Here is a 69,635-nt window from a genome sequence, read left to right as displayed (position 1 = left end):
ACAGAAGAAAATATGACAGGCATGGTGGCACACACCTCTAATCCCAACACTTCAGGAGGCCAAGGTGGGAGGACTGCTTGAGGACAGGTGTTCAAGATCAGCCAGGGCAACACACTGAGATTTTTGTCTCTACAAAAAATTTAAAAATCAACCAGGTGTGGTGGTACATACTGGTAGTCCCAGGTACTTGGGAAGCTGAGATGGGAGGATTGCTTGAGCACAGGCCTTAGAGGCTACAGTGAGCTATGATCATGCCATTGCACTCCAGGCTAGGTAACAGAGCAATACTTAAAACCCTTTTAAAAAGTTTCACTGGGGGCAGTGCCTGTGGCTCAAAGGAGTAGGGTGCTGGCCCCATATGCTGGAGGTGGTGGGTTCAAACCCAGCCCCGGCCAAAATAAACTGCAAAAAAAAAAAAGAAAGAAAAATAGGCTCGGCGCCTGTGGCTCAAGCTGCTAAAGCGCCAGCCAAATACACCTGAGTTGGTGAGTTCAAAATCCAGCCCTGGCCCACTAAACAACAATGACGCTACAACCAAAAAAAAAAAAAAAGTTTCACTGGAACATCTCTCTAGTGGCGCTTAGGGTAAGAGGAAGACAGGTGGAAAATGATCCAGACATTTGTAGTTTGGAGCTCTGTCTGACCTCCTTGCTGGGAACTGCTGTTTCAGCACACTGAGCAATTCAGAAAACCAGCTCTAGCAAGGGCTGCCTCATAACACGTTCTGGACAACATTCCCAGATAAATCTTTACCCAGGTAGATGGACTAGAATTGCACCCATGTCACATACCCTCTGTTCGCATTCCTGCAGACAGAGGTCTCACCTGGCCAGTTTTTTCAGCTCATTATTGACGTCATGATTGAAGGGTTGTTCCTTCTGGGCTCGGACTAGAAAATCTCGGGCTTTCTCATATTCAGTCATGAGAAGACAAGCCTGTCATAAAGGACAGTTTTAAAACTGTATTTAGGAAAGCGAGCATGTTTGTAGTAACTGAGTTGAGTACTGCTGCTAGCTTTTCTTGGACATCTGTTCTCAAGTCCTTACTCTCCAACTCACCTGTCCACACCTGAAGAGGGCCTTAGCATTTTTTTGGTCAATGATCAAAGCCTGCTCTCCAAAGTGCAAGGCCCTAGTCGGCCTGTCTAGCTTCAGGTATGTGAAGGACAGGTTCAGGAGGACGAGAAGCTTGGCACCCTCCACCAGGTGCTGCTCTTCAAGGGGTGCATTTCGTCGGTGGAGAAGCAACAAGGCCTGTGGAGAAGGAAGGCAGATGGTCCAGACAAGTAATGATCTTATCTATAAAACCCTGAAGGATGCATGTATTAAAAAAAGAAAAAGCCAAAAATGAATTTAGTAAATGAGTTTACTATAAAAGATTGCAGGACATAAGATCAATATATAAAAGTCAGTTAAGGGCGGTGCCTGTGGCTCAGTGAGTAGGGCACTAGCCCCATATACCAAGGGTGGTGGGTTCAAACCCGGCCCCGGACAAACTGCAACAAAAAACATAGCCGGCTAAATAGCTGGGCGTTGTGGCGCGCGCCTCTAGTCCCAGCTGCTCTGGAGGCTGAGGCAAGAGAATCGCGTAAGCCCAAGAGCTGGAGGTTGCTGTGAGCCGTGTGACGCCACGGCACTCTACCCAAGGGCGGTACAGTGAGACTCTGTCTCTCCAAAAAAAAAAAAAAAATAGCCAGGCGTTGTGGCGAGTGCCTGTAGTCCCAGCTGCCCAGGAAGCTGAGGCAAGAGAATCGCGAAAGCCCAAGAGCTGGAGGTTGCTGTGAGCCGTGTGACATCATGGCACTCTACTGAGGGTAGAGTGAGTAAAGTGAGACTCTGTCTCTATAAAAAAATTTAAAAAGTCAGTTGTTTCTATATTCTAGCAATGAAAGCAATGAATAATCCAAAAATAACATTAAGAAGCAACTCCATTTACAATAGGATCAAAAAGAATAAAATAAATAAACTTATAAATGTAGGACTTCTACAATGAACGCTACAAATTATTAAAAGAAAATAATATGCAAATAAATGGAAAGGCATCTCATGTTCATGGACTGGAAGACTTAATACTGTTAAGATGGTATATTCTCCAAGCTGACAGATTCAATGCAACCACCATCAAAATTTCAGCAGTCCTTCTTGCAGAGATGGACAAGTTGATTAGAAAATTCACATGGCAGCTCGGCGCCTATGGCTCAAGCGGCTAAGGCGCCAGCCACATATAGCAGAGCTGGCAGGTTCAAATCCAGCCTGGGCCTACCAAACAATGACGGCTGCAACCAAAAAATGGGTAGGCGTTGTGGCGGGTGCCTGTAGTCCCAGCTACTTGGGAGGAGGAGTTAGGAGAATCACTTGAGGCTCTGTATCAAAAAAAAAAAAAAAATAAAGAAAAAAGAAAATTCACATGGAAAATCAGGGGACTCTGAATAGCCAGAACACTCTTGAAAAAGAGCGAAGTGGAAAGACTCATACTTCCCAATTTCAAAACTTACTAAAGCTATAGTAATTAAGCCAGTGTGGTAATGGCATAAGTATAGACAGATGGATTACGGGAATGAAACTGAGAGTTCAGATTAAGAGTTCAGAAGTAAATCCATACAACTACAGTCAACTGATTTTTTTTAAAAATGGCGTCAACAGAATCATATAACAGAATATTACTCAGCCTTAAAAAAGAATGAAGTTTGGTACGTGCTATGACACAGATGAGCATTCAAAACAATTCAATGGGGGAAAATTACAGTCTTTTCAACAAATTGTGCTGGACACTTGGCTATCAAATGAACAAAGGTGGACCCATACCTTCTGTTATATATAAAAGGTAACTCAAATGGATCATAGACATAAAAGTAAGAGATAAAATGTAAGACTCTTAGAAGCACATGTGTAAATCTTTGTGACGTTGGTAAACTGTTGGTTCAATATAAACCAAAAGCACAAATAAGCAAAGAATAAACTAAACTTCATCAAAATTTAAAATTTTGTTCCAAAAGACACTACTAAGAAAATGAAAAGACAGGTAACAGAATGGCAGATAATATTTTCAAATCACATTTAATAAGGGTCTAGTATCCAGAATATATAAACTTTAACAACTCAATAAATACAAAGACAATCCAATTTAATATGCAAAAGATTTAAAGACATTTCTCCAAACATCATGTACAAATGGTCAATAAGTCCATGAAAATATGCTCAATGTCATTAGTCATCAGGGAAATGAAAATCAAAACCACAATGAGATACCACTTTACACCCACTAGGATGGGTGTAATTTTAAAAATGTAAAGTTAAGTGCTGGGAAGGATGTGAGAAGTTAGAACACTTGTACACTGCTGGTGGGAATGCAAAATGGTGCAGCTGCTATAGAAGTTTGGCAGTTCCTCAAAAATTTAAACACAGGGTTACCATATGACTCAGCAATTGCACTTCTAGGTACACACTCGAAGAACTGAAAACATATGTCCACCCAACGACCTCTACACAAAGTTCACAACAGCATTATTCATAACCAAAAAGTGAAAGCAACCAAAATGTCCATCAAATGATGGGCAAATAAAAGGCAACCCAGAATCATACGACAGAGTATTACTCAGCCTTAAAAAAGAATGAAGTTTGGTATGTGCTATGACACAGATGAGCATTCAAAACATTCTGCTAAGTGAAACAAGCCAGCCACAAAGGGTCACATATCTGATGAAACTATTTTACGTGAAAGGCAAAGAATAGGCAAATCCACAGAAACAATGTAGACCATAGGTTACCAGGGGTTTGGGATGTAGGCGGAATGGTAACTGCTAACAAGCACAGCTTCATTTATTTGGGTGATGAAAATGTTCCGTAATTAAATATTGGTAATGGTTGCAGAACCCTGTGAATCTACTAACAACCACTAAACTGTGTATTTTTTTCTATTTTTAAATTTTTTCTTATTTTTAATTATGGGTACATAATAGTTGTAATTTTTTTTTTTTTTTTCCTTCCCGAGATAGTCCTGCTTTGTTGCATGGGATAGGATGCAGGAGCATCATCATTGCCCACTGGAACCTCCTGGGCTCGAGCAAGCCTCCTGCCTCAGCTTCCTGAGTAGCTGTAAGTGTACACCTAATTTTTTTCTATTTTTTTGTAGAGATGGGGTTTCACTCTTGCTTGGGCTGGTCTTGAACTCTTGGGCCTCAAGCAATCCTCTGCCTTGGTGTCTCAAATTACTAGGATTACAGACATGCCTGGCCAGTAGTTGTGTATCTTTATAGGGTACATGTGATGTTTTGACATGCACATACAATGTGAATTAATCAAATCAGAATAAATTGTGTCTACATCACCTTAGGAATTTATCATTTCCTTGTTAAGAACATTCCAATTCTACTCTTTTAGTTATTTTAAAGTATATTCTAACTTATTGATTATAGTCCCTGTGTTCCACTCAGCATTGTTGAGTCTATCTAATTATATTTTTGCACCCAATACCCAACTCCACTTTATCTACTCTTTCCAGCTCCCTTCCTTAGCCTCCAGTAGCCATCATTCTAGTCTGTCTCCATGAGATAATTGTTTTTAATATTTAGCCCTCACATATGAAAATATGTGAGATTTGTCTTTCTGTGCAAAGCTTATTTCACTTAACATAACGTTCTCCAATTTCATCCATGTTGTTAGAAATGGCCGAGTTTAATTCTTTCTTGAGGCTATATAATATTCCATTGCACATATGTACAATTTTATCCATTCATCCACTGATGACACTTAAGTTGATTCCAAATCTTGGCCATTGTGAATAGTGCAGCAATGTGGGAGTGCAGACGTCCTCTAGATACAGTGAATTCTTCTCCTTTGGAAATATACCAAGCAGTGGCATTTCTGGGTCATATGGTACTTCTATTTCTAGTTTTTTTTTTTTTTGTAGAGACAGAGTCTCACTTTATCACCCTCGGTAGAGTGCCTGGCGTCACACAGCTCACAGCAACCTCCAACTCCAGGGCTTAAGCGATTCTCTTGCCTCAGCCTCCCGAGCAGCTGGGACCACAGGCGCCCGCCACAACGCCCAGCTATTTTTTGGTTTGCAGTTCAGCCGGGGCCGGGTTTGAACCCGCCACCCTCGGTATATGGGGCTGGCGCCCCACCGACTGAGCCACAGGTGCCGCCCTCTATTTCTAGTTTTTTAAGGAACCTCCACACCGTTCTCCATAGTGGTTGCACTAATTTACATTTCCCCCACAGTGTATGAGTATTCCCCTTTCTCCACATCCTCACCAGTATCCGCTATTGCCTTTTTGATACAAGCCCTTTTAATGGGGTTGACATCCCTTTTATAAGTTTAGCTGCAACATGCCTAGCACAGTGCCTACCATGAAATAGTCATTAAAGTGAAGTTTGTCCCTTCAGATCTCCCATACAGTGGTATATAGATAAATGTTCAATAACCAGCTCTTGGGGGGAAAACAGAGGCCTGCTTTGTAGCATTTGCCTATTCCTGTGGTATAAATATTCCCATGAAAGTTGCCTTCAAACTACCCAAATTCATATTAACCAAGTCACAAAATTCCTGAAAATTTTACTATTGAAAAGTTTAAGTTTTCATGGGCTCCTGTACACCACTGCCTGCATGTTTGTGATCACTGCCTCTTCCACTAAACTTACTTTTATCAACTCTCTTTTCCTAAGTGTTCCCCATTACCCTCTTAATCAGGTTCAAATTTGTCTGTACATATCATCTTCCTGAATCTTCCCACCTTGTATCTATTACCCTAGTATTCTTTAGATATAACCTATTTCAGACTAGAAATCTACCAACTATACCCTGAATAGGCTTGCTTACTTCTACCTGTCACAATCTCTTCTCTTGCCCAGAGTTAATTCCTCCCCATTTCCCTAACTGCCATTTCATCCCTCTAGACTCAGCTAAAACCCCATTTCCTTTTTGCCACCTCTACCAGTAGTTCCAGTCCACAAAAATCTCTTCTCCAAAAAGCTATAGCACTAAGTACTAACCTTAGTCCATTTGGACTGCTATGACCAAACACTATCAAGTGGGTGGCTTATGAAAAACCAACAACTCTAGAGATTTTTCACTGTTCAAGAGGCTGGGACACATAAACATCAAGACACAGGCAGACTCAGTGTCTGGTGAGGGCTCACTTCTCGTTCACCAATGGCAACTCCCAGCTGTGTCCTCACATAATAGAGCAGCAAGATGGTTCTCCAGGGTCTCTTTCTAAAGGCACTGATCCCATTTGTGAGTGCTCACTCATGACCTCATCACCTCCCAAAGGACCCACCACCTCCTAATACCATCAGCTTGGTGACTGGGTTTCAACATCTGAATTTTGGGAGGACATAAATACTCAAACTGTAAATATCTGTTGGTTTTTCTTTTTTCTTGTAACTGTCAGTTTTTCGAGCTACATTTTATCTTACTACCTAAATTAAAAGCCCTTGCAAACAGGAACCCTGCCACACAATACTGAGCAAAAGGCTGAAAACACAGTGGTGCTTAATAAATATCAGTCTGCAGTTCCAAGACTGAGGACATTTCTTTTCTTTTCTTTCATTTTTTTTTTTTTTTTTTTAGAGACAGAGTCTCACTCTATTGCCCTTGGTAGAGTGCTGTGGCATCACAGCTCACAGCAACCTCCAACTCCTGGGCTTAGGCGATTCTCTTGCCTCAGCCTCCTGAGTAGTGGGGACTACAGGCGCCCCACCCAGAATGCTGACTATATTTGTGTCGCAGTTTGGCCAGGGCCAGGTTCAAACCCCACACCCTTGGTATATGGGGCCAGCGCACAGGCACTGCCTGAGGACATTTCTTTCTTTTTTTTTTGAGACAGAGCCTCAAGCTGTCGCCTTGGTTAGAGTGCCATGGCATCATAGCTCACAGCAACCTCAAACTCCTGGGCTCAAGTGATTCTCCTGCCTCCGCCTCCCAAGTAGCTGGGACTGCAGGCACTCACCACAACACCCGGCTATTTTTTGGTTGCAGCCATCATTGTTGTTTGGCGGGCCCCGGCTGGATTCGAACCCGCCAGCTCAGGTGTATGTGGCTGGCGCCTTAGCTGCTTGAGCCACAGGCGCCGAGCCTGACTGAGGACATTTCTAATAGGAAAAGACATATAAAACTTCCAGCTGAGCAAGGCAGACTTAACACACACCCTCTCCTTTCTCCTAACCCTGAAGGAATAAGATAGGTAATACTCCAACAAGAGAACAGGACAAGAGGAGGCTTAGTAACAAGCCCGATATGACAGAGTAGAGGTAGTGTGACAACTGACTTGGCAGAGCAGTTTCATTATAAAAGGGAATGGTCTGCAGCTCAGAGCCCTGGAGACCTAGGAATGGAGGGAACCACAAGTGAGAGCTATCAGCGGTAAGTGGAACTGAAGGAGGGAGGACAAGTCAAATGTTCCCTCTACTAGCTGTCCCTGTGTGTCCAGATGGCCACCACCTCAGGAATCAGGAGATGTACTTTCCAGAAAAATGGAATCAAAGAGGCTTTTAATTCAGGGACCAGGTGGCAGAGGGCAAGAAGGTGGCATACTGATAAAAACTATGAAAGGGGGTAGCGCCTGTGGCTCAAGGAGTAGGGCGCCAGTCCCATATGATGGAGGTGGTGGGTTCAAACCCAGCCCCAGCCAAAAAAAAATTATGAAAGGAAAACCCAATAACAGACAGTGAGAACTTCTGTACTTTTCCCCTGGCCTTGCTCCCAGAATACTGGCGGCTAGAGGCACATACTCTGGGCTGGAGAGAACTAAATGGCCCCTGAGGAAATACCTATTTGCTCTGGTGTGTGGGGTTTCTATCTGACCACCAGAAAATCTGTCCCACCAAGCACTTAGAATTCCAAATTAACCTTTTTCTTTGTTTAAAGGGTCTTACTCTGTCACCCAGGATAGCATGCAGTGGTGCCATCATAGCTCACAGCAACCTCAAATGCCTAAGCCGAAGTGAAGTGATCCCCTTGCCTCAGCCTCTTGAGTGGCTGGGACTACAGGTTATGTGCCATCACACCTGGCTTATTTGTCTACTTTTTGTGGAACAGCTTCTTATTACATTGCTCAGGCTGGTCTCGAACTCCTGGCCTCAAGAAATCCTCCTTCTCTAGCCTCTCAAAGTGTTACTATCTAGTTATTAGGCCACAGATATGAGGACCACTAACCCATCTGAAGAAAACCTCTGTAGGAGAGGTAGTCTCTTGCTTGTCTCCCAAAAGGTGTTCCCCTTATCTTCCAAAGTAACCAAATTTTTTGCCGTAAACACGAACAATCAGAATATGATTGTTCTCTGGGCTTGGAGCCTATGGCTCAAGCAACTAAGGCACCAGCCACCTATACCTGAGCTGGCGGGTTCGAATCCAGCCCGGGGCTGCCAAACAAGAATGATGGCTGCAACCAAAAAAAAGTAGCTGGGTGTTGTGGTGGGCACTTGTAGTCCCAGCTACTTGGGAGACAGAGGTAGGAGAATCGCTTGAGCCCAGGAGTTAAGAGGTTGCTGTGAACTGTAATGCCACGACACTCTACCCAGGGCCACCGTTTGAGGCTATGTCTCAAAAATAAATAAAATAAATAAAATAAAATAAAGAATATGAAAATCTGTTAGCATTCTGGGACAAGGAAGCTAGACAAGGCCAGGAGAATAGATTTTGGAAAACAATTCAGTAGAAATGTCACATGGCTGAAACCCCGCTTAAGGATATGTTTGTACGTGCCTTTCGTCCTTTCTTCCTTTCTGCTACCCAGAACTCAGAGGCCACCGTCATCCTGGACCACAAGGCCAAAGTCTCACTTCAGAAATGAGAAGTAGGCTCAGCGGTTATGGTGCCAGCCACATACACCAGAGATGGTGGGTTCAAGCCCAGTCCGGGCCTGCTAAACAACAACAACTACAATAAAGGAAAACAATAGCCGGGAATTGTGGCAGGCGCTTGTAGTCCCAGCTACTTGGGAGGCGGAAGCAAGAGAATTGTTTAAGCCCAAGAGTTGGAGGTTGCTGTAAGCTGTGACGACACGGAGCTCTACTGAAGGGACGACATAGTGATACTCTACCTCAAGAAAAAAAAAAGAAAGAAATGAGAAGCAGCCTGGGTGCCTTCAGACACTGTGGAGCATAGCCATCAACCAACCCTGGCTTGCACACCTTAAGCCTGTTGCATGAGTGAGAAATAAACTCTTTAGGTCACTGTTCTTACAGGCTAATTACTTTTGCAGAGACAGGTCTTGCAATGTTGCCCAAGCTGGTCTTCAACCCCTGGCCTCAAGTAATCCTCCTGTCTTGGCCTCCCAAAGCATTGGGATTACAGGTGTGAGCCACCATCCTGGACTGAATACTAATTTTTAAAATTATAACATGACAATACTGGAAACATAGAAGGGAGAGTGACAGTAGAAACTAAAACCTCACCTTCCATAGTAAGAATCAAAAATGTCAAAAAGAGCAACAAAAGGCAGAATACCAGAAAAACAGCATGTATAATTAAAATGGCCTCAGGGGTCAGACTTAGGAAATAGACTAGGAAATGGAAAGAATGGAAAATTTTCAAACAAGCAGGCTCATCCTCAGAAACTTTACAAGGAACAGTATCCATGATCCACCCTATCTATCAGCCACATTAGGAACCTGATTTTGTCACACTCCAAAAGAAAACACACACATGCTCACTGCCCTTTCTCCCTCTGGAGTATATTCACACAAGCCAAAGGTGTGTAGCAGATCCCGTTACCAATTGTGTATTTTTCCTTCTGACAGGACTCACATTTCACTCAAAGCAGTCATGTACTAATTAAAAAACTAAATTTAGGCTTGGCGCCCAGAGCACAGTGGTTACAGCACCAGCCACATACATCTAGGGTAGTGGGTTCAAACTCGGCCCGGACCAGTTAAATGACAACAACTGCAACAAAAAATAGCCAGGCATTGTGGTGGGCATCTGGAGTTCCAGCTACTTGGGGAGGCAAAGGCAAGAGAATCGCTTGTGAGTGAGCGCACTCAGAAGAGTGATGCCATAGCACTCTACTGAGGGTGACATAGTGAGATTCTGTCTCAAAATAAAATAAAATAATATAAATAAAAAACTAAATGTCCCAGCTTCCCATACAGCTAGGGTCCTCTATATAACACAAGCCTACCCCATGAGATACGGAGGGAAGCCATAGGAAAAATTTCTGGAAAACTCATAGCATCGATCATACATCAGACTCTTCTCCTTTCCCTTTGTCCTGCACATATGACCATGTAATGCTATAGACTGAATGACCTTTGGGGGAAAAGATGACACACGTTAAGGGTGGCTAAATAGAAACAGGAATGTGGATCCCTGATTGCTTCACGGAACTGCTATATACCAGCCCTGGACTGCCTGCCTTCAGAATCTCCACATGGGAAAAATGAAATTTCTAGTTTAAGATACTCTTTGTCAGGATTCTGTTACTTAAGGTGAATGCAAATCCTTAATAGTTTAGGCTCAGTAAGAAAATGAGATAAAATGAGAATTGTCCCAGACTCTAAACTTTGTCCTATTTGCATCTAGAACCTAAAGCAGTTTAGGAAAGTCATCAGCATAACCTATACACAAGGCTAAATGACAATCAAGTTTGTTGAGATTAGAATCACCTTAGAGTTACGTGAACCTCCACTGTCATAGAGATATAAAATAAAGATGCCATACAGGGTGGAGAAATCAGCTGGTGGAGGACCAAATAACCACTAGAATGAAAATTTCAAATTAATAAACTTTATGTATTAGAGCAGTGGAATGGGAATTTTTAAAAACTTCTAATTGAAGTACATATACAGAAAATTATAAAAGTCAGTGCATAGCTTGATGAATTTTCACAACCTAAACATACCCATGTAAACCACATCCAGATCAAAACACAGAACATTGCTAGGTGCCTCCCAATCCCCTGTGTCCCTCCTCCCAGCTGTGGCATGAGGACTTTTTTAAATGTGTTTTTTTTTTTTTTTTGGTAGAGACAGAGTCTCACTTTATGGCCCTCGGTAGAGTGCCGTGGCCTCACACAGCTCACAGCAACCTCCAACTCCTGGGCTTAAGCGATTCTCTGGCCTCAGCCTCCCGAGTAGCTGGGACTACAGGCGCCCGCCACAACGCCCGGCTATTTTTTGGTTGCAGTTTGGCCGGGGCCTGGTTCGAACCCGCCACCCTCGGCATATGTGGCCGGCGCCCTACCAACTGAGCCACAGGCACCGCCCTTAAATGGGTTTTTTCTTAATGGCTGCTCATGAAAAGTAGAGAAAGATGAAATCTATGTTTCTTAAGATGCTTCCTAAACACCTAAACTTATACTTAACTTTCAAAGCATTCTTACCCTTTTATATCTCACTTTAGCATCATAGAAACGGTTCTGGCGGAAAAGATAGTTGCCAAACTCCCGTTCAGTAGCTGCCACTTTTAGGACCTTTTGAAGTGGAAATTGATCTTGCTGCTCCTGAAGACCAAAGACAAGAACACTCAGCAAAACAATAAGGCCATAATGCCACAGTGGAACATGTTTTTTCTTTTAGATTATGAACTTTTGTTTACTGTCTTACGTGTGCCTAGTCATCTCTGAATCCCAACACAGGTCATGGTATGTGGGTGTTATAATCAATTCTATCTTACAAACTAGAACCAGAAATAAGTCTATTTCTTTAGTCCTCCCGACATGTTCCCTGAAGCAGCCGTTTCCCATAGAATCAGAAACTGATGGAACTTTCCAAGCACAGAAACCAAGGCTCATGAGCACTATTTATCCAGCAAGCATTTGGGAGGTCTCACTTTGCTCCGTGCTCTGTATGTCTTCATGGTCATGAAGCTCTACCGTGGCTACACACCAGAATCGCCCATAGAGCCTCTTTGGTCCTGCCCCAATCTTCAGAGATCCTAAATCAGTACACCTGAGGTATCTCTAAGAACCTGTATCCCATGGAAAGATGAGAAAAAGATGTGATCGCTTATTTGAGGTGCTAACAATTTAGCCTGGGAGATACCATTTGTAGATATGAAACCTCAGGATGGGACATCTAAAGCCACGTTATAGCAGTATGAGACAGAACAGGGCATAAAACTGCGATGGAATTAGAAGGCCTGTATCTATGGGATAGGGTTAAGTGGAAAATTTCCAACAAAAAGCCAAGTTATAAGGACGGCAACCAGTTGCCAGCAACTGTCTCAGCTTATACCCAATGTCTCTGGCATCTTTCCTAAGTTAATAGCCCCTCTTACTCTCAACTGTTCTGGGTTGGAGAGTCAATCGTTTCACACTTGAGTTAGCAAGAACTGACTTGCTGGAAACAAAATATAATGTTGAAAGGCAAATGTTCATGGTCATATTGAGAAAACTCAAAGAGTGACTCAAAGATCAGTTCAAACTGCTAATCCCTAATAAACCCACAGCCTTACCTTGGTCCATCATCACATTGATCCATACCCAAGAGCCATTACTAAGTGGTGGAACTCCTCTCCCACTCCCACTGCACTGGAGCCTTGGGTGGAATCCCAGGCACACCATTACCAGCAGAGTAGACTATCAAGGAAAATTACCAAAACCACAAACTCATCCCTCTCTCCATAAAACAGTGACATCTAGGCTCTGTAACTTACAGCTGAAAGGGCACAAAACTTGTCTGATTCAGCAGAGTCTAGGAAGTCAAGCAGCTCAATTTCAAACAGGACTGTGGTGTTTGGGGGGATCAGGGGAGGGCAACCCAGGGTTCCATAGGCATAGGTTGGCTTGAACAGAAACCTGGCCAGCTCTCCTCTCCGCATGCTCAGAAGGCCCAGTTCCATGCCCCAAAGCGTGATATCTAAAGAAGTGAGAAGGAACATGGTTGAAGTTTGCTCTATAACCTGTTTAATGTTATTGGTTTCTTCCTTCTCCAAGTCTAAGCCTCCTGCATTGTAGTCCCAACTCACTTTTCAGCCTCGCTTCCTACTACCACCACCATTCTCAAACCCCAACTTCAGGCTTGGCAAGGTCCTGTATCTCAATCACACAGTTCCTTCTTCCTGTAATCGCCTCCTCCCCTGATTTAAATCTGATTCAGACTTCAGGGCTCATTTCACAGCTCTTTCAAGAGGCCTTCCTTGAACCTCCCAGCTAGAATTAATTGGGCCTTCATTAGGCACACCCACCACACAGCTTATACCTTTCAGCACTCATCCAATTCTAGTAGGTTGGTTGTCTGAAAGCAGGTCCATCTCCACAATGCTGTGAAGTCCTTAAGGGCAGAAATGTTCTGATTTTCTGAGTTACCCTCTCTCTGTTCACCATGCATTATGGTTGGTAAGCATGCGACAGATGTTTACTTAATAAATTTTTAAAAATTCCCAAAAGGGGCAGCACCTGTGGCTCAGTGAATAGGGCACCAGCCCCATATACGGAGGGTGGCGGGTTCAAACCCGGCCCTGGCCAAACTGCGACAAAAAAATAGCGGACATTGTGGCGGGTGCCTGTAGTCCCAACTACTTGGGAGGCTGAGGCAAGAAAATCGCCTAAACCCAAGAGCTGAAAGTTGCTGTGAGCTGTGACAGTACAGTACTCTACAGTGGGTGATAAAGTGAGACTGTCTCTAAAAAAAAAAAAGTCCAACGTTAAATCAGGATGCAAAGATAACCTTGCCAACTAGGCCATCTCTCAAATCCCTAGATCTCAAGAGAGAACCTAACTGCTTTCCAAAACCCAGGCTCACAAAAACCAACTCTCAGAACTTGTGCTGTGGATGTTTCTCCAATCCTAAGGTTTTGTGCCACATCTCCGCCCCAAACCAACCCTGATTTTCCAGCTCTTAATCCAAATTTACCCTCTCCAAGTTTCATTAGCCGAGGAGTTTTCCTAAAGCAATTAGAATCGAAGGGCCTGTCCATGTGCTCCAGATATCCAGAATATTTCACTAGGGCAGAAAAAACAAAAGTGAGAAAAATGGACCAAAGACACCCACACTTGTGAGTCTCCTTAATTTCACACAGAAACAATGGAACCAAATGAGCTCAAGCCGTGGAACACCCCCTCAACTACAGGTGTGAATCTTTTCTCCACATTTCGGAGGCTGCCTTCCTAATGGGAGGTTCAAGAATTTCAATGAGCGACCTTCAGCGTTCATTGCTCACAGAGGCACTACGCAAAGGGGAGATGCCCTTAGAAACCCCAATTCAAATAAATCATTTCTGCTCCTAGATAATGCTGTTTTTTAAAAATGTGGCCTCCCTCGCCCCATAGGAAAGTGCAATTACACGTATCCAGAAGACGACTGCCACTGGCCATACCTAGCACCGAAGCATCGGGCGTCACTAGGTCCCCAGCGCCCTCTCGGATGACATCCTTCAGCACGCCCCGGTCCCCAGAGATGTCCAGCATTCTCTGACTTAACCGCTGGTACGGAGACTGGTAAGAAAGCAAGGCAGGCGGATCCCCCCGATTCAGCCCCCAGTGCTCCCCAGCCAGCCCCTGCCCCGCGTTGACATCCTGAAGCGGCTCCCGGGGGCCCCTCACCTGGCCGGGGGCGTCATCCCCTTCCAGGACTCCCTGGTTCCGGGCGCTTCCCCCCATATCTGCTGCTCGCCCCGAGGCGCGCTCCCGCAGTCCCTCCCCCTCCGTGATTCAGAAGGTTCGGAAGGCCCCTTTATACCCCGCAGTCCCTTCCCGACAGTGGCGTTTCCTTCTGGGGCCACGAGGACATGCTCACAGCTTTGCTCCAACTGCCAACAACCGCCCTCAAGCGCCGGGGGAAACTGCTGGGGCACGTGGCAGGAAGCGGTTGGTAGAAACGCCTCAGGGCACGATGGGTCACGTGGCGGGTGGGCGGAGCACAACAGAACACGTGACCGGGCTGCCCAGGAAATGGAGGGAGCACGTGGCACGGCGTGTGGTGGGGGCGCAGGGAAAGCCCGGAGAGCAGGCGATTGATTGGAGGGAACCAGCAGGCCTGCAGTATTCTGGAGCTGCCTGCTGCTGGCAGCGTCAGCCCTCCCAGCCCTGGCTTACTTCCACCTTCCCTCCTCTATTACGTTCTGGAGAAATTCAAGCTCAGATAGGCCCTGAACATCAAATTGCGAAGTTCTTGAGGCGGGTGAAAAGTGATGTTTCTCGCCTTCTCACCGCCAAGTCCAAAATCACTGCTGCACCTTCTCGCTCTCGTTGCAAAGGAAGACACACACACACACACACACACGTTCCCTAGACCTTTCCTTTCCCCTCGTGTCTGGTCACAGACTTGAGTTTTGTGGGTATCCCTCCTGGACCAGTCTTGCCTTCCCTTTTGGATCGTTCCTTCAGCTTCTATGGCCGTTAATTCATGGCTCCTTCCTGCTGCAGGTGTCTGGATTGGTGCTTTTCGCAGAAAAACTTTAAAAGGTGGAGGATGCAAAGGCCTCTTCCATCACTGGCTCCACTTTTTCATCCTGCAAGTACCATTACACACGCAGACACACAAAAGCACGCTCACACCCCCCATGTCCCCAGGACTGCTCATCTTGACAAATCATCACACACCTCTGTCTTCAGGTTACCAGGCCGTTGTTAGCAGTTGACAAAGTTGAACTCTCTGGCCCTTCAACACTTTTTTTCTTGCCTTAACTATTAGTTTTCTAGCACTGCTGTAATAAATTCCTACAAAGCTAGGTGCAGTCACATCCCAAAAGGGGGAAGTCAGGGACTGCCTCCACTGATATTTTGTTTTGTATATTTGCTTATATGCAGGAAAATAGAACATTCAAAACACCAGCTCGGAGCCCATAGCACAGTGGTTATCATGCCAGCCACGTACACCAAGGCTGACAGTTCCAACCTGGCCCAGGCCAGCTAAACAATAATGACAACTGCAACAAAAAATAGTCAGACATTGTGGTGGGAGCCTGTAGTCTCAGCTACTTGAGAGGTGGAGGCAAGAGAATTGCTTAAGCCCAAGAGTTTGAGGTTGCTGTGAGCCGTGACGCCATGGCACTCTACCAAGGGTGATGTAGTGAGACTCTGTCTCAAAAACTAACTAAACATCATCACTTCTCAGCCTTTTGGCTAATATCAAGTGCAAAAAGTAAACATCAGTGGGAGCAGTCTGTAACACTCCCACTTTGGGACACAACTGTTAAAGGTAACATCTACTTTTTAGGTCAGGTTGTGTAGGTTAGGAGTCCAAGGCCAACCTCAGTGGGCTAAAATGAAGATGTCAGCAAGGCTGCATTATTTACTGGACAATCTGTGAAGAATCTGCTTCCAAGTTCATTCAAGTTGTTGGTGGACTCACATCCCTGCAACTCCATCTCCTTGCCCCAGGTCCCCCATCTCTTTGCCTGTTCTCAGCCTGGGACTACCCTTAGCTCCTAGGGGTCACCTTCTATGAGCCCTGCCCTCTCTTGCATCAAATCCTACTCCTGCTTGGATGCCACCTGCTGCATCTTTCTCTGACTCTAGCCAGAGAAAATTCCCTGCTGTTAAAGGTTCATGTGGTTAGATCAGGCCTATTCATATAATTCAGAGCCATGACCATAATTACATGTGCAAAGTCCTTTTTGTTACCACATAAAGTAACATTCACAGATTCCAGTAATTAGGGCATGGACATCTCTGGGGGCTGTTCTGCTCTACCACTTCCAGGACACCACACACTCCTGGTGTTCCTCCTGTCTCACTGGCTGTGCTTTGCTCCACCATCCTCCTCTTCCCTATCTATAAACATCTCAATTCCTGAGAGATCCCAACCATTCCCACACGTTTAAATATGTGATGTACTTAAACAGGTGATAAGTACTTGCTGACCCATTTCCCAGACTGCCCTCTTGTGATCTCTCAAGTTGCTGACTGATGTTTTGGTTTGTATTTTAAAGGCCAGACTTGCGCTGTGGCCTAGGCTGGAGTGGGGTAGCATGATGATATAGCTCACTGCAGCCTTGAACTCCTGGGCTCAAGTGATCCTCCCATCTCAGCCTCCTGAGAAGCTGAGAGTACGGGTGCACACTACCATGCCTGGATAGTTGTTTGTTTGTTTGTTTTTTAAACAGAGTCTCACTTTGTCAACCTTCGTAGAATGCCGTGGCATCACAGCTCACAGCAATCTCAAACTCTTGGGCTCAAGCGATTCTCTTGTCTCAGCCTCCCGAGTAGCTGGGACTACAGGTGCCAGCCACAACATCTGGCTATTTTTAGAGACGGAGGTCTCGCTCTTGTTCAGGTTAGTCTCAAACCCATGAGCTCAGGCAATCCACCCGCCTTGGCCTCCCAGAGTGCTGGGATTATAGGCGTGAGCCACCAGGCCAACCATGCCTGGATAGTTTTTAAGTTTTTGTACAGACAAGTGTCACCATGTTGCCTAGGCTGATCTCAGTTGATCCTCCCACGTCAGCCTCGCACAGCAGCTAGCTTCTTTGAATCCTTTAGGTGTCAGTTCAACAGTCTCCTCCTCAAAAACATTGCCCTGCCCTTTCTAAAGTGGTACCTCACAAAAATATTAAAAAACAAAACAAAAGAAAGTGGTACCTTGCACACTTGTCACCTTATCTCCTCCTCTCTCACCACCCTGCATAGGATTTTAACACTGTTGCATTGTTTATTTATGACTTAATACTACCTGTGTCCCCAGCTGTATTATAGATTCCAAAAGGACAGGGACTTTGTCTGTTCTCTACTGTATTTCTAGTACCAAGCTCAGTGCTTGATACATAGCAGCTTCTCAATAAATTATTTGTTGAATTAACAAAATTAGATTTCTACCTGCCTATGCAGACTTTAGCCTTGGTTGTCACTGGGGTAGGGACCTCACCCTGCTGGCAGACCTGGGTGCTTAGTCCTGTTCGTACTGTGGTCTGCTAGACACTCCTGACACCCTCTCCCACACCTGTCTTTTCCAATTAATAATTCCCCACTATATCCCTGTAATACATGTAGATTTGTCTTAGTTTGCGTTCTGTTGCTTTTAACAGAATGCTTGAAACTGGGTGATTTATAAGGAAGAGGAATTTATTTCTTATAGTTTGGGAGGCTAGGTTCAAGGTCAAGGGACTACTATATATGGTGAGAGATTCTTGCAGGTGGGGACTCTGCACAGAGTCCCCAGGTGGCCCAGGGGATCACATGGTGAGGGGGCTGAGCATGCTAGCTCAGGTGTCCCTTCCTCTTCTCCTAAGGCCACCAGTCCCACTCCCATTACCCATTAATGCATTAATGGAGTAATTCATCACTGAGGGCAGACCCCTCATGACTCACAACCTACATTACTGCCACACTGGGGATTAAGTTTCCAACATATGACACTTTGGAGACACTCAAACCATAGCAGTATATTATCACTATAATATTCATTAACTGTATAAAAGAATGCCATTGAAAGTTTAAACCTTGAAAGACTTTACATTTTGAAAGTTCACAATTCAATAATACTGAGTGAAAGAGGCCAGACACAGTCTCTGTGATTCTGTTTATATGAAATTCAAAAACAGGCCACATGATGATATGATGACAGGGTGGCCCGAGTCAGAATAGTGGCTCTCCTTATTAGGGGTTCTGACTGGGAGGAGGCACAAGGGAGCCTTTTCTGGGTACTGGAATCATTCCATATCTTGATCTTGAGAGCAAGTACACATGCATAAAATGTTTATCAGACTATGTTTTTAAGAGTTATATACTGATATAAGATATACCTCGATTTAAACATCCAAGTAAAAATACCTTCACATTTCTCAAAAAAAAGAGTAATATTGAGATTCCAAAGGAACTGTTGCACTGTTCTACAGCACCTGTCTGCTCCTGTGGGGGCAGGTGAGCTGTGGGTGGTGTGCCTCTGTCTCCACCCCTCCCCCTATTTAGGCCAAGGCCAGCTCCTGAATGTCGCGGTTATCAGAGCGGGCCCAGCAAAGGCTGCCTCCCCAGTCCCGTGATGTGACCCAGTTTCCACCTGATTCTGGGTGACCTTGGGGACACAGAGGTGTTGCTGGGAAAGGAGAGGAGAAAAGGGGCAGAGACCAGGCAGTGGAGCAGATGTCCAGGTACACTTCTCAGACCTCTGTGTCTGTTGTCACCTCCTGGGAAGAAAAAAAAGGCAGTGTGATCCAGTCAGCAATGATGCTGGCTTGAGGCCCTGTGGATGGTGAGAAAGCAGGTAGTCCACTGTCAGGGCTATCCTGGGGCTGCTGCTGACCTCAGCCTCAGGGCTTCTTTCTCAAGGAGGATTTTCATAGGGGAGTGGGTGGGAGATTAGGATAGAGGCCTTCTGGGTACCAGACACTATAATTATCTGGGGGGTGTCTACTATAAATTTAGATTTCTGGGTTTCACTGGAGAACTCCCAAAGCAGAGTCGTTGAGGCAGAGCTCTGGGATCTCTGTTACATCTGTACTTTTAACAGTTTCTGGGAAGGTTGAAAACTGCCCCCAGAAGGTAGGAAGGAGCTCTGCTTGTTTTGCTGTCCAGTTCTGGGTCTGGACCCCTGCTGGGGCTGGAGCTTGCATTATTAGCATCACTTCAAATGTCCCCACAGATGGGGTCATGTTTGTTGCCAAACCTGACTAAAAAATGTAGAATCAAATATCTTCAGGGGACCAGTTTTTTATTTTAACCTTTGGTGTTAGAGATGGGGAAACTGAGGCACATGGTTATAGTGGATTAGGATTGGAATTTAGGACTGGCATCCTTCCCTCTAAAATTCTGGTGGTCCTTGGGGATGGGGATGGGGCTGGCTGGCAGTGCCAGGCAGAATGATGGGAAGGGACAGGATTGATGGAGGCTGTCTGTGTTTCAAGCCTAGGCAGTGTGGATGGCTTGGCAGTTGAGTGTTCTGGAGCTGGAGGACCAGCTTCAGTGTCCCATCTGCCTGGAGGTCTTCAAGGAGCCCCTGATACTGCAGTGTGGCCACTCCTACTGCAAAGACTGCCTAGTCTCCCTGTCCTGCCACCAGGACACCAAGGTACGGTGCCCCGTGTGCCGGCAGGCGGTGGATGGCAGCAGCTCCCCCCCAAATGTCTCCCTGGCACGGGTGATCGAAGCTCTGCGGCTTCCTGGGGACCCGGAGCCCAAGGTCTGTGTGCACCACCGCAACCCGCTCAGCCTCTTCTGTGAGAAGGACCAGGAGCTCATCTGTGGCCTCTGCGGCCTGCTTGGCTCCCACCAGCACCACCAGGTCACACCGCTCTCCACCGTGTACAGCCGCATGAAGGTGAGACTTGGGGTGCAGTGAGGGAGTGGGCTGGGCGCCTGCCGACCTTGGAGCCGGGTCCCTGCGCTCTCTGGCGCCATCACCTGGCATAAAGCAGGAAACCTGGGCCAGGACTCCATTTCCCTCCCGCACTATCCTGGCGCTTTCATTCATGCCGCGTTTTGAGGTGCTGGCAACTTGGACTGCACGCAATGGAGAAACCCTGGTGTCGCTTGCCAGCTCCTCCCGCTACCTTTGCAGTTCTGGTTTGTTCCTTGAGCACTCCCCTGTCTGCACTCTCTGGAGCGTGAGGCGGGGACTTTGTTTTGTTCCCTGGTGTTTTTTAGTGTCTAGAGCTGAGCCTGGCACATAGAAAATATCTAAAGTGTATTTGTTGAATAAAAAAATTCCTATGCTCCTGGACGATTACCCAAGATGAATAATCGTAATACCATCATCTTAGGTTACTTCATGGATACGAGGGTTAGGAAGCTGTTTTGCCTACACAATTTCATATATTGCTTAGAACAATTCTGTGAGGCAGGCAGGGTGAGGTTATTGTTTTACAAATGAGGGATCTGCGGCTCAGAGAAGGCAAGAATCTTTTCCAAGGTCACACAGCATGCCCACAGCAGAGTTAGCACTAAGCCGAGGCCTGTTTTCTTTCCATTGTTGAGAAAGGCAGGAAGGATTCTTGTTATAGGAAGAAGGGTTCTTGATGTGATGATGGAGCAATGGGAAGTGAATGTGGGGAATGAGGTAGCAGGGAAGGGCAAGGCAGAGGTGCCCACTACAGGCTGTTCTGGGCTGTTTCCTGGCCTACTGTACTGCTCTGGGCAGACAAGTAAGCTGTTCCTTCAGCCCTGGGAGACTAGTAGAAAAGGCACACAGGGCTGGCCAGGTTGTCCAGCCAACCCTCCTACCCTCATATATTTCCTGGGCGTTTAATATGGGCTAGGTGCTGTGCTAGTCCCTGTGGGACAGCAGTGGGGAAGAGGCTTGCCCTGCCGGGGTGGGATCTAATGGAGAGATCTGTGTGTCCGGTGATGCTGTCAAGGTTAAATATAGGCAATGGTGAGATCACCTAGAACATGGGGCCTCTCGTCACAGGTGATCAGGGATGGCTTCCTGGAGGAAATGGACTGCTAAGCTGAGACCTGCACTACTAGGAGGACTTGACAGGAAAAGCTAAGGAGGAAAAGCATCCAGGGATAAAGACAGCATGTACAGAAGACCAGGCGGCAGAAAGCATGGCATGCTGGGGGCCAGAGAAATCATTCTACAAAGCTGGTGGGAGAGTGGGGTGGGGGAAACTTGGGCCTATGTGACACAGAGAGGATGTGAAGCTTGTTCAGAGGACAGGAGTAGGGGTGGGTTAAACAGGGTGGTGATGTGGTCAAATCTGTCTCGTGCAGGGTAGCTTGGAGAATGAAGCGGAAGGACAAAGCAGGAGATGAGGGGGCCAGGAGCTAAGCACATGGGAACCAGGAAGGAGGCCTGGCGCAGACCTAACTGCATGTGGGAAAGAGGGAGAGGGAGGAAGCAACCTTGACGCTCAAGTCTGTAAGTTCCCCTTGCACAGGGGAGGAGCCAGTGTGGGCAGGGGCCTGGAAATTAGGACAAGGACATGCAGTGACTTACAGAAGCCACCACAGTGGAGAAGACCAACGCAGGAGAGGTACAGAATGACAAGGGAAGACAGTGATGACCTCAAGGAGCACTAGGATTATGATTTGGGTAGAGCAGGAGAGGACCCCACAAGGGGACAGAAAGAATGGACAGAGGGAGCAGAAACACTGGCTTTGTGACCTCCTGGTAGTTAGAGGGACAGAGCATTTAAGAATGAGATCACTGGTTCAGCGTCTGTAGCTCAGTGGCCAGGGCGCCAGCCATATACACCAGAGCTGGCAGGTTCGAACCCAGCCCAGGGCTGCCAAACAACAACAACTACAACCAAAAAATAGCCGGGCATTGGTGGCGGGCACCTGTAGTCCCAGCCCCTTGGAAGGCTGAAGCAGAAAAGAATCGCTTAAGCTCAAGTGTTTGACGTTCTGTGAGCTTTGACGTCACAGCATTCTATGGAGGGCGACATAGTGAGACTCTGTCTCAAAAAAAAAAAAAAAAAGAATGAGATCGCTTGTGTGAAATGTCTCTGAAGACAAAAGAGAGTGTGGTAAGTGTAGCAGTAAGAACTGATTACCTTGGCAAGAGCAGGTTAGAGGAATGTGGGAGGAGGAAGCCAGTTGCAAGGTGAGGAAATTGAATCTACATTTTATTAGCAGAAGTACTGCCCAGGTGAGAAACAGGCTGGGAGCTTGTCCATCTGTTCTGGCCAGGAGTTGGGGCCTACATTGGGTTCTCATTTTGGATTTGGGTTGTTATCTTGGATTCCAAGATTTTTCTCTGTGGTGTAACACAGTGCAACTAAATTGCATTCTTTTATCTGTCCCCTTTTGTTCCTGTGTCTTTCTTTTATAGAAATCTTCAGACAATTGATGGATGGATGGATCAATTAGCATTAATTTAGTTTCTTTCACTCTGGCCCAGTTTTTTTAAGAGATGGGGTCTTGCCATATTGTCCAGGTTGGTCTCAAACGCCTGGCCTCAAGCAATCCTCCTGCTTCAGCCCCCCAGACTGCTGGGATTACAGGCATGAGCCACCACACCCAGCCAGTGTTGCCCAGTTAGTGGGAAGAAACAAGTTCCATCTGTCTGCCTCAGGAGGGTGACCATTGCTATGACCTTCTTGGGCCACTGTAAGATGTTTTGATGCCTCATTGTCCAGAGCAAGGCCTTATGTCCATTTATCTCTGCACTTCCTTTATTCTTTACTGAACTCCCTTCCTAAAAGGCTCTTGCTGCTCTCTTGTGTTTGGGAACAATCTCAGCCAAAGATTCTGTATACTCTATGGGCACAAACTGGCAGGGTTCTGGTCTAGTAGCAGAGCTAAGATGGTGGTCCAGAGGGCCCTGGTTGGTTCCCCTAAGGCTAGGTCAGATCTGGGACCAGTGCAGCTGAGGAGGGGTGTGTTTATATCAGCTTGGGGAGGCCACAAATCTGGCTCTGTCCAAGTCTGCAAGGAATGGATTCAGGTAGAGGGGGTGGGGAATCACCAGGCTCAACCTGGCCCACTCTGAGTACTACTGATCCCAGAATTAGCCTCGCTTTGGGCCAGCCTTTTTGTAATGACTCTTCATCAAATGCCCATTAACTCTGGATCTGCTGGTGACCAGAGAGTTTTGGAGTCAAAGGCACCTGAGTGGCTCTCATCCCTAGTTCCCCTGGGAGTGCTTGTGGCCACTGGGATGCTCCCAAGAAAGTGGCCCCAAGTTGCTGAGAGGGTGGAGGGTCCAGCTGCTTACAGGGCCATGGCCTGTTGCCTCCAGGAGGAGCTTGCAGCCCTCATCTCTGACCTCAAGCAGGAGCAGAAGAAGGTGGATGAGCATATCGCCAAACTGGTGAACAACAGGACTCGGATTGTTGTAAGTGCCTGTTCCCTCTCTGCCCAGGGAATGGCCACTTTCACTTTCCAGCAGAGTCCAGTTCTAATTGGTCCTTTACAGAAAACCATGCTTTCCATATAAAGCCAGAATTCAAAGCATTCCGGGGTGGGGTGGGGCAGTGCAAATCCTCTTGGAATTCAATCCAGTTGTCAGAACTGGCTCCAAGTTGGCTTTTGTCCTCCATGTCCTTGGGACTGAGATAACTCAGAACTTGAGTCCCAGAGTAAACAGCTCAAAGCATGGGCACAGCTTCTCCTCTGCCCCAGTCTGCCTGACCTTGACAGTTTTTGTGGTGCCCTCCCAGTGACTGGGAGTGGAAAGGCAGATGCCCCCAGCACTATGTGATCTTCCTACATAAGAGGCACGTGAGGGCTGGGAGGTGTGGTACCCCAGCTAGGAGAAGGAGGTGGCTTACCCCTGACAGAGGCAGAACCTGGGGTTCCCCAGAGAATTCCAGGCTGACTCACTCCAAAGCCTGCTCTCCTAGGACCTGTCAGATTTCTTTCAGTTGTGGAACCCTGTGATAAAACCAAATCTTATGTGCACATTTAATATTTAAAAAGGCAAAACCATGAGCCACTCTATTCAAAATAGGAGCTGAGGGTCCAGCCTCTCTGCTGACACTGGCCACACTACCCTCTGGCCACCTCTAGGGCTCCCCAAACACAGTATAAATTCCTATGAGATGTCAGCCTATGTGGCCTCCCTGGGGACTTAGGTGCCAGCCAGAGCCCTCCCTGACCAGCCTTCCCTGCCCCAGAACGAGTCTGATGTCTTCAGCTGGGTGATCCGCCGTGAGTTCCAGGAGTTGCACCACCTGGTGGATGAGGAGAAGGCTCGCTGCCTGGAAGGGATAGAAGGACACACCCGTGGACTGGTTGCCTCCCTGGACATGCAGCTGGAGCAGGCCCAGGGCACTCAGGAGCGGCTGGCACAGGCTGAGTGTGTGCTAGAACAGTTCAGCAATGAGAGTCACCACGAGTTCATCCAGGTGAGTGGACAAGGGACTGTCTTCCAAGGCTCCCAGAGCCTTCCCCTTCCTAACAGCCTCCAGGTTCCACAGAGTCTCCCTCTATCCTTAACTCTCCTCTCTCTTGTCTTCCAGAAGTTCTACTCCATAACCTCCAGGTAATAACCTTGGAGGGAGTTGCATGGGGAGAGCTCAGCCAGTGTCGGCTGGCTTTGGGCACAGGCAGTTCATCCCCACGGTTCCTCCATTCAGTTTAACCAGTGCCTCCAGAGCAGCTGCCCACAACTGGCTGTACTAAGCCCAAGGAAAACAAAGGAAGATCACATCCCTGCCTTCAGGGGTCTTGCAGACTGATGGGGAGGTAGATGGTGAACTATGGTTACAGGACTATTGGTAACTACAGCAACGGAAGTTCATCCAAACTACAGAAATACTAGAGGAGGAGGTGATGTCAGGGGACAGTAAAGGTGCATAGGTTGCTGGCTGAGCAGAGCAGGGACTCGAGTTTGCCAGGGAAGCAGAGCGGGGACAGTCAGATGAAAGGGTGGGATATGTGGACTCTGTGCTATCATGAGAAGTTCAATGTTGCTGGCATGTGCAGCAGGATGCCAGGAGGAACAGGAGATGAGGTGCGAAGCAGTCATAATGAAGGGCCTTTGAAAGTGCTCTGCAGATTGTGGGATGGGAGCGGATCCATGTTCTAGTCCCAGCAAATGAACAATTCCTGCAGCTCCCGAGCCTTCCTCAGACTTCCTCACAGAAGTCCCCTTGTTTCCTCAAATTTCTTTCAGTCTTAAGGACAGTGTGGTTAGGAGGCAGCTGTTTAAATGTATGGACGAAGAATCTGGCTCAGTTTGGAGCAGGCATCTAGTACAGCTGTGGTTGGGGTCAGGGTCACTCCAGACAGAGAAGCTGTTCTCAATCTTTCGCATTGAAACCACCTGCAGGGCTGATTTAAAGACACTAGTTGGCCTCAGTCATCAGTTTCTGATTGGCAGGTTGACGGTGGGACCTAAGAACCTGCATTTCTAGCCAGTTTCCAGGTGGTGGTGATGCTGCTGGTCCCCAGATCTACACTTAGAGAACCACTGCTATAGTGTTTCCCCTTCTAGGGTGGAGGCAGGTCCTCTCTGGAGGAGTGTGCAGGGGAGGCAGTGATGGGTATCATGACTGCACAGCCCCAACCTGTGGGGTTGGCTGGGTGGATTCCCATGGGGGTGGAGGCCCCACCTGGCCACAGGGTGCATAGCTCCCCTGCCTTGTGAACTGTCACCTTGCAGAGCAGAGCTCCAGCAGGCCCGGCCCTTGGAAGGTGCGTTCAGTCCCATCTCCTTTAAGCCAGGCCTCCACCAGGCTGACATCAAGCTGACCGTGTGGAAGAGGCTCTTCCAGAAAGTTTTGCCAGGTGAGGCCCCAACCAGTTCTCATTCCTGTGGGCTGCTGCCCAGGGTGAGCAACAGTTCATTGACTGCTTTGGTCTTAAGGAAATTTGTAGCGTTCCTAGTCTGTAAGAGTGGCTTTTTAACCAAATTGAAATTTTATAGAAAAAACTCTTTTTTTTTTTTTTTGGTCGGGGCTGGGTTTGAACCCAGCCACCTCCAGCATATGGGACTGGCGCCCTACTCCTTGAGCCACAAGCGCCACCCAGAAAAAACTCTTTTTTAAAATAGTTTAATGTATTTTAAACTTACAGGAACAGCATAAAAGGCAGATAACATTAAACACATGTACTTGCATATAGGATAACTCAGAAAAGTACACTGAAAGAATGGAATCTCTTGTCTGATAAAAATGCTACAAACACCACTTAGTGGCTGTTAATAAGAGATTTACTTCTTTAAAAAAAAATCCAGGCTCGGCATCAGTAGCACTGTGGTTACAGCCCCAGCCACAAACACCAAAGTTGCTGGGTTCAAACCAGGCCTGGGCCAGCTAACCAACAATGACAACTGCAACAAAAAATAGCCGGGTGTTATGGCGGGCACCTGTAGTCCCAGCTAGTCAGGAGGCTGAGGGAAGAGAATTGCTTGAGCCCAAGACTTGGAGGTTGCTGTGAACTGTGATGCCACAGCACTCTACTGAGGGCGACATAGTGAGACTCTATCTCAAAAAATAAAAATAAAAAATCCAAATGCTGGCATTGTCCACAAAAATTGAACAGGTTTATTTATAATTGTTATAAAGTTGAACTGCTGAAACTTGTTCGTTGAAACTTTTTTTTTTTTTTAATTGAGATAGAGTCTCACTTTGTTGCCCTCGGTAGAGTGCTGGGGCATCACAGCACGCAGCAACCTCCAACTCCTGGGCTTAAGCAATTCTCTTGCCTCAGCCTCCTGAGTAACTGGTACTACAGGTGCCTACCGCAGAGCCTGGCTATTTTTTTTTTTTTTAGCAGGCCAAAGCTGGATTCGAACCCACCAGCCCTGGTGCATGTGGCAGGTGCCCTACCCACTGAGCTATGGGCACTGCCCAGAAACATTTTGATTCACATCCCTTCATTTATATTGAAAATTCATACACAGGCTTGGCATCTGTGGCTCAAGCGGCTAAAGCACCAGCCACATACACCTGAGCTGGTGGATTCGAATCCAGCCCAGGCCCACCAAACAACAATGATGGCTGCAACCAAAATATAGCCAGGCGTTGTGGCAGGCGCCTGTAGTCCCAGATACTTGGGAGAGGCAGGAGAATCGCTTAAGCCCAGGAGTTGGAGGTTGCTGCATGAGGCTCCAGCTTGAGGCTCTGTCTCAAAAAAAAAAAAAAAAAAAAAATCCACACACAAATGAAAATGGAAAAACTGCCAATACCTGATTTCTATCCCCTATCTTTCCACTCACAATCATATATCTAGGCATCTTTTGACTTCTTGGGGGAAAAAAAATCTAACATTCAGAACTACCAATAACAGGAAGAAGAGAATTATTATTATTATTTGGATAATGAAATGTTTCCCCATAATAGTGGATTCTTAAACATGGTCTCCATGGTCTACATATGCGTTGTGCTAGCTGGGTGTCTCCTGGCATAATTATTACACGTTTGGCACAGAGACACACAGGTTGGTGTCTTCAAAAAGGCCAACCAGGGCGGCACCTGTGGCTCAAGGAGTAGGGCGCCGGTCCCATATGCCGGAGGTGGCGGGTTCAAACCCAGCCCCGGCCAAAAACCAAAAAAAAAAAAAAAAAAGGCCAACCAGATAGGCCTCACTTGCCTCCTGCAAAGCACCAATAGCTGTGCTCTGGAAGCGCAGATCTGTCTTGAAATCTTGAGCAATTTCTGGAACCAGAGGCTGAAAAGAAAATTTACAAATAGAAGTTCAGTGGACTGTCTAATTTCACGGAGTGCCACTTACCCAGCCTATAGCAGCGACGTTTCATTGCCCTTCCAGTAGAGGGCGCACTCTTGTAAGCAGCTTTTGTAGTCAGTTGCTTCCTGAGTGCTTTACCACTGTGGGTTTCGGAAGTCTGCAGCCATGTTGTAAAGACCTTACTTACCTCACTTCTCCTTTGGAGAAGCTCTCCCTGGAGCTCCGTGAGCTAGTGGTTCCGTGGCGGTTGCAAACACAATTGAGAACAAATCCTTTCATTAGAAGGGGTGCAGCAGAGAAAGATGGAGCTTTTCTTGCTTCCTTTGGTGCTTAAGCATGATCTTGGGGCTCGGTGCCTGTGGCCCAAGTGGCTAAGGTGCCAGCCCCCTGAGCTGGCAGGTTCGAATCCAGCCTGGGCCCGACAAACAACAATGATGGCTACAACCAAAAAAATAGCCAGGTGTTGTGGTGGGCGCCTGTAGTCCCAGCTACTTGGGAGGTGGAGGCAGGAGAATCGCTTGAGCCCAGCAGTTGGAGGTTGCTGTGAGCTGTGATGCCATGGCATTCTACCCAGGGCAACAGCTTGAGGCTCTGTCTCAAAAAAAAAAAAAAAAAGAATGATCTTGGAATCAGAAGGCTGGTGCAGATTCCCCACTCCTGGAAGCTATGTACTTTCCTGATCTCTTTCCCAGCCCCAGAGTCTCTCAAGCTGGACCCTGCCACTGCCCACCCCCTCCTGGAGCTCTCCAAGGGTGACACCGTGGTACAGTGTGGGCTTCTGGCCCAGCGACGTGCCAGCCAGTCCAAGTGCTTTGACTACAGCACTTGTGTCCTGGCCAGCAAGGGCTTCTCCTGTGGCCGCCACTATTGGGAGGTGGTGGTGGGCAGCAAGAGTGACTGGCGCCTGGGGGTCATCAAAGGCACGGCCAGCCGCAAGGGCAAGCTGAACAAGTCCCCGGAGCATGGTGTGTGGCTGATCGGCCTGAAGGAGGGCAAGGTGTACGAGGCCTTTGGCTGCCCACGGGTGCCCTTGCCAGTGACAGGCCACCCCCAGCGCATTGGGGTCTACTTGCACTATGAGCAGGGAGAACTTACCTTCTTCGATGCTGACCATCCTGATAACCTGCGGCCACTCTACACATTCCAGGCTGACTTCCAGGGCAAGCTCTACCCCATCCTGGATGTGTGCTGGCATGAAAAGGGCAGCAATTCCCTGCCCATGGTGTTACCCCTACCTGGCAGGCCTGATGCCCTTGGTCCCCTGCAGCCCACCAAGCTGTAGGGCTGCCATAGTCCTGTCTGCTCACGGGCCCATCCCAGAGGGGTACTGAGGACCCGAGGGATTCCCCTGGGTCCCAAGGTGATGTCTTCACCGTTTGGAAAGGTATTCAGGCCTGTGTGTTTTAGAACATAAAATGGGGGAGAGAAGGACGATAAACCCTTTCCACTCAGTTAACTTCCACCTGAGTGAATGGGGCCAGGCCTTGGCATCCACAGGACACACTAAGCTCCCCCAGTCCCTCCAAATGTGTTCTTTGTGCTGACTCTTCCAACTGAGAATGAAACATCCCCTATACACCTTTTCCTTATCATCGTTGACTTTCAACAGCTATTAAGGACAATCAATGAGATTATTTTTCTCTTTAAATGATCTGCAAATATTAGTTGTATTTGTGTGTGTTTTTTTATTTCTTCCTCAGGAAGAAACATTTAATAGGGACCTAATGAACAGAAGCTATGTCTTGGAAGGTGGTGAGGTGAGAAGGGGGATGCCCACCATTATCCCCAGACCCAAGGCTTATGTACCACAGGATTGAAGCGGGGAGGACAAGTGAAATGCACCCCTCAGGGAGAGGCTAGACAGGACGTGGATCTGCCTGAGCCCAGGTCTGACGGTAACAGATAAAGAAGAAAACTTAGAGGCATTCCTGAGCAGGGGTTAATGTTAACATGGTGGGTCAGCATCCAAGGTAGGGTTACTTTAGCATCCATTCTCTACTCTGCAATTCAGCTTTTAACAATCTCACACCCCCTCTTCCTCTGGAGTGGTCCCTGAGACTTTGGGGGTGGGTGCTCCATAGAGTATAACTTTAGCAGCAGAAGACAGATGGGGCTCAAGTGGGAATTCAAGTGAGGGGTGTTTGCAGGTTTTGAATCATCTCTAGTCTTTAGAATACCATGATTTGGTCTTCTAATTTCCCTAAGCAGTGAGTAGCTCAGAAGGAAAAATTTTTCCTGACTCTTCAGAGTAGCAGCCTTCCACACAGAATGTTGTCTGTTCACCTTGGAACTGCCACCCACAGACCAAGCAGCTCTTCACAGTTCCAGAGTCAACTGAATAGAAGCTTTGTCTCAGGCAATGGCGAGATGAGATGGTGGGTCCCCTTATGTGTGAATCTTTAAAAGCAGCTCTAGCCAGGCAGGTGGCTTATGCCTGTAATCCCAGCACTTTTGAGGACCCTGAAAACACAATGGCATTCTCCTGCACTCATTTGATAAATCCTCCCTTTTGTTTGGGCACCTGGGCAGGGACCAACAGCAGTCCTTGGCTTTCACACATCCCTGAATCTCCTCCTGCCTTTTTGAGTCTCCTTCAAGAATTCATCCTCTCATCTTGGCCACTCAAAAGTATGAAGGCCTCATGGTCTCTTCCTGTTGTCTACACATCCAAACGATGGCTTCAGCTGTCACTTCTACTGGGATGACTCAGCAGTTTACTCTCAGTAGACCTGTCCCTGTAGATCCACTATAGCCTCCAGCTACGTGGCAGCTCTGTTTGAATGTCAAAGACACAGCATGATCTTCCCCAAATTTAATATGTGGCTGAGGTTTCCTTTGGCCACCATAACAAATTATCACAAACTTGGTGGATTAAAACAACAGAAATGTATTCTCTCACAGTTCTGGAGGCCCGAAGTCCAAAGTCAAGGTGATGGCAGGGGCACTATTCCTCTGCAGACTGTTGAGGAAATGTTCCTTTCTTCTTCTAGCTTCAGGTGGATGCTGGCATTCCTTGGTATTCCTTGGCTATGATCGCATCATTCCAATCTCTGCCTCCATTTTCACGTGGCCTTCTCCTCTTCCCCATGTGTTGTTCTAATCTCCCTCTGCCTCTCTCTCACGAGGATGCCAATGAGAGCCCAATAATCAAGGATATTCTCTTTGTTTCAAAAGCCTTCATTTATTGTGATGGATGTATTACTTAGTTCAATGTAAGCATTTCACATTGTATATCAAAGCAGTACACTGAACCCATAAATGCATCAATGTATAAAGTTATTATTTAATAAAAAAATAATAAAGCCTTCATTTAATCACATCTACAAAACCTCTTCCATAAAAGGTAATATTTTCAGGCTCAGGAATTAAGGCTTGCTATATCCCTAAATGGTCATTACTCAGCTCACATCAGGCTTCCCTATCCTCCCAAAAGGTACATCACCACCATGTCAAACCTATGAGTTATTCTTGACCTGTCTCTCCTCCTGACCAAGTTTGTGGATTTAACTTTTAGACAGTAGTTATACTGCCAACTTAAACTCCACTGTCACCAACTCAATCCAGGCCAGCACTTCTCGCCTGGGTAACTGTCACAACTTCTACTGGTTTCCTTGTCTTGACTCTGTCCTTTCAGCCCTATCCCCATACTGATCTTTCAAAAAAGTAAATTTGAGTTTACTCAAAAGACATTACCCTACTTGAAACTCTTCAGTGGGCTCTCATTTCTCTCAAGATAAAGACTGAAATCCTTCTTGTGGCTTTTGAGGCCCTGGACCACCCCTAGATCACTTACCGCATCTAGCCATGTTGGTCCATTTCAGGTGCCCAAATACTTCTTGCTTTAGGGTCCTCACACATGCTGTTCTTCCTGAATTGTATGACTGAGCCTAGATGGTCCAAGTCCCAGCTCTAGGACTGATGTGGGTGCTGGTAGAGTGACAGGAAGGCACTGTGGACCACATCTACTTTGAACTGTTGGGACTTTCTGTCATTACACAGAAAGCACCTAAGAATTGAGCCTTCAGAAGGCACATGGCAGAGGAAGATAGGACAATAAACATAGATACACAAAACTATACAACCTTAGGTTCTGATTTATAAGCTTCTTGACAACATTTGAGCCCCTAGATCCAGCTATGCCTGAAGTTAGTGCCTTGATCCCCCATCCTCTTGGAGTTCTTACTTATATAACCAACCCTCCTTTCTCTTTTGCTTTAATTAGCTGGGTTTCTGTCACTTGCAACCAAAGAAGTCCTCTGCAATTTGAAGGTCACCTCTGGATATGTGGCCAAGAGTTTCTAAACAAGTGGTTCTCAACCTTCCTAATACCATGGCCTTTAATACCGTTCCTGTGGGTTGTGACCCATGGGTTGAGAACCACTGTTCTAAACCTCATCATACGAGACTCTGCTACAAAGCTGGTTTGGTCTTTCTCTTTAACATGCAATAGTATTTAAACACCTGAACAAGCTAATAATCACCTGTGGCCCCATTTTACTTCTACCCACACCTGTTACCCAGTCATATGTAGGAGTGGTGACTCTCTCAAGATGGGTCAACTCCCAGTGCCGCTGGTCATCCAACATCGTATCACAATGAATGAACATATTGTGTTCACTTTTTCAACAGTTATTTATTACAAGTTCTTTTATTTTCTGTTTCTTTTTTTTTTTTTTTAACTAGCCCTGCAGAGAACCTCAAGAAACTGGGTTACAACTCAGAATTAACTATTCCTCTCCAAAGAAACCTTTAGTAAAAGGTGAAAGATTTATATGATCTGAAGAGAAACCAGAATATATTATTATATTTGGTCCTTAAGAGAAAGACACTGGTTTAAAGGTAGGAATAGATCAGTGTCAACACAGATAAGGTCTTTGCCTGTGTGGAATGAACTGGAGAGACAGATGATAAACCATAAATAAGAAAATAACCACCTATGAATAGGTGCTATGATGAAAATAAAATAAGTGATGGGATTTGATGGGGGGCGTCCACTAAAAGATCACTGATTAACCTAGAGGTAGAGAAATCGGCTGAAGCTTTAAACAACTCTGTAATTTTAATGTACACCAGAGTCAATCCTCTTACAAAATGCTTGCTGATGTATTGTAGCAACACAGAGAGAGCAGGCTGGGATATTATGAGGGGCCTATATGAATGCTTGAGCTATGTGAGTACCAGGTTTATTCATTTTGTTCAATCAACCTAGCATGTACCAGTAACCACAACAGGTGCTGGGGACACAAAGACAAGTATCACACAATTCCTATCCCCCAGAGGAATATTCATTCCTATAACTGAATCACTACAATCTATGGACAAAAGGTAACTATATGGGAACAAAGTTAGCGCCCTTCCTCACCTCATATATCAAAGTAAATTGTAAATGGATTAAAGATTTGTGCAAAAAAAAGGCATACTCGTGTCATGACCAGAGGCACAAATGGTAAAAGACATCCCAAACAAGCACAAACCATATTAAAAGGCAGCAATAGGCTTGGTGCCTGTGGCTCAATTGGCTAAGGCACCAGCCACATACACTTGAGCTGGCGGGTTCAAATCCAGCCTGGGCCCACCAAACAACAATGACGGCTACAACTAAAAAATAGCAGGGTGTTGTGTCAGGCGCCTGCAGTCCCAGCTACTTGGGAGGTGGAGACAGGAGACTCACTTGAGCCCAAGAGTTGGAGATTGCTGTGAGCTGTGATGCCATGGCACTCTACCCAGGGTGACAGCTTGAGGCTCTGTCAAAAAATAAATAAATAAATAAAAGGCAACAATAAACTGGAAAAATCTCAATACCTAAGACAAGAGTTATAAGTTGTTAATAGCTACAGGCCGCTAACAGACAGACAGTAGAAGACTGAGCAAGACATTAATATGTGATCATAATAAAGGATATGATCAATAATTGTAAAGATACTCAATCTCACGGAAATTAAAACAGCAGTAAAATCCCATTATTTGCCCATCAATAGGCAAAATTGAAAATAAAAACAGAAAAACTACGGCGGTGCCTGTGGTTCAGTGAGTAGGGCGCCAGGCCCATATACAGCCCCATATACTGAGGGTGGTGGGTTCAAACCCTGCCCCCGCCAAACTGCAACAACAACAAAATAGCCAGGCATTGTGGTGGGCGCCTATAGTCCCAGCTACTCAGTAGGCTGAGGCAAGAGAATCACCTAAGCCCAAGAGTTGGAGGTTGCTATGAGCCGTGAGGCCATGGCACTCTACCCAGGGTGACAAAGTGAGACTGTCTCTAAAAAAAAAAAACAAAACAGAAAAACTAGTATAGAAGTGGCGAAATGGGCTTCCAAAGTCGCACTCCCTATCACATCTGTGGCCGGAAGAACTTTTTGTTTGTTAATTTTATTAAATCATAGCTGTGTACATTAAGGCAATTATGGGGTACAATGTGCTGGTTTTATATACAATTTGAAATATTTTCATCAAACTGGTTAACATAGCCTTCACAGCATTTTCTTAGTTATTGTGTTAAGACATTTATATTCTACATTTAGTAAATTTCACATGTACTCTTGTAAGATGCACCTTAGGTGTGGTCCCACTGATGACCCTCCCTCCACCCATCCTCCCCCTTCCCCATATTCTTAGGTTATAACTGGGTTATAGCTTTCATATGAAAGCTATAAATTGGTTTCAAAGTAGGGCTGAGTACATTGGATACTTTTTCTTCCATTCTTGAGATACTTTGCTAAGCAGAATATGTTTCAGCTCCATCACAACCGGATCCCAGAAGATTCATGACCTTTGACCTCGGAAGTCCGGCAGGGCGCAGAGCCGGGTGCGCTTCGCGACAGAGCCGTAAAGGTACCCGGGAACATGGCGTTGTACGCAGCTGCGGCTGCAGTGCTGGCGGGTGTGGAGAACCGCCAGGGCTCCATCAAGGGGTTGGTGTATTCCAGCAGCTTCCAGGTAGTGGGGCCCGGGCGCAGGCAGCGGCAGGCAGAGACGGCGGAAGGTGGGGGCGGGTGGGGCCGCCCGGGGCGGGGAGCGGGGGTGGGTCCCGGCCGCGTGCTAGTGCTGCCCGCAGTCCAGCGTCTCTCCCCTGCGCCACGCGCAGAACGTGAAGCAGCTGTACGCCCTGGTGTGCGAGACTCAGCGCTACTCCGCGGTGCTGGACGCCGTGATTGCCAGCGCCGGCCTACTCCGCTCCGAGAAGAAGTTGCGGCCGCACCTGGCTAAGGTGACAGTCGCAGGGGAGGGGCCGGGAGAGTGTCCTGAGGGTTAAGTGGGTCTGTAACCTGGTCCCAGCTCTGCGTGACTGGAACTAGTCGCTCATCAGAAATTGAGCAGTCCCTCACTGGGTTACGAATTGAGAAAGGGGCTTTACGTGAAAGATTAAGAACAGAAGTACGAAGTTAGCAGTGACACGGACTCTTAAGAGGACAAAAGGGTAAGGTTGTGAAGGAGGTTTAGGGTCCACAGCTGTGCTGGTGAGCATGCATGGGGAAGGGTCCAGGACTGGGAAGACGCTAAGTTCCAATCCTGTATCTGCCCGTTAATTACTTGTGTGATCTTGGATAAGGTACCCCACTTTTATCTGTAACTGTATGGACAGGTGGTGTGTTTGGTCCTTCCAGCTCCAACTCCATAGAATTCTAAGACATTTGTGCTTTTTTTGGTCTTTGTTTCCCCATCCTCAGGTGCTAGTATATGAGTTGTTGTTGGGAAAGGGCTTTCGAGGGGGTGGAGGCCGATGGAAGCCTCTGCTGGGCCGGCATCAGGCAAGGCTCAAGGCTGAGCTGGCCAGGCTCAAGGTTCATCGGGGTGTGAGCCGGAACGAGGACCTGTTGGACGTGGGATCCAAGTCTGAGTCAAGTGAGCTGGAAGGAGTTGTGGTAGGGGAGAGGAGAGGGTCATGTTCTTGCCCACTCACCCACTGATTACTTCTTAGCCTCCCAGGTGCCTCGATTTGTGCGTGTGAACACTCTCAAGACCTGCTCTGATAATGTAGTTGATTATTTCAAGAGACAAGGTTTCTCCTACCAGGGTCGGGCCTCCAGGTGAGAACTTAGAACCCTGCCTGATTGCCCTCATCTAGGGAGGTGTCTGAGTGTACTGGGAAGATGCTCGCAGCTGCTTGGGGGTTGTGACTGCACTCTCTGGTTTTCTTCCAATTTACCTTTCTGGCAGTTTCTCCATCTCCTTTTAAGACCTGTCTTCCTACCATCCCTTTAAAATGGATACACTTGGGAGTCCCATTCTATATCCTTATAATGTATTCGTCAGTTTTTGTCTTTAGCTTTAACTCCAACCTCTCTGCTGGTGATTCTCATTTCCCAGTATACACTTCTCTCTTGTATTCCTACCTCCTTAGGTTCCTATAACTGCTCCACAGATACCACAATTGCTGTGTATGTCAAATTGAATAATCTGTCTTCCCTCTTCAACTTTACAACTCATGCATCCCTATTTTAACCTAACAGATAACACCATCATCCACCCATTCAGTCAAGCCAGAAACTGCATCATCCTAGATACCTCCCTACTCTCCCTGTAGTTACTTACTTTACTTTTAGCATCTTTCCCAAATCCACTCCTTTTTTTTTTTTTTTGTAGAGACAGAGTCTCACTTTATGGCCCTCAGTAGAGTGCTGTGGCCTCACACAGCTCCCAGCAACCTCCAACTCCTGGGCCCAAGCGATTCTCTTGCCTCAGCCTCCCAAGTAGCTGGGACTACAGGCGCCCGCCACAACGCCCGGCCATTTTTTGGTTGCAGTTTGGCCAGGGCCGGGTTTGAACCCGCCACTCTCCGTACATGGGGCCGACGCCTTACCGACTGAGCCACAGGCGCCGCCCACCAAATCCACTCCTTTTCATCCTGTTGGACACTGCCTGGGTTTAGGCATTCTTCATTTCCTGTCAGGCTGGGTAAAAGAAACTTGTAGACTGGTCTCCCCTCTTCAGACTATCTCACTGTGTTTTCCTTCTTACGGTTTCCTGTAGAAAGATCTAAAACAAGATCTGACACGGTTAACTCCCCAGCTGAAACCCTCTCTCAGTTCTCCATTGTGCTGTTCGTCTTGCCTCCTCTCCAGACCCATCTGCATGGTGTTCTATGCGCTGGGTATTCCAGCCACAGTTGCTGATCCCTGCCCTGGTGTTTCCCCACATCCATTGGGCTCACCTACCTCGTGTTTTGTCCTTTGACAGACAGCCCTGAAAAGGTGCCTCTCCTCTTCCTTTTTCCTGTTTAGTCTGTTTTATTTATTTATTTATTTTTTAGTTGTTTCAGGTTCATTGGGGGTACAAAGAATTAGGTTAGACTGATTGCATTTGTTAGGTAAAGTACCTCTTATAATTGGATCCAGCCCCCAAGAGATGTGCCATACACCTTAACCCCCCATCCTCCTCCCTACTTCCTCTCCCTGCTCCCTCATTCTTCTGCCTCCTCACCTTGAATTGAGTTTTTCTCTTATGTATTAGATCATCTACTGGCTTCATATTTGAATTGAGTACACTGGATTCTTCTCCATTCTTGTAATACTTTACTAAGAAGAATGTTCCAGTCTGTTTTGGATATTTTTCCTTCTGCCTCCAGCATGTTACCGGGAGCCCAGGGTGGACTAGTGTTGAAAGCTTTGTATGGGTTTGAATTCCAGCTCAGGCACTTGATAGCTTTCTGAACAGAGGTGTGTGACTTTTTAACCCCGTTTCTGTGTTGGTCAGGTGGAATGGACAATAGTCATTTATGGAGCTACAGTGACTATAGCTTTAACCTAAGCTTCTCATATTGCCAACTCCTTGTCCATCAGGAATCAGCTCAGCTCTTACCTCTCCCTGCACCCTGTAACCTTTCCCCAAGGTCGTGCTTTAACAGTAATTAACATTTATTGAGTGCTTAATTCCTGGCAAGTATGTGCTTTGGGTTTATTAACTCATTAATCCTTACACCTACCATATTACAGAAGTGCAAATTGGGGACGGAGGTGAAATGACTTGCTTGTGTTCCCACTGCTGGTAAACGGTAGAGGTGGGTTCCTGAACCTAAGTCAGTCTGGCCTGAGAACCCATTCTCCTAACTGACTCTACTGCCTCTATCTTATGACTGTCTTATTTCTTCATAGCCATTTCAATTATTTGTTGCATGAGAAACAGTTAAAATGGGGCCTGGCAGGCCCGGTGCAGTGGCTCACACCTATAATCCCAGGCCAAGGTAAGGGAGATCGCCTGAGCTGATGAGTTTGAGACCAGCCTGAGCGAGACACCATCTCTAAAAATAGCTAGGCGTTGTGGCAGGTGCCTGTAGTCCCAGCTACTTGGGAGGCTGAGGCAAGAGAATTACTTGAGCCCAAGAGTTAGAGGTTGCTTGCGTGAGCTATGACGCCAGAGCACTCTACCAGGACAACAAAGTGAGACTCTGTTTCACTAAAATAAAATAATATAATAAAAATGGGGCCTGGCATGGAGGAATTCAGGAAATGTTGAATTCATGGTTCTAATTCCCTGACAGCCTTGATGACTTAAGGGCCCTCAAGGGGAAGCATTTTCTTCTGGATCCCTTGTTGCCAGAGTTGCTTGTGTTTCCTGCCCAGACAGATCTACATGAACATCCACTATACCAAGCTGGTCACTTCATTCTTCAAGACAAAGTAGGGAAGATGGGTGGGAAAAGGGAAGGTGGGGGAGGTACCAGCCTGGGGTCTCTGGCCACCTGACTTGTGTGCTATGTTCTGCCAGGCCAGCTGTCTCCCAGCCATGCTATTGGCTGCTCCGCCAGGCTCCCATGTCATTGATGCATGTGCTGCTCCAGGCAATAAGACCAGTCACTTGGCTGCTCTTATGAAGAACCAAGGGTGAGTGTCACAGTCAGGAGGTTGGGGGGAAGGGAATGGGGGTGGATCTGTTTTCTTCAGTAGGTAATGAAGGATACTCCCTATTTTCCTGCTGAACGTACAGCAGTTTGTGGTATTAGCCCCAAGCTAAGCTACCCAGTGGGTCGCAGGTGTGAGATACGGATTCCTTAGCCCTTGAGCAGTTACCTCTGATCCTGGACCCTTGTACACCATTTAAATGTTATTTCCCGTGTGTCCTGACTTAACATGTTATAGTTGAATATGTTAGAGCTACAGGCACTTAGTACTCCGTAAATTCTCAGCTCACCCCCACTTTGTCCTCTAACCCAGGAAGATCTTTGCTTTTGATCTGGATGCCAAACGGCTGGCATCTATGGCCACTCTGCTGGCCCGGGCTGGAGTCTCTTGCTGTGAGCTGGCGGAGAAGGACTTCCTGGCAGTCTCACCTTCAGACCCACGTTATCGTCAGGTCCACTACATCCTGCTGGATCCTTCTTGTAGTGGCTCTGGTGAGATGGGGAGGAAGGTGGCTGAGGGACTCACAGGTCCAGAATAGCCTGAAGCTGTTTTTGTCTTAGTTCTGATTCTTTTAATGGTGTTGGGAGGCTTGACTATAAAGTTTTCATGGATGAAGTGAGGACTTCTGTATAAAATAAGGCAAGCTTGAAAGCTATATAATTAAAACACTCTTCTCCTTAGGTATGTTGACCAGACAGCTGGAGGAGCCAGGGGCAGGCACACCTAGCAAGGAACGCTTGCGTGCGCTGGCAGGGTTCCAGCAGCGAGCTCTATGCCACGCACTCAGTTTCCCCTCCTTGCAGCGCCTCGTGTATTCCACGTGTTCCCTTTGCCAAGAGGAGAATGAGGACGTGGTGCGAGATGCCCTACAGCAGAACCCAGGGGCCTTTAGGTAATAGGTGTTCACCAGGGTCTTGGTGGGTGGGGGGAGCCAAGCTATTCCCTTTTGACTTGAGTCTGTGCTGTTTCTTCTCCCAGGCTAGTTCCTGTCCTGCCCTCCTGGCCCCACCGAGGTCTTGGTACTTTCCCAGGTGCTGAGCACTGCCTACGGGCCTCCCCTGAGACCACACTCACTGGTGGCTTCTTCATTGCTGTCATTGAAAGGGTAAAAGTGTCAAGGTGAGTGTGGGGGCTGGTGGGGAGGGGCTGCATGGAAGGTGCTGGATGGTTGGCCCACAGCTAACTTTCGTGCTTTTCTTCTAGCTCAGTCTCACAAGCTGAAGCACTGGCACCAGACCGCACACCCAGCCCGGCCCCAAAGAGAAAGAAAAGACGGTAAAAAGCAGTGGTTGGTCATAGCACACCATCTGGCATGTAGGTGCTCAAAGCTTTGACTTTCAGTCAAGCAGTAGAAAATTCTGCTGTAGGAAGTTAATGCAGCTGGAAAGGCAGAGTGAATTTCTCAGTCATTTGGGTCCTTCCCTGGACTGCATTCTTGCTGGTGAGAGAACGGCTGGTCACAAAAATAAAAAGCAGAACATGGCCATGATAGATCACAGTTTTTTTTATTCTTAATGACATAAGCAGGAAAAAAATATCTCACATTCATACTAAAAATTCCAACTAGACTCAACAGGAATAAAGTTTTCATTTGTAATGGAAAGTCCCAGCCTCCCGTTCCTGTCCAGTAGGCATACATGTACACACTCACTCACTCACACCATGCCAGGATGCCCTCCTTTGGGGGAGTGGGTTCCTGGGCCAACTGTCCTGCCTGTGGAGCTGAGGCAAACTAGCTCAGAGTACTAAAGCTAAGACGGGATCTACCTTACGTAAGGTACAGGTAGAAGTTGGTCTCTATACGTATGCCCCACCCCCACCCCTCCAATCCTAATGGGTAATTTGGGACTTTAGGTTCAGGCTCTTTCCTCAGCTTGAAGCCAACTATTAACATGTTGGACTTCAGAGCTCTTCTGGGGGGTGGGGAGGAGCAGTCCCCAGCCACAAAGCATTCAACCTCAGTCACTAAGGGAGAGGGAGGGACCAGTTACATCTACATCACACTATTTATAAAATAAGAGTTACGTTTTATATAACGTGTCCAGAGGCGCTCTAGTCCCTCAGGAAAACTGCCTGAGACAGCACATGAGCCTCCTCTTCACACAGGCATAACTTAACTATACAGCTAATTTCTAGTCAGTAGCGTTTATACTTAACCACCTCAATGAACCAAGCTTGAAGGAATTTAAAAGGCAATTTAGCTTAAATACAAAAATAAATTTTTATTTTGTTAAAAAATGTTTAAATATTTTTCTTTTAATTTAGACACACGCATTCATACTTCTCCCAAAGAGGATGGGCATGGCAGCAAGGCTCTTAGGCCTGGGGTGTGTGGTTATGGAACAAAGGAAGAAAAGGAGATGGATTGCCTTGTTCGGGAAAAATAACTAAGGTACAACCTGAAACTATGGTTCATTAATTTATGTTTCCCAACACATGTAGGGTTTATCTAGCTTCCAGTGGTTAGTAAGTGGGAAAGAAACATAGCGGGAAGGTATTTGCTTCCCCCAGAACCCACCCTCCTGGGCTGCCAGCCCTTAAGTCAAAACACCATTTGAAAATTCAGGAGTCAGCACTTGTAGCCATAAAGTGGTGCTACTTTCCACATTCAATTAAGCCCCAGAAAACTTGAAACAGTTAAGTCCGGCACTACCAACATGCCGCCACTCATACGATTCAATTCTTCCTCCAAACTCGATTCAAAGAGCGATAGACATGAGCATCAGACAAATAACACAGGACAAGGCTTGAAACATACAATCCTGGAGAGGCAGACAGGGCCCAACGAGGCCAATGGGTAGGTGGGGGAGGAGGCAGCTAAAAGCAGCGGTGGGCGTCCTGCCAGCTCCAAGAGCTTTTCCCTCTTGGAGCGAGGTATCTCACCCCTGGCTCTGCCAGGCTAACAGTCTTGAGCCACCAAGCTTTTAGGGGCCAAACTGGCAGAGAGGTTTGGAGATGAAACATTGACTCAGAATTGGCAGGAGGAAAACGGCAGGAGCAGCACCCACTGGGGTCTCCAAGGCAAAGCTAGATTCAAGATCATTTTAAAAAGGATTAAATCCTACAAGGAACCAGTGAGGGATAAAGCAGCAAGATAAGGGGAAAGAGGCCCCCTCAAGGGACCCAAGGAAGAGAGCCACTTCTTACAGCCAAGCCAAGCAAGGAAAAGCTTTAGGGATAATCAATTTCCCCCAATCCCATCAAATGCATAGAGATCCAAGTGGGCTGCACCTTATACCCTCCAGCAATGATGGCTCTCAGGGAAAAGGTGGGCAAGGCGGCCGCCTGACTATAGTTAAACACTAAGCAAGAGTCAGGGAAAGTGAGTGAACGGTATGTACAGATATTTCCTTAGTTCTCCAGCCTCACCAGTGGGATTGTTCAAGTAAAGGTCTCAGGCTCTGCCCTGCCATACCCAGCCTCCCCAAGGCTGGTACTTCCTCCAGGAGAAGGCAAAGGGCACCAAGGCTGCCACCACCCTGCTGGTGCCTGAAGCCAGAGATCTGGGGCAGATTTGCTTTATGGAACTTGAAGGATCAAAGGCTCTTCCTAGCAGGTGCCAAGGTCCAGATTTGGGAAAGGGGTGGGGGAACGGGGTCAAGGGACAAAGGCTATTTTTTGCGGGTGTGCTGCCTTCGAGCTTGCAGTCGCTGTCGAGCCCCTGGGGTCTTGGATCCCGCACCAATGGAAAAGGAAGGGGCCGCTGAACCTGGAAAAATTCAACAAGATCTCATAAGAGCTGCTGCTACCTTAGAAAATATCAGGTGCCCTGATGTCTCTAAGGCCACTAATAGAATATTGGGTGCTTCCAAAGCTGCACCAGCACTGTGCAGAGGGGCCTATTAATGCAAAATTCCAGAGAAGGTCTGAGAATGAGAGGCTCACGAACCCATTTGTATCTAGCTTCCCAAGTGATCTGGGAACTTCTACCCAAGATGGCTCCTTTCTGATCTCCAACTCCCTTGCCTGGGTTGTGTGAACTCCCAGCCCAACTAAGCCTGATCCCAGGGCCTCAGCTAAGAAACCGCCACCCACCCCAATCTGCCTGGGAAGAGAAATGCAGGTTTCGCTAGCAACAGCGACTTGCTGCTTACCGAAGGGTCCAACTCCAACAAAGCCTTGGGTAGGTGTTGAGGATGCCCCAAAGGAGAGGTTGCTGCTTGATGTGCCCACTCCAGGGGTAGGGGTGTTCTGACCAAAGGTGGGAGTGGAGGTGCCTAGAATTAAGAAAGTAGATAACAGACAGCTGCAGAGCAAGGCAGCGAGGTGGTCTATTTGCTGCGGGAGATTACCACAGGATGCCTCCCCTCCCCTCCTTCCTGGAGCATACCTGCCAAAGGGACTGCATGAGATAGTGAGATAACATCTTAACATGTGGTGCTCCAGGTGAGCCTGCCTTCTCTCAGCCTAATGGCAGTGCTGCAGCAGAGAAAGCCTCTCCTGCTGCCTTCCTCTGGTCAGGTAAGGAAGTCCCTTGATGACCAGGACTGTGAAGAGAGGACCTCCACACCTGGCTTGACCAGCTCACCTATTTTCAATCGGGATTGATTTTGTTATGCTGCTTCTCCCTAGTTAAATGTACCTTTCCCTCTAGATACCATAAACTCAGCATCACTCCACACTGTTGGCCCCTTATCTTCTCATGGTGCTCTCGGGAACAACATGAGAACTCCCCTCCCCTCACCTTGCCCTAACTTAATTTGAGCTGTCCTGTCCTCACAGAGCTTTTCCCCTCTCAAGGCCAGGCTCATCTCCCTCATGTGGACAGGTCTTGGGGCCTTAGAAGTGCAGGCATTTTCCTGCTTTCTAATGGGGCATCCTCATCTTCAAACACCCCAACTTGTTTGAAGTGCAGGTCATCAGATTCAGTGCCTGGTCCTTAAACTTTAAACTGCCAGGCTATCTCTCTTCATTCATGGAGGACACCTGGCTAGCTGCACCCTCTCCAGCGCCCCCATCACCACCCCCGATGATGTCATCTGTGAGAATGACTAATGATCCTCTCTAGCCCCCTCACCTTGCTTCCTTGATGAGCTTTTCCTCTATCTTACCTCTTCCACCCACTATGATCACCCTGTTACCACCAGGAACTGCTCCAGCATCTAAACCTCTACTATATTCCTCTCCAGCTCACTTCTGTTTTCCTACTTCCTGCATTTCCTCAACTTCATCAAGGCCGCTGGTCCACTGCCCTCTGCTGCTATGCTTGTATTTCCAGCCACCTACTTATTTTAGGTCTACATTTCAACAAGCACTGGTCAGGTAGGTAAGGAAGGCCACTCACTGGCCTCATTTTGATCACAATTTTCCAACCCACAAAACTGCCCAGCCAATTTATTACACTTTCTCCCTGCCCCCTTTTTTGAGACACCATCTCTGTCACCCAGGCTACAGTGCAGTGGCGCCATCATAGCTCACTGTAGCCTTTAACTACTGAGCTCAAGTGATCTCTTACCTCAGGTGTGTGCCACCACACCTAGCTGATTTTTTTTTCTTTTTTTTTGAGACAGGGGTCTTGCAATGCTGCTCAGATTGGTCTCAAACTAGGATCCAGCAATCCTCCCACCTCAGCCTCCTAAGTCGATGCATTATAGGTATGAGCCATCGCACCTGGCTACTCCTTTTTTTTGAGACAGAGTCTCACTTTGTCACCCTTGGTTCAGTGCCATGGTGTCACAGCTCACAGTAACCTCAAATTCTTGGGCTCAAGTAATTCTCTTGCCTCAGCCTCCCATGTACCTAAGACTATGGGCGTCTGCCACAAGGCCCAAGACAAGGTCTTGCTCTGGTTCAGGGTGGTCTTGAACCTGGGAGCTCAAGCAATCCACGCGCCTCAGCCTTCCAGAGTGCTAGGTTTACAGGCGTGAGCCACTCGCTCAGCCTACACTTTTTCCTTTCCCACTGTTCAAAATGCCTATTTCAAGAGGCCCTCTTTTTAATAGTATTTCCCTGACTCACTTCTAAGATCTTCTTTCATATTTAATGAAAAAAACAGAAGTTACTAGGGCTAAAATTCATCTTCCACATGGCAGATAAGACTTCATTTTTCTACAGAAAATTCTGTGATTTCCCTTAATACTTAAAACTCAAAACACCAAGTGCTAACTATGGTGTTTGACCTCCACCTACCTCTCAGCTCCTTTACATGTTTCCTCCATTGTTATCCCTTCTTCCACACCTGCCTTTTCTCTGCTCATGCCAGCTTGTTTCAGCCCCTGGGCCTTTGCACTAGGTATTTCCAGTGCCTGCACTGCAGACTCTTGCTTTTGAGCTCTCCTTCTACCCCTTTCTCTCTCACACACAAACACTCCTCCCTCACCCCATACTCTTAGCCCTCTTTTGTGGCAAATATATGTGGGTCATTAGGAAAGTTTTTGAGATGCACAAAAATCAAGAAATGTAAAATCTGTGCAGATGGAAAGAAAGGGAGTCCTCCCAGCAACAGCCATAGGCCAAGTTGAAACTTGCATTGTTGAATCAGAAAGGACACTGTCAACTGTGTTTCTTGGAAGTGAAATAGACCGTAACAGTCTGTCTCAAAACTTTCGTAGTGACCCAAGTCTTCTCAGCTTAACTTTCTCAGAAAGGCCTTCCTTGTCCACCTTAATACATGATGGCTTTTCCAATCAGTAATTACACCTTATCAAAACATTTTATTGCTATCTGACATTTAATTGACTTCCATAATGAACATCTATTTTTTTACCACCACAAAGAGCAGAGCCTGTTCTTGCTCTTACAACAGCAGCCAGCCCAGCAAACCAAGTGCGTTCCCCCACTTACCTCCAAACACAGGTTTGTTCTCAGGTGTGCTGGCCACATTGAAGGCAAAGGGTGTGCTCTGGCTGGGTGTGCCCAGGGTGTTCTGACCTAAATTCCCCCCAAAGGGGGTGGTGGTGCCAGTGGTCCCGCTCTGTCCTGCTCCAAAGCTAAATGCTCCAGAGGTGGAGCTGGCACCTGGTGTAGCCACATTGATCCCAAAGCCCCCACTGCCAGTTGAGGCTGCTGATGCCCCAAATGTGAAAGGGCCAAACACTGAGCTACTGGTCCCACTGCTGGTGGTTTGGGTTGTAGCTCCAAAGCCAGAGGTGGTGGGTGCACCAAAGGAGAAAACAGCCGTGGTGCTACCAAAGGCTGGCTGAGTGCTGGCAGGTGTGCCAAAGGCAGAGGCTGTGGTTTTCAAACCACCAAAAGCTGAATGCGTAGTGCTGCCAAAGGCTGGCTGGGCTGGGGTTGGCGCTGGAGTTGCAGCTGGGGCTGGAGCTGCAGAGTTTCCAAATGTGAAAGAGCTGCCGAAGCTTGGGGCAAGGGTGGGCTTGGTGGCTCCCTGCGGCTGCCCATCAGTGGCCCCAAATGCAGGCTGGGGGTTGGCTCCTGGGTATGATGGGAGAGTCGGCTTGGTGCTTGAGCCAAAGGGAATGTTGAATGCTGGGGTGGTCGTGTTACTGAACGTCAGCACAGACTGGTTGGTGGTGGCTGGGGCTGAGGTGGTGAGGGTGCTGCCAAAGCCACTGAAGCCGGCAGTGCTGCTGCTGGTGGCTGTCTGAACAGCACTGGGAAGTGACTGGCCAAAGGTGGTGATTGTGGTTGATACAGGCATGGCAGGTGGCTTTCCAAACTGGAATATAGAGCCCATGGCTGGGGTAAAGCTGGCACTGGAGGCAGGGGGCGCCCCAAAGAGGAAAGGCTGTGCAGTGGAAGTGGTGGTGCTAGTCACACTGCTCACGGTGCTGTTCACACTGTTTACACCAAAGCCAAAAACAGGCTTTGAAGCAGAGTCTGCAGAGGTACTGGCTGTGCTGATGGATGCCACTGTAGAGGTGGCAGTGGCCAGCCCAGTGAAGAGAGGGGCAGTTGTAGCTGCAACAGTGGCTGGAGTAGTTGTCTGCTTGAAGGGAGCAGACAAGGGCGCAGATGGAGGCAGCCCTGTGTTGCTAAAGATAGGCTGGAAAGTCAGGGACAAGGTACTGGAGGTTGTGGAGAGGGTGGAGCTGGAGGATGTGGAGGATGCTGTGGTTGTGACTGAAAAGCCAGATGGCTCAGGGCCTTCACTCTCACTCTTCGGTGGGGCCATAAAAATGGGCTTGAACATGGGAGACGCTGAAGACACAGCAGGAACAACAGGAGAAGGAGGGTTAGAAGGTGGGGTGCTCAGCATTCCAAATAGAAAACCTTGCTTAGGGGTGGGGGATGGGGCAGATGGGGCTTGGGGTTTGGCAGATGTCTCTGCTGGAAGGGCTGGAGGTGACTTGATGTCAGTGACTGGTATCGTGGAAGAAGTAGGGACCAGACCCATGAATGTGACTGTTGATTTTGAGTCTGTAGAGGTGCCAGGAAGGGGCCCTGATTGTGAAGAGCCAAAAGGGGCCTGAAGGCTGGGTGTCTTTGGAGGTGAAAGGGCCTCAGTGGTTGCCACTCCAGAAGATTCTGGGAAAAATAGAAAAAGGACGTTTGAATCTTTCAATATCTCTGTATCCTTCCCAAGCCAACCACAGTTCCAGCGATTCAACAGTCAGTCAATAAATACAGCTAAGCCTATATCCCAGGCTTGTGACGTAAATCCAAATGTATGGAAACTACACCAACTCCAATCACCTGAACTCAAGTTCAGTTACTTATCTAGATATACCTTAGGTATCTAAGAAATATTTACTGTGCTCATCTACCAGACACTCAGTAAAGAGTGTACAATGAGTGAGTCTCTGATCTTGAGAATACTAACTCTCTGCCACTGTGTGATAAACTACAGTAACAGAGGTGTACATTCATGCAGTGCCATGAAGACACCAGCCTAGAACACTCAAGGGACCCTTGAAAGCCTAGAGCAGTGGTTCTCAACTTGGGGGTTGCAACCCCTTTGGGGGTCTCCTGCATATCAGATATTTACATTACGATTCATAACAGTAGCAAAATTACAGTTATGAAGTAGCAATGAAAATAATGTTATGGTTGGGGGTCACCACAACATGAGGAACTGTATAAAGGGTCGCGGCATTAGGAAGGTTGAGAACCACTGACCTAGAGGGAAAAAAGGAATTAGTGTTATGCTGCACCCAGGGTTCTAATCAGCATGCAACAACTTAACCACATCATCACATGCACAAAAACCCCTCACAGGAGAACACTGTTAACATTATTCTGGGTGGCGCCTGTGGCTCAAGGAGTGGGGCACCGGTCCCATATGCCGGAGGTGGCGGGTTCAAACCCAGCCCCGGCCAAAAACCACAAAAAAAAAACAAACAAAAAAACCCAACAACATTATTCCCATTTTACAAATCGTAACAGCAAGGCTCACAGCAGCCAAGAAACTGGGTCTCGGATTAAGAGCCAAAAGTAAACTGCCTTCCCTGGGTTTAAGTGTTGCAGTACACCTTCCCTAAAACTTCCTGACTAGAGAATTCTCAAGTCTTTAAGCTTATAGTAGCTCAGGTTTGGTAAGTCAGAATGTGTTCTATCTTTGAAATAATCTCCAGTGACTGACAGGCGTGATGATTTTCCTTCAACCTAAGCAAAGGCTGATGCTCCAAAGGCATCTCTTGCACTCACCCGGGAAGGATGGGAGGCCTGGGGAATTCTGCATTTTCTTCAAGCTCTCTAACAGTGGGTTAGTGCTTGGGGCTGGGAGGGAGGACAGGAAGGAGGCAGTTCCAGCAGCAGGAAGGGTAAAAGTAAATGAAGGCTGAGTGGTGGGTGGAGTCTCAGTGACAGAGGCTGAGGCAGCATCTGAGGAAGAAAGAAAAAACTGTTCTTACTTGTTTGGGACTTCTCTCCAGATGGCTTATCAGAGAGCACGGGATGCTCAGAGCCACAGGAGGACTCATCTAGGAGTGCCTCCCCTCCACTGCACGGGTGTCCATGTTTCAGTGAAGACCTACATGGATTTCTCAGTTGAGAAAACATGAAGTCTTCCTGGGGTTTTTTGAGAGAACCTCATTTTAAAAAAAGACACCAAAATAAAACCAGAGGAAAGAAATACTTTAAATCTCTCCTACGTGTACAATTGATCTGTACTCCTTACCGGTTTTATCCTCCAAAACCTTATTAAACCATTGTAATGAAGCTTTCTTTTCTAAGTCCAGGTCTTCAGCAGTGATTGAATAGCCAAGTTGGGGAGGTGGAGGCTACCAAAGAGAAAAGAGAAGTCAGGTCAATCAGAAGAAACTGCAAGAAACCTATAGTTAGCCTTCTCGAGACTCAGAACAGCAAAGCTGGGGTGGGCAGGAGTAGATGGACAAAACCATACCAAAGTGAGCTGTTCCCCTCGCCTGGAAGGCAGCAGCTGAATCTTCCGTTTTCGTTGCCCAGAGCTGCCAGGTGTAGATGGGGAATTCCATGAGTTTTGTTTCTTCCATGTAGATGTATCTGCAACTAAAGAAAGAAATCTAGGCTTGTTTGCATTCTTCCCTCTTCCAGAAATGGATAATTTTGTCTACCAAGTGTTTTCAACACTGAGTTTTCACTGGGTTATCTCTCAAAAGATTCCATTTTCCATGGCTTGGGAAGTTGGATGGTGTTTGCAAGATTATTTCTAATAGTCAAGAGCAGTGGTTCTTAACTTTCCTAATGCTGCCATGTATTTTCATTGTTACAAAGGGGGTCACGACTCACAGGTTGAGAATCGCTGGTGAAGAGGATATAAAGAGACAACTGCTTTAAGGTTGTGCACACAACTGTTTTGTGGGCAGTGATTGCCTGGATCACTCACAGATGTCTCCGAGTTTATCTCTATCCAACAGTTGTGTTTTACCAGACTACAAACCTTTGAAGGACAGGAAACCCCTCTGTAGCTACCATGCCCCAGACAAGGTAATATGCAATATATTTTTTCAATAGGTGTTAATCTAAATGTTCCCCATTAAACACTTTTACTACCACCAAACTCTCAGCCACTACTGTTGGCTCGGCAACCTACCCCTTTCGCCCTGGGACTCCTTGTCTGTCACCAATGGAGTTGAAGAACTGGAATGATGACATAACTCATCTTCTCTGTCGGAAGAAAAGGCAGAATTTAGAAAGCTTTCCCAAAGTACTCAGTAACTTCTTATACTCTTGAGCTACCAATTGGCTACCACCCATGAGGGCCATGATTTATGATCTCAGTATGTCAGGATAAAAAAAAAAGTCAAAAGAAAATTACTTTAGAAATGATGGGAGGCACCTCATGGAGGCCATGGAGAAACCTTTGTTTTAAAACAACCACAATACAGGTGGCACCTGTGGCTCAGTGGGTAGGGTGCCAACCCCATATACCGAGGGTGGCAGGTTCAAACCCGGCCCTGGCCAAACTACAACAAAAAATAGCCAGGCATCGTGGCAGGCGCCTGCAGTTCCAGCTACTGGGGAGGCTGAGGCAAGAGAATCACTTAAGCCCAGGAGCTGGAGGTTGCTGTGAGCTGTGATGCCACGACACTCTACCAAGGGCGATAAAAGTGAGACTCTGTCTCGAAAAAAAAAAAAACAATAACAACCACAAAACAAGAATCTTCAAAACCTTCCTCGTGGCTCGGTGCCTGTAGGTCAGTGGCTAGGGCACCAGCCACATGCACACCAGCCTGGGCCTGCCAAACAACGACAACTATAATCAAAAAATAGCCAGGCGTTGTGCGGTGCCTGTGGCTCAACAAGTAGGGCGCCGGACCCATGTGCCAGAGGTGGTGGGTTCAAACCCAGCCCCAGCCAAAAACTGCAACAACAACAACAACAATAGCCAGGCGTTGTGGCGGGTTCCTGTAGTCCTAACTACTTGGGAGGCTGAAGCAAGAGAATTGCTTAAGCCCAAGAGTTAAAGGTTGCTGTGAGCTGTGACACCACTGCACTCAACTTAGGGCTACATAGTTGAGTCTCTGTCTCAAAAAAAAAAAAATCTTCCTCACAACCTGCCAAGTTCCTAGGAGATCTAGACACAGATCTAATCCTTGAGGGACTGGAGTTCCAGCCAACTGTAAGGACCTAGGGGGTCAGCTAAAGTCAAGAACCTAAAGGCTCTTGCTCACTGCCACGACTCTATCCTTGAGTGGTCTCTGCTCTTGCACCCTGACCCCTCTGCTGGAGCAAGAGGCAGACAGCCATAAGTCTGTTAGAGATGAGAGTAGTTCAGGTGGGTACTTCACTGCCCTTCTCCTAAGACTTAATTTCTTTGCTCCTCCAAGTCAGAGGAGAATAAATCCTAAGAGCTAAGTACACTTCCCTCCTTCCCTCACCTCTCATTTGTTAATACAGCAAATGATAACTGCAGAAGAATGCTTATTACCTTATTTTCTTTGTTGGCCTCTCTGGTGTCTGGGAGCGGGATGAGGCCGGGCTAGAGAAGGGTGACAAAGTGGGGCCACTTCTCTTCCAGAGCTAGAAGTCAAACCAAGAGTGACATGACTGCACCAGTTGATAATTTAGCATCTGACCATCAACCTAACTTTGTGGTTCTATTCATCGCTGCATAAAAAGTCTCCTTTTAAGTGACTAACACAGTATTTTTCTGTGAAAAAAAGATCCTCGAAAAGAAAAGCCAATTGCCAGTTTCAATTATGGAAGCAAAAAAGTAAAACAACAAGGAGTCTAGAAAAGTAATGGAATGCTAACTATAATAATAAAAGGAATAAATGTTCTTTTGCATATATTAAAAAGTGGAATGTTACATTCAGTTGTGGTAGAGCTATGATGTGTACAGGGACTTTCTATGGAAAGGATAAAATTAGGAAACTGTCCAGTGAAGGTAAGCCAATAAACTAATTTAGTTTACTTTCATTAAATGTTCAGTTTTTATTTACTAAACTTGTTTTTTTAAAATACTCTGTCGTGGTATTTATGACTTCTGCAACATTTGTTTATTATGTGATAAAATAATTTATACATCTGTCCCTTGTATCAGGCAAGTCTTTGACATCAAAGATAGTGTTTTCTTCTATGCTTCCTTTGAAAGCAACAAAGTAGCTGACTCTGCAAATATTCTTATAAGAGGTGAGCATAATTTGCAAAGATACTAAACTATCACCTTAGACCCTTTCTGTCCTACTTGAAGAGCTTCTAGTGATTTCTTACCCTGTAACAGTTGCATTACCTAAGTACAAACAAGAAAACAACAAAAGAATTCACAAGAGGAAAAGAGGGATTTAAAAGGTGATGAAACAGTAGAAAAGTTCTATAAGATGATCAGGAAACCTAAGGCCCAGAATGACCTTGAAAAAAATGGTCACATCAATAACAGTTTTAAAAGTTAATCTTAGAGGGCGGCGCCTATGGCTCAAGGAGTAGGGCGCCGGTCCCATATGCCGGAGGTGGCGGGTTCAAACCCAGCCCCGGCCAAAAAAAAAAAAAAAAGTTAATCTTAGAATAAGAAACAAGAAAAGAGTCATTTGGAAAGACCAGAGCACAGGGGTTTAAAAAATATGGGATTACAGGGATATAAAAGAGCAAAACAGAGAAGTCTAATAAAGTGTTCTAAGGAATGAACAAATATATATATATATATATATGACTGAAAACATACATACAGAAATGCACATACAGCAGAAACTCTGTAAGTTGACCACTCAAGAGACTGCAACAAACTGGTCAATACACAGGCCTACTGCACTGATATGTACATGTCTGGTCTATGAAAATCAGGTCAACTTGAGGTAAATGTAAGGAGGTAATCAACTATGGAGGTTCTACTGTGTGTGTGTGTGTATGGCATTATCAATCACTTCAAATACCTAACACCAGCTCACTGGTTTTTACACGTTTGCTCATCAGTCAACTGTGAAACTTTGAAAGACATTTTGTCTGGGACTTACATTTTTAACCAAAGTACCCTGTACACTAAAGGTTCTACATGCCTGAGAAAACAAGGGTCAGAAATGCCAAAGGTGAGCTGGGTGCAGTGGCTTGCACCTGTTATCCTAGCACTCTGGGAGGCCAAGATGGGTGGATTGCTAGAGCTCATGAGTTTGAGACCAGCCTGAGCAAGAGTGAGACCCCATCTCTACTAAAAACAGGAAAACTAGCCATGCATCACTGTGGTAGGTGCCTGCAGTCCCAGCTAGGTGGGAGGCTGAGGCAGGAGGATGTTTGAGCCCAAGAGTTTGAGCTTGCTGTTAGCTATGATGATGCCACAGCGCTCTACCCAGGGTGATAGACTGAGACTCTGTCTCAAAGGAAAAAGAAAAAAAGAAATGCCAGAGATGATTGTAAACTGTAAGGTTTACCCAGGAACGAGGACAACTTGATTTAACAATTATCAGAAAATAGTGTTGTAGCTCTAGTTCACAAACTATACATAAGCACATATTCCAGGTGTAACAAAGACAAGGATGTTTGCTGTTACTTCTACTCAATGTTGTACTGAAAGTCCTAGCCAAACACAATAAGGAATAAACAAACAAAACAGTGTAAGAATGAAAAGAAAAGGAAAACACTGTCATTACTAAAGACAACATGATTGTATGTACAAAAATCCTAAAGAATATAGAAATATTCAACATTTAGCAAACTTTCTGACTACAAAATCAGTTGAATTTCTACACATCAGCAACAGACAACCAAATTTTAAAGATACTCTTTACCGCACCATTAAAAACATGTACCTAGAAATAAATCTAACGGAAGAGAAGTAAAACCTCTATAAAGAGAAATTAGAGATGACAAATAAATGAAGGATATACCATCTTCATAGATTAGAAGACTCAATATTAAAAAATGTCAATTCTGGGCAGCGCCTGTGGCTCAAGGAGTAGGGCGCCAGTCCCATATGCTGGAGGTGGCGGGTTCAAACCCAGCCCCGGCCAAAAAACCACAAAAAAAAATGTCAATTCTGGGTGGTGCCTGTGCCTATGTGAGTAGGGCGCAGGCCCCATATACCAAGGGTGGCGGATTGGAACCCAACCCCAGCCAAATTGCAACAAAAAATAGCCAGGCATTGTGGCGGGTGCCTGTAGTCCCAGCTACTTGGGAGGCTGAGGCAAGAGAATTGCCTATGCCCAAGAGCTGGAGGTTGCTGTGACACCACGGCACTCTACCAAGGGTGACAAAATGAGACTCTGTCTCTAAAAAATAAAAAATGTCAATTCTAACCAAAATAATCATTAGCAGATTAAAGGTACTCCCAATCAATATGTTAGCAAGTGAGACGCTGTCTCTACAAAATAAAAACCAAAACCGAGAGGTAATACTTACATGTCATAGATTCCGAGAGTATACAGTAAAGAGTAAATTTCCCTTTTGTCTCAATAATTATTACCAGTTTCTAATGTATGTCAGAATCATTCTATGTGTTTTTTTTTGAGACAGAGTTTCACTTTGTCACCCTCGGTAGAGTGCTGTGGCATCATACCTCACAGGAGCCTCAAACTTTTGGGCTCGAGTGATTCTCTTGCTTCAGCCTCCCAAGTAGCTGGGACTATAGGCACCTGCCACAATGCCCAGCTATTTTTAGAGACCAGGTCTCACTTTGGCTCAGGCTGGTCTCGAACCTGTGAGGTCAGACAATCCTCCTGACATGGCCTCCCAGAGTGCTAGGGTTATAGCCACCGCACCTGGCCCATTCTATGAATATTAAAAGATTAAAGGTATCAGCAGCCCAAATAATAAAAACTCTACATAAAGTTCTGCACCTTGTTTTTCATTTATTTTTGAGATCATTGATGAGTACTGCCATATTCTTAATAGTAACACAGTATTTCAGTTTATAAAAACACTTTAAGTTATTCAACCAGCTCCCCTGAAAAGATACACTGTTTCTAAAATCCTGCTATTAAAATAATGCCACAATGAAATGCTTGTACATGTCAGCATATGTGCAAGATAACTTTCTAAAGGTACAGCTGGTGGATCAAAGAGCATATGCATCCCTAAGGTTGGCAATTCCTGCAACACAGCCCTCTAGAGCAGTTCTCAACCTTCCCAATGCTGTGGTGATCCTTTAATACAGTTCCTCATGTTGTGGTGACCCCCAACTATAAAATTATTTTCATTGCTACTTTATAACTGTAATTTTGCTACTGTTATGAATCGTAATGTAAATATCTGATATGCAGGAGACCCCCAAAGGGATCACAACCCACAGTTTGAGAACCGCTGCTCTAGAGGGATTGTACCAATGGAAGCTCTCACCAGCAATGCATGAGAAGTTTATTTCCTCTAATACTGTACGTGTATGTTTCTATCTTATATTTAAAACTTCAGTTTGTCTGGAATAGGCTTCTCTAAAACAGGAAAAACTCTTGAACAAGAGAAGAAAAAAGACCCTTCAGAAAAATGGGCAAAAGACATGAACCAATAGTCATGGAAAATAATCATTAACATATGAACCGATGGGCTTGGTGTCTGTAACACAGTAGTTACGGCGCCCCAGGCACATACATGGAGGGCTAGCGGGTTTGAACTCAGCCCAGGCCAGCTAAATGACGACAACTGCAACAAAAAATAGCCAGACATTGTGGCGGGCGCCTGTAGTCCCAGCTACTCGAGAGGCTAAGGCAAGAGAATCACTTAAGCCCAAGAGTTGGAGGTTGTTGTGAGTTCTGACGCCACAGTACCAAGGGCGACATAGTGAGACTCTGTCTCAAAAAAACAAAAAACATATGAATAGATGATAAAACTTATTCATAAGAGACAAAAACTACATACTATTCTTCAACTGTAAACTTAGTAAAATCCAAAGCTATGATAACCTAATCTGTTGGTGAGGCTGTGGAGAAATGATCCCTCTCATACAATGCTAATGGGAATGCTAAATGGTACACGTTCTGTAGAGAGAGGATTTAAACACTGACCTTGGAATATGACGTCTAGGAATGTATTCCTAAAGTATAACTGCCAAGAGCAAAATGACATAGGAACAAAATATTCTTTGCAGCACTATTTATAATAGTAGAAGACTGAAATAACCCAAGGTTTATCAATAGAGCCTAAAGTGACTATGCAGTTGTTAAGCAAAAAGATGAATTTCTATGTATTGCTATGTGTGGCTTCTACTATATAAGCAAGGTTCAAACCTATATATATCGTTCAGTACCTTAAATGTTATAAAGTAGGAGCTGATAAATACACGTACTTATTACCTGCATGCAGTTTAAAAAAAATGAAGGATTGGGCAGCACCTGTGGCTCAGGGAGTAGGGTGCCGGCCCCATATACCGAGGGTGGTGGGTTCAAACCCAGCCCCAGCCAAACTGCAACAACAGCAACAAAAAAATAGCTGGGCGTTGTGGCGGGTGCCTGTAGTCCCAGCTACTCAGGGGGCTGAGGCAAGAGAATCACCTAAGCCCAGGAGCTGGAGGTTGCTGTGAGCTGTGACGCCATGGCACTCTACCAAGGGTGACAAAGTGAGACTCTGTCTCTAAAAAAAAAAAAAAAAAATGGAGGATAATCAAAAAGTAATGAAGTGGAGAGGAAAGTGATAGACACTGGATTTCTCTGAGTGTCTGTTTTAGTGCATGATTTCTAGAACTGAAGTATTTTCTTTCTTTCTTTTTTTTTGAGACAGTTTCACTTTGTTGCCCTCGGTAGAGTGCTGTAGGGCAACAAAGTGAAACAACCTCCAACTCCTAGGCTTAGATGATTCTCTGGCTCAGCCTCCCAAGTAGCTGGGACTACAGGTGCCCACCACAATGCCCAGCTAATTTTTTTTTTTTTTGGTTGCAGTTTGGCTACAGGTACCCCCCCTTATTTCATTTTTTATTTATTTTTTGAGCTGTTGCCCTGGGTAGAGTGTCACTGAGTCGTAGCTCGCAACAACCTCCAACTCTTGGGGTGAAGAGATCCTCTTGTCTCAATTTTTCTATTTTTAGTAGAAATGAGGTCTCGCTTTTGCTCAGATTGGTCTCAAACTCCTGAACTCAAGCCATCCACCTGCCTCAGCCTCTCACGAGTGCTAGGATGACAGCATGAGCCACTATGCCTGGCCCAATTGAAGTATTTTAAATAATTCAAAAAGAAAAACAGAAATCCCCAGAACTTTCAAATACCTTGAACAAATGAAATTACCGATATAAAGTTGGTAGTGTAACTGACAATTCATTTACTTTAAAATAATAATGTAAAAACCCTAGCATTCACAGAAAGATATATAATCCTTAAACTGACTTCAGAAGTCTTACGTTAATAACGACACTGATGTTGTTATTTTGAAATTGTGTGCCCTAGGATCAATCAAATAAATAACTATGGATCAACATATTTTGTATAATACATAAAAATATAAAATCAAAGAAATTATGTAAAAAATCCTGTCAATGTAAATCTAAATTTGAAATACCATTATTAATTATTTACATTCCTCTTTCTACATTGGTATATCTCCTGTCTCCTGGAATGTAGACTATAGTTTCTAAATACCATTTCCAAATGGAAGAAACCAAAGCTATTTGCCAAAAGAGTTGACTCACTCTAGGTTGGAAATGGACTTTTTGGGAAGTGGCAGAGGAACAACAAAGCTTTCTTTTTTTTTTTTTTTTTTTTTAATTTTTTTTGTAGAGACAGAGTCTCACTTTATGGCCCTCGGCAGAGTGCCGTGGCCTCACACAGCTCACAGCAACCTCCAACTCCTGGGCTTAAGCGATTCTCCTGCCTCAGCCTCCCGAGTAGCTGGGACTACAGGCGCCCACCACAACGCCCGGCTATTTTTTGGTTGCAGTTTGGCCGGGGCTGGGTTTGAACCCGCCACCCTCGGTATATGGGGCCGGCGCCCAACCGGCTGAGCCACAGGCGCCGCCCACAACAAAGCTTTCTATAAAAGACGGCTGAGGTCAAGCCTTTCGGCTGGAGACGCCATCTTCCAGTAATTCACCAAAATGACAAACACAAAGGGAAAGAGGAGAGGCACCCGATACATGTTCTCTAGGCCTTTTAGAAAACATGGAGTTGTTCCTTGGGCCACATATATGCGAATCTACAAGAAAGGTGATATTGTAGACATCAAGGGAATGGGTACTGTTCAAAAAGGCATGCCACACAAATGTTACCAGGGCAAAACTGGAAAAGTCTACAATGTCACCCAGCATGCTGTTGGCATTGTTGTAAACAAACAAGTTAAGGGCAAGATTCTTGGCAAGAGGATTAATGTTCGTACTGAGCATATTAAGCACTCTAAAAGCCAAGATAGCTTCCTGAAATGTGTGAAGGAAAATGATCAGAAAAAGAAGGAAGCCAAAGAGAAAGGTACCTGGGTTCAACTGAAGCGCCAGCCTGCTCCACCCAGAGAAGTACGCTTTGTGAGAACCAATGGAAAGGAGCCTGAGTTCCTAGAACCCATTCCCCATAAATTCATGGCATAATAAGGATATAATATAGCACACAGGAGTACCAGTGGACCCGTGTTTTTAGGTGCAAGAACCTATTTATTCCCCACGAGCTCATGGCATAATAGGTGTACAGCATAGCACACAAGATAACCAATAGGCCCCATGTAACAGTGATACAAGGTGCTAGAACCTATTTCCCAGGAATTCAAAATTCAATCAACACTTTTGCACATTCAATGGCAAGATGCCTCCCTGAGCTACTAGAACCTCTTCCCTATGAATTCATGGCATGGTAGATAAAAATAATAGCGTAAAAATGTTTCTTGTTCATTCACTACAAGTGTGATTTTTTCCCTCCAAAAATGTATTAAAGCAAATTTTAATGTGTCCTAAAAAAACAAAAACAAAAACAAAACAAAGACTGTTGAGGTCAGTTTAAAAGGGTTCCCACAGCCTGAAGCTGGAAGTCTGTACATCAAAAATAATAACTATAATGTATTAAAAAACATGAAATGTTTACAAAAACTCAAGACATTCTTAAAGATAACAAAAGCAAAAACCTCACTGGTCACCTTAGCTATCTGGTCATTCAAGCCTCTAGGCAGGGCCTGTTCTTCCATATAAAATTTTAGTAAGTGTAGGGGGAATAAGAGTATCACCATTTGCAACCTAGTTTAACAGTACATCTACCCTGTTTCCCCAAAAATAAGACAGTGTCTTATTTTAAGGTGTGCTCCCAAAGATGCGCTAGGTCTTATTTTCAGGGGACGTCTTATCTTTCCTGTAAGTAGGTCTTATTTTTGGAGGATGTCTTATTTTCGGGGAAACAGGGTAAGTAGATGTCGATAAATGGCTGATAAAATCATCAGGTGAAAAGCTCAGACACGGGTCAGGTGTGGTAGCTCACTCCTGTAATCCTAACACTCTGGAAGGTCCAGGTGGGTGGATCGCCTGAGTTCAGGAGTTTGAGACCTTCCTGAGCAAGAGGGAGACCCCATCTCCAAAAATAGCCCGATATTGTGGCAGGGGCCTATAGTCCCAGCTGCTTGGGAGGCTGAGGCAAGAGGATCTCTTGAGCCCAAGAGTTTGAGGTTGCTGTGAGCTACATTGTCACAGCACTCTACCAAGGGTGACAAAGTGAGACTAAAGCTCACAGATATATTGAAATGGATGAATCAAATTAACAACACCTGAATCCAAAGATCAATATTTGTATCACTGAAATTGGGAAATCAGATATTATTTGCATGCTGATATGATACAAAAGGAAACCTATCGAGTATCTGGCCAAAATAATTGAATTTTAATCTAATCAAGTTTTAGGATCCAAAAATCTATTTACATGGAAAACCCAAGAATTCCAGGTTGCATAAGTTATGGTTGCACCCCTGCACTCCACGCAGGGGGCAACACAGAGCAAGACCCTATCTTAAAAAAAAAAAACAAAAAAAACACAGAGTGAGGCACAGTGGCTCACAACTGTAATCCTAGCACTCTAGGAGGCTGAGGCTGAGTGGACTGCCTGAGCTAAGGAGTTCGAGACCATCCTGAGCACGAGCGAGACCCTATCTCTAAAAAATTAGCTGGGTGTTCTGGCAGGCACCTGTAGTCCCAGCTACTAGGGGGCTGAGGCAAGAGGACCTCTTAAGCCCAAGAGTTTGAGGTTGCTGTGAGCTATGACACCACATCACTCTACCAAGCGGGACAAAGTGAGGAGTATGATCAACTAAGTAATATTAAAGAGTTATTATTTAGGGAAGATAATGGTATTATGGCTATTAATGTTTTAGAAGAAGTCTGAACAGTTAAAAAGACAAAGAAGTGCCTATAGGTACAATGATAGGTTTGCAATTTACTTTAAAACAGAAAAGAGCAGTCCAGGCTCCGGGGCTCACAACTGTAATCCCAGCATTCTGGGGATCAGCTTGAGCTCAGGAGTTTGATACCAGCCTCAGCAAGAGTGAAACCCTGTCTCTATTTTAAAATAAATAAAAATTTTAAAAAATAAAAATAAAACACAAGAGCAAGAATTGATGTTAACAAGATTGATGAAATGCTCTTAACTGCTAAAGCTATATGAAGGGTCATTATATTTTCACTCCTATGTACATCTGAAATTTTACATAATAAAAAGATTTAAAAAATAGAAGTATGTACTTAATAAGGCTGTTGTGATGATGAAGAAATTTACATAAAATGCTTAATGTAGGGCCTAACATAAAGTAAGTGCTCCAAGTAAAGCTTCTTATCATCCTTTTTTTTCATTCCCACAACTACTCTGGCTTAGCTTTCACCTTTCATATATAGTACTATCAGAGCCTCTGGGCTGATGAACTTGTTTCAAAATTTTCTTCACTCAAAAAATTTTCTCCAGGGCAGTGCCTGTGGCTCAAAGGAGGAGGACACTGGCCCCATATACTGGAGGTGGCAGGTTCAAACCCGGCCCTGGTCAAAAACTACAAAAAAAAAAAAGAAAGAAAGAAAAAGAAAATTTTCTCCATACATGCTTCATCTTTTTTTCTAGGTACTATATATTTGGTACCCACTTATAGGCACTATAATGGGTGCTTTTCAAACATTACTTTTAATCATTACAATAATCATGCACAGATGAGAAAGAGAGGTTAAGAGATTTGCCTGCCCAAGAACCAATAACTACTGTCAGAGCCATAATTTGAACCCAGTGTGTCTGGTAGCAAAGCTTGCTCTATTCCCTATACAATGCTCCAATCCTCTTTCTGAAAAAGAATTATGACCACTTCTCATTTAAGAAGCTTTCACTAAATTCTAAATGCCTGTAGGATAAATCCCTTTGATGATGCAATGTAGGGTGGCGCCTGTGGCTCAGTGAGTAGGGTTCTGGCCCCATATACCGAAGGTGGTGGGGGTTCAAACCCAGCCCTGGCCAGACTGCAACAAAAAATAGCCAGGTGTTGTTCCAGGCACCTGTAGTCCCAGCTACTTGAGAGGCTGAGGCAAGAGAATCACCTAAGCCCAAGAATAGAGGTTGCTATGAGCTATGACACCACAGCACTCTACCGAGGGCAACAAAATGAGACTCTGTCTCTAAATCAAAAATAAAAAAAAAAAAGGATGATACAATGCAATCCAAACCAAGTCTACCTTTTCAATCACATTAATACTATTTATGAATTGTTTATTCTTCATCCATTCATCTGTAATAATAGCTTTGTCTTGTATTGGGGTTCCACAGGTGCACTGGTTTACTTCCTGGGCTTTCTAGTCTATTGCACTGGTCTATGTTTATCATTAAAAGGTTTGTATCTTCTGTTAGTTTAGAGACGATCCTAATTTCTGACAGATAGAAGGTGGTTAGTAAACATTAATGAATGCTGAGAACCCATTTCCCCCCCACAAGAGCTGTACCTGTGAGAAGCCTCGAGTAGAGCTGTAAGAACTGGTAATGGCATTGCGGCTGGAGCTAGGGATGCCACCTGTGTACGTGCTTGCCAAGGAGCTCACAGAAGAAGTGCGAGATCTCTTATTCAAGTGGTCCTCTAAGCTCTGGGAATTGAGGCCTCTCTTCAGAGACCCAGGCCTAACAAAAGAAGATGAATAGATGTACTATTGAAGGTTTCATCCATGGTCATGATACCTTTCTTGACAAACATGAAGAGGATAATGCTCTTAACTTCTGCTGTTGAACTGATAAAATCAGCAAAGAAAACCAAAGATTTATTTATTTATTTATTATTTTTTGAGATAGTGTCTCACTTCGTCACCCATGGTAGATTGCGGTGGCATCACAGCTCACAGCAACCTCCAACTCTTGGGTTCAAGCGATCCTCTTGCCTCAGCCTCCCAAGTAGCTGGGACTATAGGTGCCCACCACAATGCTCGGCTATTTTTGGAGATGGGGTCTCACTCTGGCTTAGGCTGGTCTTAAACCTGTGAGCTCAGGAAATCCACCCGGTTGGGTGGATGAGCACCATACTCAGAAGAAAACCAAAGATTTAAAACTTAAATATATACAAGGTTGAACAATTAAGTTTCACAAACTTATCCCAGAAAAAGTGCTAAATACCTCATTGCTGAATATCACTATGGTCACCTATGAAATATTCTGCTTGGAAAGCTATGCACTAACACCAGCACCTACTCCATCTTTCACAACAATTTTGGAACTTCTTTTCTGCAGTTGCCATTAGAGCTGTCATAGTACCAGGTATGACAATTAAATTCACAAATGCATTCTAGAAAAAGTGCTTTGAAGTTGCATGACTTCCCAAAGGGAGTATTTCAAAGGTGACCATAGTGATGATCAGCAATGAGGTACACAGTACTTTTTCTAAAATGAGTTTGTGAACTTAATTGTTTGATCTTGTAGGATTTAATTTGTATAGTATTTTAGAAAATGCACATTAATCTATAACAACAGACAGCAGATCAGTGGATGCCTGGGAATGGGGAAGGACTGGAGGATATAAGGAAGCACAAAGTAACTTCTGGAGGTGATGATGTGTTTATTAAATTTATGGTGGTGATAGTTTCACAAGTGTATATATATGCTACAATTTATCATACACTGTAACAGCATATTATACATCAATTATACTTCAATAAAGCTGTTTAAAAAAAAAAATCAAGAGTTAGGAGGAACCAATTTTTAAACCTCCAAATGAAAGATTCCCTATATATCTTTCTTGTGGGAGTTATCCAACTTTGTTACTATGTAGACAACTTTCTATTTCCTAGAGTGATCCATGTCAACCATAAGCCTGTTTATTCTTATTAAAATATATTTCCTCTAACTTTCACCCAAGAATCCTAAAGCCAAACCATGTAAGTTATTTTGCCTCATTCATGTGACAGTCCTTTAGTTTTAGGGGCACCATTATCCACTCCTCCCTTATTTCCTTTGGGATTTTCCTCCTGTGGGCTAGTATTTCTACACTTCCCAAACCATTTCACCCACCCCCCTGAGGGTATTGCAAATCTCCTTAACATCTTTGTTGCTTCACTGGAAATGGATTTCAGTTTGCGTACATTCTCTCTCACAGTGCAATATGCTGAACTGAACACAATGCTTCATGGACAGTCTGAGAACAAAGGAAAGCAGGACCACTATCCACCCACCTCATTCTAATCTTTCTTCTAACAGTACTAACTAGGAGCACATAAGCTTTTCTGGCAGCCACATCATACTGCTGAGTCAAATTAAGTACATAAGCCATCCTAAGTCTCCTAAAACATACTTCAAAGCTATTTCCCCTTCTATCTAATTCTTCCTCCAGTGTATTTTTAAAATGTTAAAACTTAGACGGTGCCTGTGGCTCAGTGAGTAGGGTGCAGGCCCCATATACCGAGAGTGGTGGGTTTGAACCCAGCCCCAGCCAAACTGCAACAACAACAACAACAAAATAGCTGGGCGTTGTGGTGGGCACCTGTAGTCCCAGCTACTCGAGAGGCTGAAGCAAGAGAATCACCTAAGCCCAAGAATTGGAGGTTGTTGTGAGCTGTGACGCCACAGCACTCTACCAAGGGCGACAATTTAAAGTTAAAACTTAACCTTAAATTTCATATTGTTACATTTTATCCTTTGCACAAACCTTACAATTTACATACTTGGTTATCAAATATATTTAGAAACCCTCTTGGCCATAGCACATTTCACTCACCATAATGCTAAAATAGTAAAAGGAATTGGACAGTAGTTAATTGTGACAAGTTACTCAAAATATTCCTCCCTAATTTCAAAGATATGAACCTGAATTAAGTGATGCAAAAAGAAAAGGGGAAAATCCTACAGGGCAACTGTTTTCATGATGTCATTTTTCTAAATACATAGTTGATATTTTGTCCAGATGGACTCTCACTTACTTAGGCACAAAAGAAGCGGGAACTCCATTGGCCACCAGGGGCTCAAATGCTGACTGTCCACTCTCACTGCTATCATGGCGCCTGTGATAAATCAAAAAATTCTCAATGAAATGATGTGACTTTTTCCCATCCTTTTTTTTTTTTAAATCATAGCTGTGTACATTAATGCAATCATGGGGTACAATGTGCTGGCTTTATATACAATTTGAAATATTTTCATCAAACTGGTTAACATAGCCTTCACGGCATTTTCTTAGTTATTGTGTTAAGATGTTTATATTCTACACTTAGTAAATTTCACATGTACTCTTCCTTTTTCCCTTCTCATATTACTGAGACTCTACACTATCTCTATGAAGTACAGATTCCATGCAAGACAAGAAAAAGGTTGTTTCAAATCCCTAAGCATCTAAAAGGTAAACTTAACCTAAAACTGTCCTGGTAATAAGGACAGTATAAAAATACTTCAAGACTCAGCTGTACCAATTATTTTATCTGCCAACTTCACATTAAAGTTAACTCATAAATTTAACACTCCACCATCCACAAATTAAAAATATATATATAACAAAAAAAAAAACATGTGAGGGACCAACCCACGTGTCTCACAGTGCTCCAGAGGTTCTCAAGCCATTTAGGGAAAGGTCTATTATGTCACCTATAAAGAGCCTATGCATGGTGCACAGGTGCAATCACTGCTTACAGGATTTTATAGGAAAGATAATAAATACAGAATCTGTATTTACCGGCTCACTAGGCTTAGGAAAAATTACTACCTTGGAGAACATGAGAAATCTATTTGGATAAGAAGAATAAGTGTTGCTTTCTCTATACCCCCTGCCACTCCTGCTTAGTGGACATTAGTGCAAACTTGCCACAACTGTTAATTCCCACCTCTAGTTACTCCTACCTGATCTTCCTGAATTACACAAATATACTTGCACTTATTAAGATTTCCCTCATCGGGTGGCGCCTGTGGCTCAGTCGGTACAGCGCCGGCCCCATATACCAGGGTGGCAGGTTCAAACCCGGGCCCGGCCAAACTGCAACCAAAAAAAAATAGCTGGGCGTTGTGGCGGGCACCTGTAGTCCCAGCTACTCGGGAGGCTGAGGCAAGAGAATCGCTTAAGCCCAGGAGTTGGAGGTTGCTGTGAGCTGTGTGAGGCCATGGCACTCTAGCGAGGGCCATAAAGTGAGACTCTGTCTCTACAAAAAAAAAAAAAGATTTCCCTCACCTAATTTTGTCATCTACATTATCAAAGATGGCCAACTTTGAAACTATTGAATGCGAATAATCTAGTCTAGGTAATGGGGACAATTTCATTATTTTAGGTGTGGAATCCAGTGTCTCCTCAGAGAGCTCTTTCGAGCTCTTTCTTGACTGCTTTATATAAAGAAGCCCCTTTCTCAATCCCCTCTAATTACTCTGTTTTTTTAATCTCTATACACTTAACATTCTATAATTACCATGTTTATCTTACTATCATTTTTCAAAAATGTCTGTCTCCCTCCTAAGAGCAGGGGTTTTTCATCTAATTCACCGCTCTATCCACCGTACTTGGAACAGGGTCTGGCACACAGTAGGTCCTCAACAAATATTTGCTGAATTAAAAAAATGAGTGGAATCTTTAACTGATTCCGTGGAAAACCACAAATAGTTCTGTATCACAACTAACCACTTAAACATTCTTTCTTTCCATACTTAGGAAACCGTTTACTGCATTTTCATTAAGTTACCATATAAGCCAGATTGGTTTTATTGTCATTACTGATAACTCTACCATACTCTAGTTTTCACTTTCCTTTGACAAGTATTTCTTTAAGCACAATTACGACATTTAAACTGGTGGTTACCCAAATAATTGAACAACACCAAATGTGAAGGGAAGACTTTGAGTATTCAAATGTGAAAATAAAAGTTTAAATATTTGCACCCAAAGTAGAGGGTAAAATGGCTAATAGTTGTCACCTTATCGCTACAACTTATGGAAAAGGTAAACTATAACATTTAACCTGTGCCTTAGGAAATGAACAGCACTGAAACCCTTATTACCTAGCTCTTTCATGAATGCCAAAAAAGAGTACCTATTAAGGCAAACAAACTAGAGTTGGTCACTGCACCTTTATAGTAATATTCTGTATTTCATTGAATTCTCAGGAGTCCACATGGAAAGTCTGTTTAGCCCTGAACAGCTGTCTCTATAATGGACTTCAACAATTTGAAAGGGAAATTGGGACTGTTACCTTCTTTTATTTTCCTGGCCATCAGCACATATTTGGTCTTCCTCCTCCACTGTCCTTTTCTTCCTTTCTTTGAGGGCACTCAGGACAGTCTCCCTTGCACATGGGTCTGGGGCATTACTTGATGGTGAGGACAGTGTTGAGCTGATTACCTGCTCTGGCCTGTAATGAAAGAAAAGACTCTAATAGTTATTAATTACCATGCTATGTAGCACAGACTCAGGTTACTAAAAAATCAGAAGCTAACCAAAAGGCAAAAGTATAATCTATAATCGTAGAAACTGTTCTTAGCAATTAAAGCTACTGTCGAGGGCAAAAAATGGAAAAAAAAAAAAGATTTTACTAGAATTTAGGGCTTCTCATTCAAATAACCTGTTACTTTTTTTCCTTATAGTTTTTCTGTCAGAGGAACAAGTGTAGAAGAATGAAGAGGACACAAAAGAGACAGTACTCTTCCAATAGTAATACTCACATTGTAGAACGAGTCAATTTCCTGTCAGGAGGGGCAATCCTCACAGTCACTGGGCTAATTCCCATCCTGGAATTACGAACAGATAACACAGTCTTCTTTGGACAACCATTCCAGCATACTGTGGGAAGTACCCCCAGAAACGAATACTGGGCCTGCTGGAGCGGATATCGTCTTCGAGGTGTTATTACAAATCGATTTGAGAAACTCCCATACTCCCTGCAGAGAATGGGAGAAACATCATGAAACAAAAGCTTAAAAGAATGTCAGAAAACTTAAATGGCTAAATAACCACGAGTTAAGACATCTTCCAAAGGGCTTAATAAATCTCTTTCTAATCAACAGAATACAGTATTTTTTTTGGCAACTTTCCCTTATTCCATCTAAGGGCAGGTGGACTTCAACAATTAGAGGGGAAATAAAAAACCCTGCCCATGCAAATAAAACTACAATGGAGAAAAAAAGTATGTGTTGTTGGTGTGTATAGGGAGGAACTTTTCAATTATCCTTCAATCCTTTGTGCTAAATCATCAGTGATAATGTACCTAGAGTCAAACATTTTTAATACCTAGTTCACCTTCTCAATTCAATTTTTTTTTTTTTTGGAGACAGCGTCCCAAGCTGTCGCCCTGGGTAGAGTACCGTGGCATCATAGCTCACAGCAATCTCCAACTTGGGCTTAAGAAATACTCTTGCTTCAGTTTTTCTATTTTTAGTAGAGATGGGGTCCCACTTTTGCTCAGGCTTGTCTTGATCTCATAAGCTCAAGCAGTCCACTCACCTTGGCCTCCCAGAGTGCTAAGATTACAGGCGTGAGCCACCACGCTCAGCCCAATTAAATGTATTTATCAAGAATCTAACATCTTGGTTCAAGAGGCTAAGGCTCCAGCCACAGACACCGGAGCTGGTGGGTTCAAATCCAGCCGGGATCCGCCAAACAACAATGACGGCTGCAACCAAAAAAATAGCCAGGCATTGTGGCAGGTGCCTATAGTCCCAGCTATTTGGGAGGCGGAGGCAGAGGCAGGAAAATAGCTTGAGCTCAGGAGTTGGAGGATGCTGTGAGCTGTAATGCCACGGCACTCTACCCAGGGTGACAGCTTGAGGCTCTGTCTCAAAAAAAAAAAAAAAAAAAAAAGAATCTAACATCTTCACTGATTTTTTTGTATTCTCTTTTATCATTCAGCTATTGGGACTAAATAAAAACGTCTGTTCAGGTTGGGCACAGTGACTCACAACTGTAATCCTAACACCTGAGGCCCAGCGTTTGAGAACAGCCTGAGCAAAATCCCCATCTCTATGAAAAATCGGCTGGGTGAGCTGGTATGCACCTGTTGCCCCAGCTACATAGGAGGCTGAAGCAGGAGTGTTGTTTGATCGCAGGATGATGCCACTGCACTCTAGTTCTGGCAATGGAGACTTTCTCCAAAGCAAGTCTCTTTAATTTCATCATTAAAATGGGCAAATTATGAGCCTGGACACAATGGCTCATACTAGTAATCCTAGCTCTTTGGGGACCTCCTCAAGGCCAGGAGTTCAGCCAGCATGGGCAACACAGCAAGACTCCATCCCTTAAAAAAAATGAAAAACAAAAATTAGCCTGGTTTGGTGGTCTGTGGCTATTGGGGGTCTGAGGTGGGAGGATTCCTTGAGCCCTGGAACTCAAGGTTACAATCAGCTATTATCCCACCACTGCAATTCAGCCAGAGCAAGAGAATGAGACCCTGTCTCTCAAAATTTTTTTGATGGCCTTTATCAAAGAGGTGTTTCCTGGCAACATCTCCATGAGCTCTGCTGATACAATTTCTTTTGCTCTGTTGCCCAGGCTAGATGTAGCTGATATAATTTCTTCTACTGGTCCAAAGACAAAAATATAACCAAACATACTACACGATTGGAAGAAAATGTTATTTTTACCCAAAGTAGAGCTATTTTAGTAGTTTATCATGTATTCTGCTAAATCCAGACACTAAAATTCAAGCTGTTTTAAGAACTGGAAGGAAGGAAATATATTTGGCAACACAATATCTAAGAGTTAGAGGGCAAGAGACTGCGGACACACACCAAGGTTTTGTTAAAGAGAACAAAACCACAGACTCTATTTTGGATTTGATGAAAAGGAAAATTGGTTTTAAAAGTCAAGTCCTCAATTTAAAACCAGTCTAACTAGGAGAATGTGGGAAAATCAACGTATCTTACCTGTGGGAAGACCTCCTAGAGGGTCGGAGAAGAGGGGTGGGGAGAGAGGGGTAAACGTGCTGTACACGATGGGTTGGTGAAGCCGAAGGTGCAGAGCAGGCCGGTGGGCGGCGACTAGGCCTCTCCCGCAGTTCCCTAACCTCCTGAGAGGGGACAGGTTGCGGCGGGCCAGGTTTGCCCAGGTAACTGCCCATGAGGAGCAGTTCAGCAGGGTCAGGTCCTTCAAGTAGGGTCCGCGACTCGAGGAGATTTCCGTTTACCGCAGACTTGGCTGGAGGCGAAGCAAGTAGTGTTCGCCGACGTCGCGCGTTCCGAACCAGCGAGGGCAAGCCCCGCGAACCTCGGGGCTCGCGGCTCAGTCCCCACCAGGCCGCGGTAGCCCCCACGGCCAGCCAGGCCAACGCAGCTACCGCCGGAACCAGATACAGCACGAGGCCGAAGAGCGACAGGCCGAGGAGCGCCGCCCCGGCAGGCCCGCCGCAGCCTCCACCCCGGCCCCTGCCAGCCCTGACACTCGCTATGGGCCGCCGCCGACACTCGCCTCCTCCGGCTGCCGCAGCCGCCGGAGACATCGCGGCTCCGCGGCGCGGAGAAGACTTAAATATCCCAGCGTGCACCGCGCCGCGCGCGCGTCATAGCGCGCCGCATACGTCACTGCGCGGGCGACTGTGCGCAGCGTCCGCGAGGAAACGCTACTGCTGGGCAACAACAGTCCTCATTTGAAAATGCTGCGTGCTTAGCCGGGCCTTGTGGCGGGCTCCTCTAGTCCCAGCTACTCGGGAAGCTGAGGCAAGGGAATGACTTGAGCCCAAGAATTTGAGGTTGCTGTGAGCTGTGATGCTGCGGCATTCTACCGAGAGCGACAAAATGAGACTCTGTCTCAAAAAAAAAAGAAAATGCTGCGTGCTTTATAGGCCCAGTGTGATACTTGACATT

The 69,635-nt window shown here is 45.5% G+C and overlaps 4 protein-coding genes and 1 non-coding gene across 5 annotated transcripts in view; 2 read left to right on the top strand and 3 right to left on the bottom strand.

The window, feature by feature from the left end:
* FKBP6 (FKBP prolyl isomerase family member 6 (inactive)) overlaps positions 1–14,542 on the bottom strand; it is a 15,200-nt gene extending 658 nt beyond the window's left edge. The window contains exons 1-7 of the mRNA XM_053556204.1: positions 14,486–14,542; positions 14,260–14,377; positions 13,797–13,886; positions 12,598–12,800; positions 11,324–11,443; positions 1,059–1,253; positions 826–935 (exon numbers count right to left, since the gene is read on the bottom strand). Of these exons, the coding sequence (XP_053412179.1) occupies positions 826–935; positions 1,059–1,253; positions 11,324–11,443; positions 12,598–12,800; positions 13,797–13,886; positions 14,260–14,377; positions 14,486–14,542 (893 nt within the window). The remainder of the gene's footprint in view (positions 1–825; positions 936–1,058; positions 1,254–11,323; positions 11,444–12,597; positions 12,801–13,796; positions 13,887–14,259; positions 14,378–14,485) is intronic.
* Positions 14,543–18,957: 4,415 nt separating this feature from the next.
* Positions 18,958–30,729, top strand: TRIM50 (tripartite motif containing 50). Its single transcript, XM_053556200.1, has 7 exons — positions 18,958–19,082; positions 19,723–20,135; positions 23,502–23,597; positions 24,379–24,609; positions 24,724–24,746; positions 25,869–25,993; positions 28,588–30,729. Exons 2-7 carry the CDS (start codon positions 19,737–19,739, stop codon positions 29,175–29,177), a joined length of 1,464 nt encoding a protein of 487 aa, XP_053412175.1. The 5' UTR covers positions 18,958–19,082; positions 19,723–19,736; the 3' UTR covers positions 29,178–30,729.
* A 1,847-nt stretch (positions 30,730–32,576) lies between these two features.
* Positions 32,577–32,692, bottom strand: LOC128562815 (U5 spliceosomal RNA). The gene has a single exon (XR_008373516.1). It is a non-coding gene; the product is annotated as a U5 spliceosomal RNA (small nuclear RNA).
* A 1,978-nt stretch (positions 32,693–34,670) lies between these two features.
* On the top strand, positions 34,671–40,979 carry NSUN5 (NOP2/Sun RNA methyltransferase 5). Its single transcript, XM_053556201.1, has 10 exons — positions 34,671–34,831; positions 34,980–35,102; positions 35,563–35,737; positions 35,814–35,922; positions 38,373–38,511; positions 38,600–38,715; positions 39,046–39,224; positions 39,415–39,625; positions 39,712–39,852; positions 39,937–40,979. The coding sequence occupies exons 1-10, from the start codon at positions 34,739–34,741 to the stop codon at positions 40,010–40,012; spliced, it is 1,362 nt and encodes a 453-aa protein (XP_053412176.1). The 5' UTR covers positions 34,671–34,738; the 3' UTR covers positions 40,013–40,979.
* Positions 40,221–69,296, bottom strand: POM121C (POM121 transmembrane nucleoporin C). Its single transcript, XM_053556194.1, has 13 exons — positions 68,700–69,296; positions 66,504–66,719; positions 66,035–66,193; positions 63,791–63,871; positions 61,337–61,508; positions 50,984–51,075; positions 49,646–49,719; positions 48,977–49,101; positions 48,752–48,854; positions 48,280–48,456; positions 45,517–47,160; positions 42,828–42,950; positions 40,221–42,442 (listed from the first exon to the last, which is right to left on the bottom strand). Exons 1-13 carry the CDS (start codon positions 69,269–69,271, stop codon positions 42,345–42,347), a joined length of 3,636 nt encoding a protein of 1,211 aa, XP_053412169.1. The 5' UTR covers positions 69,272–69,296; the 3' UTR covers positions 40,221–42,344.
* Positions 69,297–69,635: the final 339 nt, after the last annotated feature.

The sequence above is a fragment of the Nycticebus coucang genome, chromosome 12 (genome assembly GCF_027406575.1).
Source record: "Nycticebus coucang isolate mNycCou1 chromosome 12, mNycCou1.pri, whole genome shotgun sequence".
Classification (NCBI taxonomy): domain Eukaryota; kingdom Metazoa; phylum Chordata; class Mammalia; order Primates; family Lorisidae; genus Nycticebus; species Nycticebus coucang.
The sequence above is the reverse complement of the archived record's forward strand: the minus strand, read 5'-3'. Positions and strand labels throughout refer to the sequence as shown.

What these genes read in the sequence shown, in the direction of transcription:
- TRIM50 (XM_053556200.1), top strand. Translation starts at nt 19,737, where the DNA reads ATGGCTTGGCAGTTGAGTGTTCTGGAGCTGGAGGACCAGCTTCAGTGT. An exon ending in GTCACCACGAGTTCATCCAG is followed by an intron (nt 24,610 to 24,723) that starts GTGAGTGGACAA and finishes CTTGTCTTCCAG; the next exon opens with AAGTTCTACTCCATAACCTC. An exon ending in CTTCCAGAAAGTTTTGCCAG is followed by an intron (nt 25,994 to 28,587) that starts GTGAGGCCCCAA and finishes TCTCTTTCCCAG; the next exon opens with CCCCAGAGTCTCTCAAGCTG.
- NSUN5 (XM_053556201.1), top strand. Translation starts at nt 34,739, where the DNA reads ATGGCGTTGTACGCAGCTGCGGCTGCAGTGCTGGCGGGTGTGGAGAAC. An exon ending in TCCTTCTTGTAGTGGCTCTG is followed by an intron (nt 39,225 to 39,414) that starts GTGAGATGGGGA and finishes TCTTCTCCTTAG; the next exon opens with GTATGTTGACCAGACAGCTG. An exon ending in GAAAGGGTAAAAGTGTCAAG is followed by an intron (nt 39,853 to 39,936) that starts GTGAGTGTGGGG and finishes CTTTTCTTCTAG; the next exon opens with CTCAGTCTCACAAGCTGAAG.
- POM121C (XM_053556194.1), bottom strand. Translation starts at nt 69,271, where the DNA reads ATGTCTCCGGCGGCTGCGGCAGCCGGAGGAGGCGAGTGTCGGCGGCGG. An exon ending in CCCGCTTCTTTTGTGCCTAA is followed by an intron (nt 61,509 to 63,790) that starts GTAAGTGAGAGT and finishes TTCTTTTGTTAG; the next exon opens with GCCTGGGTCTCTGAAGAGAG. An exon ending in CTACTCGAGGCTTCTCACAG is followed by an intron (nt 51,076 to 61,336) that starts GTACAGCTCTTG and finishes TTTGACTTCTAG; the next exon opens with CTCTGGAAGAGAAGTGGCCC.